The sequence below is a fragment of the Rutidosis leptorrhynchoides genome, chromosome 4 (genome assembly GCF_046630445.1).
Source record: "Rutidosis leptorrhynchoides isolate AG116_Rl617_1_P2 chromosome 4, CSIRO_AGI_Rlap_v1, whole genome shotgun sequence".
Classification (NCBI taxonomy): domain Eukaryota; kingdom Viridiplantae; phylum Streptophyta; class Magnoliopsida; order Asterales; family Asteraceae; genus Rutidosis; species Rutidosis leptorrhynchoides.
In genome coordinates, this window is record NC_092336.1 from 564,997,167 (window position 1) to 565,069,255 (window position 72,089).

The 72,089-nt window shown below is 31.2% G+C and overlaps 1 non-coding gene across 1 annotated transcript; it reads right to left on the minus strand.

Annotated features, from left to right (window-relative positions):
- Positions 1-29,843: 29,843 nt before the first annotated feature.
- On the minus strand, positions 29,844-29,950 carry LOC139845926 (small nucleolar RNA R71). Its single transcript, XR_011758678.1, has one exon. It is a non-coding gene; the product is annotated as a small nucleolar RNA R71 (small nucleolar RNA).
- Positions 29,951-72,089: the final 42,139 nt, after the last annotated feature.

The window sequence follows — 72,089 nt, forward strand, 5'->3', positions numbered from 1 at the left end:
ATTCGAATCTAATTACATATTCTGATTTTGAAATTTCAGAATTCAATTCGAGAAATAACCGAAATCATCACTCTTAGATTCCTGCACCTATCAAAACTATACTTTGACTTCAAAACTGTACTAGAACATCATTTCTATTCATGGAACCCAGAAGAATAATTGTAAAATTCAAAATCCTAGAACATCATATGTGTTCAAACCCTTCGAAATTCCTGAAGATACGCGAGATGATGATCCAACCACACATTACCCACCGTCATGCACCTGAAAAGCTCTCGAAACCAAAGTTATAGTTTAACATGTATCCGTGCCAGACCCTTTGACATTTATTACCAAATATAAATTTTCCACATCTTTCCAAAGTAGACAGTTTTGTCACGGCTCCAGCAAATCACCTTCAATTGTTTATACAATTACCCCTTCATCATTGTTACCGGGAAACCTTTTATATCTCGCCACATTAGCAGTAAACTTATCAACAACTTTAATAAACTTCAACTTAAACCTCTCTGAAAAGTCATTATACTTATTCATTGAAACCCCATCATGTACTCACCTACATCCTGTAACAATAATTGTCATACCAACTACTGGGAATCAGTAATCAGTATTTTGAAATTCACAGCGATTCTACGCTAACAGTTATATGTATACATATAACGCCTAACGCCAATACTTACATACTTTGAATGTGAAGTTTCTGAAAAACACCCTGAATTACGAATTAGTTCTCAAAATGCGGATGAAGCAGCAAAAACTGTAAATGACTTTAACAGTCAAAAGTTTGATGATAAAGAATGGTATGGTGGTAAAGCTAAGAAAAAGAGAAGGTTTGGAACTGAAAAACGGATTGAGTAGACCATGAAGGAGACCAAGGACAAATACAAGGACCAAACACTGTATTTAAAGAATCCTGATGATTCTGTTTCTGATGAAGTCATTAACGAATACCTTGCTCCTTACTCTAAAACCTTTGTGGACAATATTCTTCATCATCATCTTATCTTAAATATTCTAAGATATCATCATATCTTCCATTATAAATATCCTCCATATTTCTGAAGATATTTCCATAACTATTCTTACCTGAAACCATTACCTCTTCATGCTATCTGTGTTATATCATAAAAGAAACTATTTTCGTTCTAAATGCCGAAATCTTCGAGTTTAAAATATGAATGTTTTGAAGTAGTGTTGGGAACTGAAGCATGAGTTAGTATAATATAATGACACTTGATCAACGTGATTATATTACAGTAAGTCATGCTGAGTTTTTAATGGAACGTGATGATTCACAGAACATACCGTCATCATGTGCCATTTACACGACTCTTACATTCTACCCAATTTCCAAAAATATTAAGAACATATCTTCGTGATAGTTCTATCTTTTCGGATATTCTGGTAATTTACCAAATCAAGATCGTGCAATTACGATTTCCTTCTTAAGAACATTAACTATGTTCATTTCAAAATCCATACCTACGAATTCCGGACCATTATTTGCTTGACTTGAAGTCGGGAAGAGGAGACAAAAGTATGGAACTCTTGAATATAAAAGAAAATATAAAGCTCGATAACAACACATAAATTACAAACCGTACATATCAATACGTATTGCCACGTAAAGGCACGGGAAAATTAAAAACACTATAACCCCAAGGTAACAGTAGAAGTGAATAAAATTCTCCGGTGGTAGATGAAAGAGAAGAATGACAGATATGAAAGTTAGGAGTATAACAAGAATCAGTACTGGATGGAGCATATTAACGAATGTTTAAAGAATGAATTGAGGAGAAAGAATAGAAGATGTTAGATATGGAAAATAAGGAAAAGAAGGGGGTGGATTTATAGTAAAATATCCGACAGGTCTGTGATGACCCGGGAATTTCCGACCAAATTTAAACATAATCTTATATGATTCGACTCGATAAGCAAAGTCTATTAAACCGAGTCTCATTATGTTTGAACTATTTCATGATAACATTTGACCTTTAACTATTTCTGACGATTCACGAACCTTTAATTGTAACTAAGAATGTAAATATAAATAATTATATATAAAACTAATTATATTAGTATTAATGAACTATTAAGTAATTTTGTTATTATAAAAGATAACATTTAATAACTAAAGATTTTCATTTTGAATATATATAGTATATTGTATATAAATGATTCAAACATATTTTACCAACGTTATCAAAATATTAAATGTACAATGTTATACTTTGTAGTTAATTGTTTAATATACATAATTAATCATCTACTCAACATTTAAAACATGATTTTATATATATGGTAGTATACATATATACATAAATATAACTATATATATATGATTTTATACATAATTATTATATTATGTATATGTAGAAATTTATAATATATCTATGATGAAATAATGTACTATTTTAATAAATATATATAATACTTACATATATAAAACATTTATATTTTTCATAATTACATACATAAGTATAATATAATTAGTATGTAAATAAATATTATAATATATTTATATTAAAATGCATAAATATATAATATTCAGTATATGTTACAATACATATTACATAATTATTAAATATTACATAATAATAGATGATATTAATAAATTAAATTTAAATACAAATATAGTTGTTGTAGTAATGTTATTTGTATCGTCAAATATCAATATTTGTATTCATAATATCACTTTATATCATATAAAGATGAAATTGGATGTATAAATTAGATTATTATTACTAATATTATTATTATCGATAAAATATTAATATTATCATAATTAGTATGGTATTATTATTATTATTATTATTATTATTATTATCATTTTTACAATTATTATTATCATTAATATTATATTTATCATTATTATTAATTTTATTAATATTATTAGATATTAATAGTATTGTTATTATATATTATTATTATTAATTAAAAAAACAGTAGGGATCTATATTATACGCGTGACCTCTGTATCCTTTATCTCTATTATTATTATTATTTTTTTTGTTTCTTTCCTGCTCCCAACTCGTGAACCTGTGTTGACATTTTCTCCATTTTTTATCAACCGATCTCTATTATTACAACATGATTATGTATAATTGCAAATCAAATAAAAAGGAAATCCAATGGGATTAAAGAGCACAGCGATATTTTTTTTTTCTTCTTCTCTGCACGCTCCAATTTTTTTTTTCTCTTAATTCAATTTCGAATAAAGTTTCAAAATCTAAAAATGCAGAAAGGTTAGAAATCTTTCTTTGAATCTATCTGCAAAATCTCAACTCTCAAATCTTTATATCAATCTTGAATTTTAAAGTCAAAGTTTAGTTTAAAAAAAGTCAACAATTGTTCTTGAGACAAATTCGCGTTCGTGTATATGTTTCTGATCAAATTGACGATTCCAGTAGTTTTTATACATGTTTAGAAAACTATTTCGTGTTATAAACATTATCTATAATGTTATCTATTACGAAATCAATTTTTTTTGTTTTGTTCCAAGAACCGACGCTGCAGTAGGCCTTTAGTATTTTTTTTTTTTTTATTTTAGAACCCAAATTATTTTTTTTTTCTGTAATGTTTTGAAGCTTTAAAGGGAACCCCGATTTTTTTTTTTTTTGAAACTCTTTTCATGTGAGGTAGTTTTCTTTTCTAATTTTATTATTGTTATTATATATTAATTATTATTAGTATTATTATTATTATTGTGATTGTTTTGATTGTTATTGTTATTGTTATTATTAGTATCATACTTGTTATCATATTTGAAAGTATTATAGACATTACTATTATTATTATGATAGGTATTAATAATATTATTATTAGTAATAAACTTATCATTTTAGAATTTTATCATCATTAGGATTATGATTATGATTATCATTATTATTATTATGAAGGAAATAAAAATATATTATTATCATCAATATTAGAATTTGTACCGGTTTATAAATAATAGTATCATCAGTACATTTACAATTAATAATATCATATTTATCAGTATCATCATTAATATTTACTAGTATTATTATGATTATCATTTATCATTTTATAAATATTAGAACCCTTATTATTAACATAAGTATGGTATTAGTATTAATATTATTTTAGAGTTATTATTATTAGTATCATTAACAGTTATCATTTTCATTTTTTTTGCTATTAGTATTATCATTATTAATAAAATTATTATTATTATTAGTAAATCATTATTATCTAAATTATTATTTTAACAAATAAATCTTTTCTACACTATATATATACTTATGGTATATACTAGGATTGTATTAATAATTCACATAACAAACTAATAAAATTTCATAAATACAATACTAACCACAAATATATGTATATAAATATATTAATGTCACTATTTATATAAACGTAAATCATTATAGATATATATACATAAAATAGATATATATATAAAATATAACTTAAAATATAATATAAGTATACGTTTTAAAATAAAGGTTAGAATAAATTCTACAAAACTATAATATATAAATAATACATATTAATAAATGAAATTTTGTAACTTACATTATACGTATTAATATATACACAATTGATATAGGTTCGTGAATCCGAGGCCAACCCTGCATTGTTCAATGACGTCATATGTATTTTTACTACAAAATACAGTATCGTGAGTTTCATTTGCCTTTTTACCCTTTATATTTTTGGGCTGAGAATACATGCACAACTTTTATAACTGTTTTACGAAATTGACACAAGTACGTGAAACTACATTCTATGGTTGGATTATCGAAGTCGAATATGCCCCTTTTTATTAAGTCTGGTAATCTAAGAATTAGGGAACAGACACCCGTAATTGACGCGAATCCTAAAGATAGATCTATCGGGCCCAACAAGCCCCATCCAAAGTACCGGATGTTTTAGTACTTCGAAATTTATATCATGTCCGAAGGAGGATCCCGGAATGATGGGGATATTCTTATATATGCATATTGTTAATGTCGGTTACCAGGTGTTCAATCCATATGAATGATATTTTTGTCTCTATGCATGGGACGTATGTTTATGAGAAATGGAAATCTGAAATCTTGTGGTCTATTAAAATGATGGAAACGATTGTTTAAGTTAAACTAATGAACTCACCAACCTTTTGGTTGACACTTTAAAGCATGTTTATTCTCAGGTACGAAAGAAATCTTCCGCTGTGTATTTGCTCATTTTATAGATATTACTTGGAGTCATTCATGGCATATTTCAAAAGACGTTGCATTCGAGTCGTCGAGTTCATCAAGATTATTATCAAGTCAATTATAGTTGGATATATTATGAAATGGTATGCATGCCTGTCAACTTTCGATGTAATGAAAGTTTGTCTTTTCAAAAACGAATGCAATGTTTGTAAAATGTATCATATAGAGGTCAAGTACCTCGCGATGTAATCAACTGTTGTGAATCGTTTATAATCGATATGGACTTCGTCCGGATGGATTAGGACGGGTCTTCACAGTTGGTATCAGAGCGGTGGTCTTAGCGAACCAGGTCTTGCATTAGTGAGTCTAACTGATAGTCGTTAGAATGCATTAATGAGTCTGGACTTCGACCGTGTTTGCATGTCAAAAGTTTTGCTTATCATTTAGTATCGAAAAATTATTTGCTTATCATCCTTAAAGTCTAAGACACGTCTTACTTCCTTTATTGCATAGACAGTGTATAGTTAAATTCATATCTTAGCGTATCTGTTATTGTTACCTTTGCCTGACAGCTTCCGTAGATTCCTCCGTAGCTTATGGGATTTTAGTATTATATATGCATATGTAAATTATGTATTGCAGGGTACTAATCTACATCCTATAATCTATTTCTTATCGAAAATCCTTCATCTGATCGTACAAGATGAATCCCTCAACCAGTTCGAGTCCATCAGATTTCGATTGCTATTTCGATAGTTATTCCGACAGCTATTTCGATATGGATTTCCACTCGAGCTCCGAAAGCAGAGTAACCGGAATGAATCGATCAATTAGCCATCATCTATTCTGAATGAATTGGAGATGGGTTCGTAGTCGACTTAATCAATGGAAACGCGAAGAAGGCGATCATTTCCACTAACCAAATTCACCTCTTGACAATGAACCTAAAACGTTTACCGGCGAACCTGTTCGAGACACCATTTTCTCTCTCATTTCCAAAGTATCTCATCACGATCATATACTATCTCAGATTCTAAACCTCATTCATCCGCTCGTCCGAACCGACAATCATCCCGGTGTAATAGAAGAAGTTAACGAACTTCGCGCATAAGTTGTAGTCTTGGAAAATATGGTGCAAAACGTACCAGCTTCATCCAAATCACCGGCACCAACAGTACCACCAACAACCCAAATTTCAATATCACATGCCTCAACATCTCAATATATACCTCGAGTATAATCATCATTCTACATGACATTCTACATCAGTTATCTTCGTTCGACATGTTGATTATGTAATCTCTAATGTTTTAGAGATTATTTATTCTAGTTCCAACTGAAAACTAAATGAGTTTAATATCATGTTAACTCATTAAATTCATGATTACATTTGAAGAAAATATATATGTATATATGTTTTCATAAAGATTGTAATTAAAAAGTCTTTTGTACAAACTGTTAATAATAAAAATATTTTAACGGGTAGGTAATACCCGAGGAATATTTAAATTTCACATAAATAAGTTACACTGTATATTCTTCGAATCTGATTTAACAGTTATTCACTATCCTATTTACAACCACCGGGATACTTATCCATTCACCAAAGAATAACTATTTTCATTCAAATTCAATTTCATATTTGAATTTTGACCTATCAGAATCCAACAAGTGGCATAATGAAGAAATAATGGACACAATAAAAATTGATTAGAAACAGACTAATTAACAATATTAAATTTTATTAAGAAACCACGCTAACAAAATCCTAGCTAACTGTTCCTAGCTAACTGTTAATTCCGTATTACATTTTATTTATCACAATTTATTTATCGCAATTTATATTCTCGCAATTTTATTTATTGTCATTTAATTTCTGTTATTTACTTTACGCACTTTATTTATCGTCATTTAATTTCTGTTATTTATTTTACGCACTTTAAATATCGGGACACGTATACAAGGTTTTGACATATCATATCGACACATCTATATATATTATTTGGAATCACCATAGACACTCTATATGCAGTAATGATCGAGTTCTCTATACAGGGTTGAGGTTGATTCTATAATAATATATATACTTTGAGTTGTGATCGAGTCTGAGACATGTACACGGGTCACGATACGTATTAATTAATTCAAATATTATATATTAAACTATATATGAATGATTGCACTGTCAACTGTGGACTATCGACTGTGGACTAATAACATTGGACAATTAAAATGAATTAAAATATTGAATATAACATATGAAACTAAACAATTCTTCAAGTTTACCACTTGATTTCGTCTTAAACCTCATTTGTATCTTCACGATTACATTATGCGTTCAAACCTTTCATGATTCTTGAAAACACCTCAATCGATAGGATGAATCAACCGCACTTCATCTATGGAAGGAAAGATTTATGCATATAGTTATGCACCTGAGAAACTCTCGGCAATTGAGTAAAAGTTCAACACGTAGCCGCGTCAGATCCTTTGGCATTTATTAACAAAAACAACTTTGCGATCCCTTTTCAAAATTAGCCAATTTTGTCACAGCTCCAACAAGTCAACTTCGACTTTTCGTACGAAACAACCTTATTATAAAGTTTATATATACGCGTGCTCTTTTATTGTTACCAGGTAACCTTTCATATTCCATCATATTACCATCAGCGTTTAATCATCTAAAAACACAATTCTCCTGAAACCACCTCGGATTAATAACCGATGATTCAGATATCATAGCATTAAATGCAGAGGAAACAGAAAAATGGTAGATGGTCTAAACGGACAAAAGTTTGATGATAAAGAAAGGAGTGTTAGGAACGCTCGATAGAAAATTGGGTATTGAAAAACAGATTGAGTTACCCATGAAGGAGACCAAGGACAAATACAAGGACCAAATCCTATATTCAAAGGATTCAGGTAATTCTGGATCCGTTGAAATCTTTAGAGAATATCTTGCTCCGAAGTCATGTTAAAATCTTGCGGAAAATCTTTCTCCATCAACCGTCGAACTTAGAAATTCCAAAATATCATCATCAATATCTTTGATATTTCTGAGGATATTTTCATAAATATTCTCGTTCGAAATTATATACCTCTTCGTGCTTCCTGTGTATCAATATATTGGAAACATTCAATAGAAAATATAGTACCGAAAAGCAGATTATGCGAAACTATGAAGAAAGCCGTGGATAAATCATAAAGAATAAGTTTGACTTCAAAGAATCCAAATAATTCAATGTCTGCTAAAGTCTATAGTGAATAACTTGCTCCTTACTCTAAACCCTTGCAGACAATAGTTTCTATCATCCTCTGATCTTAGATATTCTGAGATATTATCGTACCTTTCATTATAAATATCCTCCATATTTCTGGAGATATTTTTATAACTATTCTTATCTGAAATCATTAATCTTTTCGTGCTATCAGTATTACATCATATAGAAACTGTTAGTTTCTATATTCTGTAAATTTTCAAGCTTAAAATATGAATGTTATTGTAGTAATGATGGGAACTGATGCATGAGTTAGTATAATATAATGACACTTGATCAACGTGATTATATTACAGTAAGTCATGCTGAGTTTCTAAATGAAACGTGATGATTCACAGATCATAACGTCATCATGTGCCATGTTACATAACTCTTTCATCCTACTTAACTCCGTAACAAATCAAGAAAATGTATTCTTGATGGTTCTATCTTCCGTGATGTTGATAAATTTGAAAATCAAATCGTGCTATCACGTTCCTTCATGCTTAGAACATTATAATCATTCGAAACTCTATATCTATAAATTCTGGACCATTATTCGCTTGACTTGAAGTCGGGAAGAGAAAACAAAAGCATAGAGCTTTGAAATATAAGGGAGAATATAAAGTCCGATAACAACACATAAATTACAAACCGTGTATATCAATGTTTATCGCAACATAAAGACACGGGAGAATTAAAAACATTATAATCCCGAGGGCGAAGTAGAAGAAAGCAGATTCCTCTGGTGGAAGTTGGAAAAGGAGAATGATTGTTGCGATAGTAAGGATGAGGACAAGGATCAGAACTGGATTAATCATTTTCAGAATCTTTTGGATGTATGAACTAAGAAAGAAAGTATAAGAATGGTGAGAATAATGGAAAGGAAGAGCTTAATTTATACTGGAAATATCAGACGTAGTAATCGGGGCAGATCACCGTATTTAATTAAAGAGATCTTAATTTCCATAAATCCCGAAGAATCAGATTTTATAGATCTTCAAGATTTTCTTTAAATCCCTTAAATTCCGGAATTCAACCAAGGCAATGTCAAAAGTTAAGACGCGCCTTATTTTCTAAATTCAAACCTGACTACGTCAAAAGTTAAAAACAAATCTTTGTTTCTCATTTCATCCTTTTGTGAATAGCTTCATTCGCACTCTTCGAATAATCGAATTATTTTTATCCATATTACTCAATGATGATAAAACTCAAGTTATCAACTCATATTCGTCAGGAAAACATATTTATTGTTAGCTATGACGACCTCACTCAAATTTCGGGACGAAATTTCTTTAACGGGTAGGTACTGTGATGACCCGGGAATTTCCGACCAAATTTAAACATAATCTTATATGATTCGACTCGATAAGCAAAGTCTATTAAACCGAGTCTCATTATGTTTGAACTATTTCATGATAACATTTGACCTTTAACTATTTCTGACGATTCACGAACCTTTAATTGTAACTAAGAATGTAAATATAAATAATTATATATAAAACTAATTATATTAGTATTAATGAACTATTAAGTAATTTTGTTATTATAAAAGATAACATTTAATAACTAAAGATTTTCATTTTGAATATATATAGTATATTGTATATAAATGATTCAAACATATTTTACCAACGTTATCAAAATATTAAATGTACAATGTTATACTTTGTAGTTAATTGTTTAATATACATAATTAATCATCTACTCAACATTTAAAACATGATTTTATATATATGGTAGTATACATATATACATAAATATAACTATATATATATGATTTTATACATAATTATTATATTATGTATATGTAGAAATTTATAATATATCTATGATGAAATAATGTACTATTTTAATAAATATATATAATACTTACATATATAAAACATTTATATTTTTCATAATTACATACATAAGTATAATATAATTAGTATGTAAATAAATATTATAATATATTTATATTAAAATGCATAAATATATAATATTCAGTATATGTTACAATACATATTACATAATTATTAAATATTACATAATAATAGATGATATTAATAAATTAAATTTAAATACAAATATAGTTGTTGTAGTAATGTTATTTGTATCGTCAAATATCAATATTTGTATTCATAATATCACTTTATATCATATAAAGATGAAATTGGATGTATAAATTAGATTATTATTACTAATATTATTATTATCGATAAAATATTAATATTATCATAATTAGTATGGTATTATTATTATTATTATTATTATCATTTTTACAATTATTATTATCATTAATATTATATTTATCATTATTATTAATTTTATTAATATTATTAGATATTAATAGTATTGTTATTATATATTATTATTATTAATTAAAAAAAAACAGTAGGGATCTATATTATACGCGTGACCTCTGTATCCTTTATCTCTATTATTATTATTATTTTTTTTGTTTCTTTCCTGCTCCCAACTCGTGAACCTGTGTTGACATTTTCTCCATTTTTTATCAACCGATCTCTATTATTACAACATGATTATGTATAATTGCAAATCAAATAAAAAGGAAATCCAATGGGATTAAAGAGCACAGCGATATTTTTTTTTCTTCTTCTCTGCACGCTCCAATTTTTTTTTTCTCTTAATTCAATTTCGAATAAAGTTTCAAAATCTAAAAATGCAGAAAGGTTAGAAATCTTTCTTTGAATCTATCTGCAAAATCTCAACTCTCAAATCTTTATATCGATCTTGAATTTTGAATTCAAAGTTTAGTTTAAAAAAAGTCAACAATTGTTCTTGAGACAAATTCGCGTTCGTGTATATGTTTCTGATCAAATTGACGATTCCAGTAGTTTTTATACATGTTTAGAAAACTATTTCGTGTTATAAACATTATCTATAATGTTATCTATTACGAAATCAATTTTTTTTGTTTTGTTCCAAGAACCGACGCTGCAGTAGGCCTTTAGTATTTTTTTTTTTATTTTAGAATCCAAATTATTTTTTTTTTCTGTAATGTTTTGAAGCTTTAAAGGGAACCCCGATTTTTTTTTTTTTGAAACTCTTTTCATGTGAGGTAGTTTTCTTTTCTAATTTTATTATTGTTATTATATATTAATTATTATTAGTATTATTATTATTATTGTGATTGTTTTGATTGTTATTGTTATTATTAGTATCATACTTGTTATCATATTTGAAAGTATTATAGACATTACTATTATTATTATGATAGGTATTAATAATATTATTATTAGTAATAAACTTATCATTTTAGTATTTTATCATCATTAGGATTATGATTATGATTATCATTATTATTATTATGAAGGAAATAAAAATATATTATTATCATCAATATTAGAATTTGTACCGGTTTATAAATAATAGTATCATCAGTACATTTACAATTAATAATATCATATTTATCAGTATCATCATTAATATTTACTAGTATTATTATGATTATCATTTATCATTTTATAAATATTAGAACCCTTATTATTAACATAAGTATGGTATTAGTATTAATATTATTTTAGAGTTATTATTATTAGTATCATTAACAGTTATCATTTTCATTTTTTTTGCTATTAGTATTATCATTATTAATAAAATTATTATTATTATTAGTAAATCATTATTATCTAAATTATTATTTTAACAAATAAATCTTTTGTACACTATATATATACTTATGGTATATACTAGGATTGTATTAATAATTCACATAACAAACTAATAAAATTTCATAAATACAATACTAACCACAAATATATGTATATAAATATATTAATGTCACTATTTATATAAACGTAAATCATTATAGATATATATACATAAAATAGATATATATATAAAATATAACTTAAAATATAATATAAGTATACGTTTTAAAATAAAGGTTAGAATAAATTCTACAAAACTATAATATATAAATAATACATATTAATAAATGAAATTTTGTAACTTACATTATACGTATTAATATATACACAATTGATATAGGTTCGTGAATCCGAGGCCAACCCTGCATTGTTCAATGACGTCATATGTATTTTTACTACAAAATACAGTATCGTGAGTTTCATTTGCCTTTTTACCCTTTATATTTTTGGGCTGAGAATACATGCGCAACTTTTATAACTGTTTTACGAAATTGACACAAGTACGTGAAACTACATTCTATGGTTGGATTATCGAAGTCGAATATGCCCCTTTTTATTAAGTCTGGTAATCTAAGAATTAGGGAACAGACACCCTAATTGACGCGAATCCTAAAGATAGATCTATCGGGCCCAACAAGCCCCATCCAAAGTACCGGATGTTTTAGTACTTCAAAATTTATATCATGTCCGAAGGAGGATCCCGGAATGATGGGGATATTCTTATATATGCATATTGTTAATGTCGGTTACCAGGTGTTCAATCCATATGAATGATATTTTTGTCTCTATGCATGGGACGTATGTTTATGAGAAATGGAAATCTGAAATCTTGTGGTCTATTAAAATGATGGAAACGATTGTTTAAGTTAAACTAATGAACTCACCAACCTTTTGGTTGACACTTTAAAGCATGTTTATTCTCAGGTACGAAAGAAATCTTCCGCTGTGTATTTGCTCATTTTATAGATATTACTTGGAGTCATTCATGGCATATTTCAAAAGACGTTGCATTCGAGTCGTCGAGTTCATCAAGATTATTATCAAGTCAATTATAGTTGGATATATTATGAAATGGTATGCATGCCTGTCAACTTTCGATGTAATGAAAGTTTGTCTTTTCAAAAACGAATGCAATGTTTGTAAAATGTATCATATAGAGGTCAAGTACCTCGCGATGTAATCAACTGTTGTGAATCGTTTATAATCGATATGGACTTCGTCCGGATGGATTAGGACGGGTCTTCACAAGGTCAATCGAAACAGATTATTGCATTTAATCAAAGAAGATCCTGATTTCCTAAATCGCCGAAGAACCAAATCTTATTACGAAGATTTTCTTTAAATCGTATGAATTCCTGAAATCAATCATAACTACGTCATCAGTTAAAACGATTCTACATTTACTCATTTCACTCTCTTGCGATAGCTTCACTTATACTCTTCGTATAATCAAATTGCTTTATCTATATTACTCAATGATGATGAAACTCTATTTTCAACTCATATTCGCCATGAAAATATTTTTATAGTTAGCCATGACGACCTCAATCAAATTTCGGGACGAAATTTCTTTAATGGGTAGGTACTATGATGACCCGAAAATTTTCGATCAAATTTAAACTTTAATCTTTATATGTTTCCGACACGATAAGCAAAATCTGTAATATTGAGTCTCGAAAGTTTTGAAATATATATTCATGTAATCAATTACCCTTTGACTATGCTCAACGATTCACGAACATTTATGTGTATACTGATATGTATATATAATATATACTTATTAATTGAAAACATTAACAAAGTATTAGATATAAAATACTTTACATAAAAGTATTTGTTTCAATATGTTTATCGATGGAATTAAAAGATAATATCATATGATTAAATTATCAGATACATTGAATTATGATTACGAGTCTCTGTTATGAGGTCCACGTTGATTTGAAAAATCATTTCTTTTTAGCGGTATTCGGAATATTTGGTAATGTGATTTACAAGTAAGAACAAAAGTTTCATTAACGAGAATTAGACAAAAGTTAGTGGAGATTCCTGCTTAACTTTCAATGCATGCTTTACAATGATTGTCTCGTGTCTTTTGGTAAGATAATGATTAGTTTTCATAATATTGAAAATGTTTTACGATATAGATAAAACCTTTTTAAAGGATGATTTGGAATATAATTAATTTTGGAAAACCAAATTTATAAGTACTCGATTTAGTTTCAAGCGTACAAAAACGTTTTCAGTTTAAAAAGAACTTTATTATTAAAACGTATATAACTTTGATAAATATCTAGAACCACTTTTGACAACTCATTACTTAACCAGTATGATAAAGATAACGATATTTATATTTTATTTTATTAAATATATATATAACGATTTAAATTAATACGCGTATTATACGTACATAGTTTATTTTATTAAATATATATATAACGATTTATATTTTATTTTATTAAATATATATATAACCACTTTTACTTTACTTTAACTTTAATAATTCATACTTTAATAATTCAATTTAATAATTCATACTTTAATAATTCACTTTAATAATTCATACTTTAATAATTCACTTTAATAATTCACTTTAATAATTCATACTTTAATAATTCATACTTTAATAATTCAATTTAATAATTCATACTTTAATAATTCACTTTAATAATTCATACTTTAATAATTCACTTTAATAATTCAAAAATCTATTATAAATAGAATTCAATAGGTTTCATTATTTCATAGAAACTTGAAAATATATTTCTCTAAACTCTCTCAATCGAATTACATATATATATTTACTTAGTATAATTTCAAGATATTATTAGTATACATAAAATACTACGACGGAGTTATATTCAGACGATTTCAAAATAAGTTTTCAAACGGGATAGAGCTAAGGAAATTATGGGTTATAGCTATGGAGGTTATGGGTATTGTTCGAGGGTATTGCTCGTCAGGTCAACCTAACGTTTATCATTTTCGTTGCGTCTACGTACTTTCCTACAATATTGAATCACAATATTGATATGTTCGTGAATCCGAGACAAACCCTGCACTTGTTCAGTGCCGTCATATACATAATTGCTACGAAATACAGTATTGTGAGTTTCATTTGCTCCCTTTTATATATATTTTTGGGATTGAGAATACATGCGCTGTTTTTATAAATGTTTTACAAAATAGGCACAAGTACTAAAACAAATTCTACGTGGGTTTAAACCAGAAATATACCCTTAGCTTGGTAACATTAAACTACTTGTCTATGTACGGTAGGCGCGAATCCTAAAGATAGATCTATTGGGCATGACAAACCCCATCCTGACTATGGGATGCTTTAGTACTTCGAAGTTATATTAAACACACCTGGTCTGGTGTACTTCAGAGGGTAAAACATGAACGTTAAGGCTTGTTACCGGGTGCCTACAACTTATAGAATACTTTTATACACTTGCGAGTGTACGGATATTTATGGAAACTGAAATCTTGTGGTCTATTACTATTACGGAAATGATTGATTATGATAAACTAATGAACTCACCAACCTTTTAGTTGACACTTTAAAGCATGTTTATTCTCAGGTATTAAAGAAATCTTCCGCTGTGCATTAGCTCATTTTAAGGATATTACTTGGAGTCATTCATGACATACTTTGAAAGACGTTGCGTTCGAGTCGTTGAGTTCATCAAGATTAATATTAAGTCAATTATAGTTGGATGTAATATGAAATGGCATGCATGCTGTCAATTTTTGATGTAAAGAAAGTTTGTCTTTTAAAAACTAATGCAATGTTTGTAAAACGTATCATATAGAGGTCAAATACCTCGCGATGTAATCAACTATTGTGAATCGTTTATAATGTATATGAACGGGTCCTTTCACAGTCCGATGTTCTTTTTCTCAATTTGGTGAGAAGCGAGCATCACTAACCCGTAAACATAACATGCTTCTTTAAGTTGCATGTTTGAAGCTCTTTCTAAAGAACGAAGTCCTATGTTGGGATATGTAGAGTCAAAATAGGCTCTCAACCCGTAGCGGAAAATTGCATTAGGGTTTCCCGCACACAATGCCTTAAAGAAAACATCATAACTTAAGGTCTCCCCAATGTGATATACACCATCTATCAAAGGAAAACCTTTTATAAATCAAGGCATGCCTAGAACGTCTGTCAAATTTCCTACAAACTAATCTCGCCGTAAACAATTGAGCCGGTGAATTCTGACCAACTCTAGACAAGATTTCATCAATCATATCTCCTGGTAGGTCTTCTAAAATATTCGGTCATCTATCCTTAACATCCATTTTGTATTTTTATACTGTAAAAGAGATGAAAAATTAGATCTTGTAAAGGATGATAGAATACAAACATTACAAGCCATTTTTACATACAGTTTAAAAGTACAAGCACACTAAAGTACATATATTACATAGCATGATTACAATTCTTTATTCCGACTCACTTGTTTCCTCCTCCTCGGACTTGGTTCGTGTTGCTAATTTCCTAGGGATACATGGTGCTCCTCTAATACGAGCCATCATTTTCACAAATGGTTTAGAAAAACCTGGTGGCTTAGATGTTCCTGGGTTATAGTTAAAGTTTAAGAAATACGGGTGTTTACGATATATCCCATCGGGATATTTCATGTTAACATAAAGTTCATCGGTTTGGGACTCGGGTTTTTCTATTTTAATAGCTTTTCCCTTATTATTTTCTTTTGCCATATTAAATTGAGCCAGGGTAATTTCTATAACATCATCGGAATCCTCTTCGGGATCTGATTCATCAGAAAATTGGTAATTTTCCCAATATTTTGCTTCCTCGGCGGAAACACCATCGACCATTTTTAATTTTGGTCCATTGGTTGATGATTTTCTTTTATTTATCTGTTTTTTTGTGGTACTTAATATTTTCTCCTCCGAAACCTCTTCTTCCGGTTCCTCTTCTTCCGGTTCCTCTTCTTCCGGTTCTTCTTCTTCTTCTTCCGGAATTTGTGAATCTTCCCAAAATACATTCGACTCTTCATTATTATTGGGTGAGTCGATGGGATTTGTACTAGAGGTAGACGTCTATCACACAATAGCAAGCACGTTAAGAACTTAATATATCACATAATATTTACATGTAAAAATATATAGTTTCCAACAAACGTGTTAAGCAATCGCTTTTAAAGAAAAAAACACGGTCGAAGTCCAGACTCACTAATGCATCCTAACAAACTCGATAAGACACACTAATGCAAATTTATGGTTCTCTAAGACCAACGCTCTAATACCAACTGAAATATCCCATTCATATGGATTATAAACGTTTCATATTAATTGGTTTCGTTGCGAGGTTTTGACCTCTATATGAGACGTTTTTCAAAGACTGCATTCATTTTTAAAACAAACCATAACCTTTATTTTATCGACAAAGATTTAAAGGACATAGCGTAGATTATCAAATAATGATAATCTAAAATATAGCGTTTACACACGACCATTACATAATGGTTTACATTAATATGTTACAACAAAAGGTAATTTCGAATGCAGTTTTTAAACAATATAATACAAGCATGCTGACTCCAAATCTTGTCTTTAATTAGCATACAACAGCGGAAGCTCTTAATAATCACCTGAGAATAAACATGCTTTAAACGTCAACAAAAATGTTGGTGAGTTATAGGTTTGATCTTTATAATAAATCATAATAATAATAATAGGCCACAAGATTTCAATTATAACCGCACACGTAACCCGTGTACAAAATAATACTCGTAACCCGCGAATTAAAAATCATCCATATGGTGAACATCTGGTAACCGACATTAACAAAAATGCATCTAGAATATCCCCATCATTCCGGGACTCTCATCGGACATGATAAAATTGAAGTACTAAAGCATCCGTAACCCGGATGGGGTTTGTTAGGCCCAATAGATCTATCTTTAGGACTCGCGTCAATTAGGGTTTCTGTTCCCTAATTCTTAGATTACCAGACTAAAAAGGGTGATATTCGGTTTAATAATCCAACCATAGAATGTTGTTTCAAGTACTTGTGCCTATTTTGTAAAACATTTATAAAACTGCATGTATTCTCATCCCGAAAATTTTTGGTAGTAAAAATGGGACTATAACTCACTTTCACAGATTATCAATTCGTCGAGAATTAGACTTGGCCACGGGTCGATTCACGAACCTATAACAAATATATACATATATATTAAAGTATGATCGAAATATATTAACAACATTTTTTTAACGATTTAAATTTGTTAAGTTAACAGTCCAACGTTAGTAGTCTACAATTAGTTGTCCACAGTTAGTAGTACAGAAATAAATCAATATATATTATCTCGAATCAATCCACGACCCAGTGTATACAAGTCTCAGACTCGATCACAACTCAAAGTATATATATTATTTTGGAATCAACCTCAACCCTGTATAGCTAACTCGAGCATTATCGCATATAGAGTGTCTAAGGTTATTCCAAATAATATATATAGATGACGTCGATATGATATGTCAAAACATTGTATACGTGTCTATGATCTATCAAGATTACATAATATATGTTAGATTACATGTATAATACAATATAAGTTAGTTAAGTTATGGTTAGTATAGATTTGTTATAAAATTTTTGTAGCTAAACTAGTAAATCTAACCAATTTTGTTTTACCCATAATTTCTTCGTTATAAATCCGTTTTGAGTGAATCAAGTTGCTATGGTTTCATAATGAACTGTAATTTATGAAACTAAACAGAAAAAAAGTATAAGTTTATAGTTAGAAATACAGGTTACAAGTCGTTTTTGAAAGAGGTAGTCATTTCCGTCGAAAGAACGACATCTTGATGACCATTTTGAAAAACATACTTCCACTTTGAGTTTAACCATGATTTTTTGGATATAATTTCATGTTCATAAGAAAAATTATTTTGCCAGAAGAACAACTTTTAAATCAAAGTTTATCATAGCTTTTAATTATCTAACCCAAAACAGCCCCCGGTTTCACTATGACGGCGTATGTCCAGTTTTACGGTGTTCTTCATGTTTCCAGGTTTTAAATCATTAAGTTAGCATATCATATGGATATAGAACATGTGTTTAGTTGATTTTAAAAGTTAAGTTAGAAGGATTAACTTTGTTTGCGAACAAGTTTAGAATTAACTAAACTATGTTCTAGTGATTACAAGTTTAAATCTTCGAATAAGATAGTTTTATATATATGAATCGAATGATGTTATGAACATCATTTCTACCTCAAGTATAGTAGGTAAACCTACTGGAAATGACAAGAAATGATCTAGAGCTTCAAAGGATCTTGGATGGCTTGAAAGTTCTTGAAGTAGAATCATGGCACGAAAACAAGTTCAAGTAAGATTTCTACTCGAATTAAGATTGTTATAGTTATAGATATTGAATTAAAGTTTGAATATGATTATTACCTTGAATTAGAAAGAAAAGTTACTGAGATAAATTAGATGTTCTTGATGTAGTTTTTGATGATGTTGAAGGTTATTTCTATGGAAATGAAAGTGTTCTTGGAGTAGGTAGTTAGAGAGGATTTGTATGTGAAATTATGGAATGAAAATGATGTAGTAAATGATGGTGGTGGCATGATTTTTATCATGGAACAAAGGCTCCTCATTTTGTTATTTTGTGTAATAATTCATACATGAAGACAAGTAATGGTTCCCACATGTTGTGGACTCATTCATGGCTGATCATTGGTGTTTACTATTGGTATATACTAATAGTAAATACATCTAGAAGCTGGGTATTGTATGAGTACGAATACGGATTGAATACGAGTAAATAGTGTTTACTGTAGCAAATAGTATTTTACTGTAGCAAATAGTACTTTATTGTAGCAAAGCAAAAATTTACTGTAGCAAATAGTGTTTTACTGTACATCTTTGATTTAATTGTATTTATTCTTATATATATATATATATATATATATATATATATATATATATATATATATATATATATATATAATAAAAACTTACATCATAAAATAAATAAAACGATTATATAATTATCACAGGCTATGACGTTCGTGAATCATCAGGCAAACTGGGTGGTCAAACGTTAACACTAAATCCGTTTTAATTAATCAAGTCTTAACAAGTTTGATTGCTTAACATGTTGGAAACATTTATTCATGTAAATATTAATCTCATATAATATATAATCATGGAAAAGTTCGGGTCACTACAAGTGGCGACCTTTTTAATGGTATCTAGATAAAATTAATAATGAATAAATAATATATCGTCACTAAAAGATCGTTTCAATGATCATTTTTCTTGTAGTGATAACTAACCGACTATCAAGAACCGAAGAACTTGACCTTTATGGGTTTCACCACTAACAATCGTTGTTAGGATTAATAAATGACATACTTCTAGAGTCCTTCTTTCTTTTGTATATATATTTGAAAAGTAATTACATTGTAAATTCAATATGAATTTAAACTCTTGCTTGATGAGCAAGATATAACATTGTATAAGTTCCTATTAATATGGAAGGAAAAGGCACAACATTAACTTCTACGGAGTAATATGGTATCAGCGGGTTAGGTTATCAAACCTCACCTTCATCCTTAGTTTTTTACGTTATCAAACCTCACTTAATATTGTATAATCTGCTTTAACACGTGCATGTGAGCATCAATAGAAGCATGCACGTGTAAACAAACATGTTGCACCACATAAGAAATATATGGGCGAGTAAACTTAAAATACTGCAAAGCACCCGTAATGCTACAGTATAGAGTCAGATTGTGGTACAGTTTTTTCCCGTACTCCCACACTTGATGGATAATAAGACACGTCTCATGTACTAGTTCCTTACATGAATGCAGATTGGCCTAATTTTCCAGATATCTGTCCCTCTACTTCGGGCTATTGTGTTTACTTGGGTGACAATCTTATTTCTTGGTCCTCGAAACGCCAACTTACCCTTTCTCGCTCCATTACTGAAACCAAATATAGAGGAGTTTCAAACGTTATTGCTGAAGCATGTTGGATTCAAAATCTATTGCTTGAACTATAGTGTCCAATTTCTAAGGCAACTTTGATTTTTTTTACATTGTTAGTGCCATTTATTTATCTGGCAATCCTGTTCAGCACCAACGGACTATACGTATTGAGATATATATTCATTTGTTCATGAGAAAGTTACTAAGAGATGAGTAAGGATTCTTCACGTGCCAACTCGTTTTCAAATAGCTGGCATATTTACCAAAGGCTTACCTAGTCTACTATTTGATGATTTTTGATTCAGTCTTTGCATTCGTTCTCCACTAGCTCAGACCGAGCCACCGAGGGGGTAATAACCGACATACTTCTAGTGCCCTTATCTCTTTTATATTTGTATTTGGAAAGTAATTATATTATAAATCCAATATGATTCTAAACCCTTGCTCGATAAGCAAGATATAACATTGTATAAAATACCTATTAAGATGGAATGGAAATGCACAACATTAACATCTAATAAGGATGAAATTTAGAGGCGTCTTCGAATATGAACAATATGGATAAACAAACTGATAATGCTTGAATTATACATATTTTATACATTCTTTTTGCGCATTATCTTGTTATTTAAACATAGTTTTCAACACCTATTTGGATAAAAGTTAACAATTCTTGTAAAAAGGTGATTTTTCATCCGTTTAAAAGTGTGATAAAATAGGTCAAAAAGTGAAGAAAAGGAGCAAAAATTCAAAATTCAAAGGTTAGTCGTCGACTAAATACTCTAAGCCACCGGCTTCACAGGAATTTCTAGAAGATTCAAGAATTCAAGTCAAAAAATCAAAAAACTTGTTGACCAAGGAAAATAAATCAGAGACGCCGGCTAGGTCATCTAAGACACCGGGTAGAGTTGCTTGTACGTAAAGATCAAGTTCAAGATAATTACGAAAAAGATTTGGGTTAATCCGGAAGACACACAAGCCACCGGCTCGCAAAGCTGAGTCGCCGGCTCAACCACACGGTTAAAGTTAATTTGGCTTGAAGATAAAGTTAAACTTGAAGAAAAAGTCACCGACTAAAATGTCCCGTTCATATTGATTATAAACGTTCCATATTAATTGATTTCGTCGCGAGGTTTTGACCTCTATATGAGACGTTTTTCAAAGACTGCATTCATTTTTAAAACAACCATAACCTTTATTTTATCTATAAAGGTTTAAAAGTATTACGTAGATTATCAAATAATGATAATCTAAAATATACCGTTTACACACGACCATTACATAATGGTTTACAATAAGAATATATTACATCAAAAATAAGTTTCTTGAATGCAGTTTTTACATAATATCATACAAGCATGGACTCCAAATCTTGTCCTTATTTTAGTATGCAACAGCGGAAGCTCTTAATAATCACCTAAGAATAAACATGCTTAAAACGTCAACAAAAATGTTGGTGAGTTATAGGTTTAACCTATATATTATCAAATCATAATAATAGACCACAAGATTTTATATTTCAATATACATCCCATACATAGAGATAAAAATCATTCATATGGTGAACACCTAGTAACCGACATTAACAAGATGCATATAAGAATATCCCCTATCATTCCGGGAAATCCTTCGGACATGATAAAAACAACATCGAAGTACTAAAGCATCATGTACTTTGGATGGGGTTCGTTAGGCCCAATAGATCTATCTTTAGGATTCGCGTCAATTAGTAGATCGGTTTACTAATTCTTAGGTTACCAAGCAAAAGGGGCATATTCGGCTTCGATCATTCACCCATATAATGTAGTTTCAATTACTTGTGTCTATTTCGTAAAACATTTATAAAACTGCATGTATTCTCATCCAAAATATTAGATTTTAAAAGTGGGACTATAACTCATTTTCACAGATTTTTACTTCGTCCGGAAGTAAAACTTGGCCACTGGTCGATTCACGAACCTATAACAAATATGTACATATATATCAATGTATGTTCAAAATATATTTACAACATTTTTAATACGTTTTAATGTTTTAAGTTTATTAAGTCAGCTGTCCTCGTTAGTAACCTACAACTAGTTGTCCACAATTAGATGTACAGAAATAAATCGATATATATTATCTTGAATCAATCCACGACTCAGTGTATACACGTCTCAGGCTAGATCACAACTCAAAGTATATATATTTTTGGAATCAACCTCAACCCTGTATAGCTAACTCCAACATTACTGCATATATAGTGTCTATGGTTGTTCCAAATAATATATATACATGGGTCAATATGATATGTCAAAACATTTGCATACGTGTCTATGGTATTCCAAGATTACATAATATATTAGAATACATATATAATACAATATAAGTTAGCTAGGATATGATTTGTATAGAATTGTTACAATATTTCTCGTAGCTACAACAATAAAAAAATATCCAATCTTGTTTTACCCATAACTTCTTCGTTTTAAATCCATTTTGAGTGAATCAAATTACTATGGTTTCATATTGAACTCTATTTTATGAATCTAAACAGAAAAAGTATAGGTTTATAGTTAGAAATATAAGTTACAAGTCATTTTTGTAAGAGGTAGTCATTTCAGTCGAAAGAACGACGTCTTGATGACCATTTTGAAAAAACATACTTCCACTTTAAGTTTAACCATGAATTTTGGATATAGTTTCATGTTCATAAGAAAAATCATTTTCCCAGAAGAACAACTTTTAAATCAAAGTTTATCATAGTTTTTAATTATCAAACCCAAAACAGCCCGCGGTGTTACTATGACTGCGTATGTCCGGTTTTACGGTGTTTTTCGTGTTTCCAGGTTTTAAATCATTAAGTTAGCATATCATATAGATATAAGAAATGTGTTTAGTAGATTTTAAAAGTTAAGTTAGAAGGATTAACTTTTATTTGTGAACAAGTTTAGAATTAACTAAACTATGTTCTAGTGATTTCAAGTTTAAACCTTCGAATAAGATAGCTTTATATGTATGAATCGAATGATGTTATGAACATCATTACTACCTCAAGTTTTGTGGATAAACCTACTGGAAAAGAGACAAATGGATCTAGCTTCAAAGGATCCTTGGATGGCTTGAAAGTTCTTGAAGCAGAATCATGACACGAAAATAAGTTCAAGTAAGATCATCACTCGAAATAAGATTGTTATAGTTATAGAAATTGAACCAAAGTTTGAATATGAGTATTACCTTGTATTAGAAAGATATCTTACTGTAAATAAGAAAGATTTCTTGAGGATGGATGATCACTTTACAAGATTGGAAGTAAGCTAGCAAACTTGGAAGTATTCTTGATTTTATGAAACTAGAACTTATAGAATTTATGAAGAACACTTAGAACTTGAAGATAGAACTTGAGAGAGATCAATTAGATGAATAAAATTGAAGAATGAAAGTGCTTGTAGGTGTTTTTGGTCGTTGGTATATGGATTAGATATAAAGGATGTGTAATTTTGTTTACATGTAAATAAGTCATGAATTATTACTAATATTTTTGTAATTTTATGAGATATTTCATGCTAGTTGCCAAATGATGGTTCCCACATGTGTTAGGTGACTCACATGGGCTACTAAGAGCTGATAATTGGAGTGTACATTCCAATAGTACATACATCTAAAAGCTGTGTATTGTACGAGTACGAATACGGGTGCATACGAGTAGAATTGTTGATGAAACTGAACGGGGATGTGATTGTAAGCATTTTTGTTAAGTAGAAGTATTTTGATAAATGTCTTGAAGTCTTTCAAAAGTGTATGAATACATATTAAAACACTACATGTATATACATTTTAACTGAGTCATTAAGTCATCGTTAGTCGTTACATGTAAATGTTGTTTTGAAACCTTTAGGTTAACGATCTAGTTAAATGTTGTTAACCCATTGTTTATTATATCTAGAGAGATGTTAAATTATTACATTATCATGATATTATGATATATTAATATATCTTAGTATGATATATATACAGTTAAATGTTGTTACAACGATAATCGTTACATATATGTCTCGTTTCGAAATCATTAAGTTAGTAGTCTTGTTTTTACATATGTAGTTCATTGTTAATACACTTAATGACATGTTTACTTATCATTTATCGTGATTAAACATAGTGTATCAATATCTTAATATGATTCATATGTATTTAGTAAAATGTTGTTATAACGATAATCGTTATATATATCGTTTCGAGTTTCTTAATTCAATAAACTCAATTTTATTTATATAACTCATTGTTAAAATACCTAATGAGATACTTACTTATCATAATATCATGTTAACTATATATATATATATATATATATATATATATATATATCCATATATATGTCATCATATAGTTTTTACAAGTTTTAACGTTCGTGAATCACCGGTCAACTTGGGTGGTCAATTGTCTATATAAAACCTATTTCAATTAATCAAGTCTTAACAAGTTTGATTGCTTAACATGTTGGAAATATTTAATAATGTAGATAACAATTTCATTTAATATAAATAAACATGGAAAAGTTCGGGTCACTACAGTACCTACCCGTTTTATAAATTTTGTCCCGAAATTTTAAGCAGTTGGAGGTGTTGACGTATCTTCTGGAAATAAGTGCGGGTATTTATTCTTCATCTGATCTTCTCATTCCCAGGTGAACTCGGGTCCTCTACGAGCATTCCATCGAACTTTGATAATGCTAAAAACGAACATATATTTCATAGCATTATTCCTCAAGAAAGACAAGCTTTTAGTTGCAATTGTCCTATTTACAAGTGATATTCGTTTAAATAATAAAAGGTGAATACAAAAGACAGATTCGACGAATTGAAGACGCAAACGACCAAAAAGCTCAAAAGTACAAAATACAATCAATGAGGTTCCAATTATTGATAAGAAACGTCTCAAAATTACAAGAGTACAAGATTCAAAACGCAAAGTACAAGATATTAAATTGTACGCAAGGACGTTCGAAAATCCGGAACCGGGACCAGAGTCAACTCTCAACGCTCGACGCAACGGACTAAAAATTACAAGTTAACTATGCACATAAATAAAATATAATATTTAAATAATTCTTATAATTATTTATATATTATATTATTATTTATAAACGTCGGCAAGAAAGAAAACAAAGAAATGTGACTTCTCCCAGCTGGCCATGCGATCACATGGCCTGGAGGCACAAAAGCCATGCGATCGCATGGCTCTGAAATCCAGCCCAGGTCCTATAAATTCAACGCGTTTTGGCCAAAATAAACACATCTTTCTTCTCTTCATGATACGTAAAGTATACATATATATATATATATATATATATATATATATATATATATATATATATATATATATATATATATTAATTTTAATTTTAATTTTAATTTCTAATAATAAGGGTGTGTTAGCGAATGTTGTAAGGGTGTAAGTCGAAATTCTGTCCGTGTAACGCTACGCTATTTTTAATCATTGTAAGTTATGTTCAACCTTTTTAATTTAATGTCTCGTAGCTAAGTTATTATTATGCTTATTTAATCCGAAGTAATCATGATGTTGGGCTAATTACTAAAATTGGGTAATTGGGCTTTGTACCATAATTGGGGTTTGGACAAAAGAATGACACTTGTGGAAATTAGACTATGGGCTATTAATGGGCTTTATATTTGTTTAACTAAATGATAGTTTGTTAATGTTAATATAAAGATTTACAATTGGGCGTCCCTATAAATAACCATTTACACTCGATCGGACACGATGGGCAGGGTATTTATATGTACAAATAATCGTTCATTTAACCTGACACGGGAATGGATTAATAGCCACTATAATTATTAAAACAGGGGTGAAATTATGTACAAGGACACTTGGCATAATTGTTAACAAAGTATTAAAACCTTGGGTTACACTCAGTCGACATCCTGGTGTAATTATTAAACAAAGTAATAAAACCTTGTTACAGTTTAAGTCCCCAATTAGTTAGAATATTTAACTTCGGGTATAAGGATAATTTGACGAGGACACTCGCACTTTATATTTATGACTGATGGACTGTTATGGACAAAAACCAGACGGACATATTAAATAATCCAGGACAAAGGACAATTAACCCATGGGCATAAAACTAAAATCAACAAGTCAAACATCATGATTACGGAAGTTTAAATAAGCATAATTCTTTTATTTCATATTTAATTTCCTTTATTTCATATTTAATTGCACTTCTAATTATAGCACTTTTATTTATTGTTATTGTATTTAATTGCACTTTTAATTATCGTACTTTTTAATTATCGCAAGTTTATTTTATCGCACTTTTATTATTCGTAATTTCATTATCGTTATTTACTTTACGCTTTAAATTAAGTCTTTTATTTAATATTTTACATTCGGTTTTAACTGCGACTGAAGAATTAAAATCGACAAACCGGTCATTAAACGGTAAAAACCCCCTTTATAATAATAATATTACTTATATATACATTTGTATTTTTATAAAAGTAAACTAATATAGCGTTAAGCTTTGTTTAAAGATTTTCCCTGTGGAACGAACCGGACTTACTAAAAACTACACTACTGTACGATTAGGTACACTGCCTATAAGTGTTGTAGCAAGGTTTAAGTATATCCATTCTATAAATAAATAAATATCTTGTGTAAAATTGTATCATATTTAATAGTATTTCATTTTAAAATTTAAAATCTATTTTATATACACCTCGCATAACATCAAGTATTTTTGGCGCCGCTGCCGGGGAAATGCTTAAAAGCCGGAAGCGCAACGCTAATATAAAAAAAACAAAAATATAAATATTTTTTTTTGAGTTTGGTAAATATTTAAGTTTTATAAAGTTTCTTTATTTCTATTTTTTTAGTTTGTAAAAATATAAGTTTTATTTAATTTATAAATATATTTTATAAATATATTTGACAGCAAAAACAGAAAAAAAAAAATTTAATTCTGCCTGTACTGTAGCAGCCCATTCTGTGGCCCGAAACCCTAGCCCATGCGATCGCATGGCCGGGTAGCTTAGGACTCATGCGATCGCATGAGCCCGTCTGACACGCCACAGTTGACTGCAGCCTGCATTAATTACGGATAATTATTATTATTAATATATTTAAACCCTAATTAGGGTTATATATTATATAATTTAAGTTTAGTTTATTTATTTAATTTGTATTTTTAGTTTAATTAGTTTATTTAAATTGTAAAATTAATAGTTTTATTAAATAAATAATATAAAAATAATAAATTTATAAAAAATTGTAATTTTTACAACTTTTTATATATTTTTATATTTTGTCCCTTTTTAATAGTTTTAGCGTAATTTTTGTATTTTTCGCTCGTATTTATTTTTAATTCATAGTTTTTGCCATAGTTATTTTTATTTCTAGATTTTTAGGCCTTGCCGTAAAATCCCTTAAGTGCTTTTTCTTTAGACTAAGATTTAGGTGCTTTAGAATTTTGCGACGCCTTTTTAAGTTTTAGTACCTTTTTAAGTTATTGCCATTTGGGATAGAGTTTTACTTGTAAGCTTTAATATTTTTAGACGCCTTTTACCTATGTATCAATTATCATTCCAATTAGTAATCTCAATTTGCGATTATAATTTTAAGTTAGTGATAGTAATAAGGTTGGGTTAGTCGAGTGTTTTTAAGTTCTATAAGTCATTTCTTTTTATTTCTTATTTTCCGACGCCTTTTATTTTTCAACCCTTTTCTTTTTCGACGCGCTCTTTTTCTTTCTTATTTCTCGCTATTCTAGTTTTTAGGACATAGATTTTTAATCTACTTCTTATCTAAATTTCTTAAAATTACGAAAATTTATTTTAAGTGTTTAAATTAATAGACATCAAAATTTTCTGGTTCGTAGTAATAGTTGGATTTGTACGTGGACCGGGTTATTGGAGCCAAACAGTCCTCAATTATATTGAGACCAAACGAATCCTGTCCCTCTGCTGCATCTTTTGGCTATTCGAAACGTGGGCAAAATCAGAAAAGTCTATTGATTGGATAACTTATATAATTTTTCTTTCCTTTTTAAAAACTAATAGGATATTCAGTGAATGCACCGAGCAAGACGTTCACCACCTTTTGTACGTTCACCACCTGTAACTAGATCAAGACATTTAGCAAATATTACCGCCGTTGATTTTTCTTTAGAATCTTCATCCAGTCGACCAAGTACTCCAGTTCAAATTTCTGATAATCCATTTTTTGAACCCGACCTCACAATTGAGAATCCGAAGAATATTCAGGGACGATTCATAGATCCTAAACTATTAAATTTTCCTCCGGAACCACCAATCATTCAAACAGAGATTGTTGAGGAACGAACCATTAAATCAGAATCCTCTAGTGATTCCGATTCAACAAATTCAATAAAATTCAATTATGGAAGTAACAGAACCTTTAAGTATGGAAGACCGAATGAGAGCTAAACGCACTGGCCAAGGTCACGCAATTACTCATCCAGACATTAATGCGCCAGATTATGAAATCAAAGGACAAATTTTACACATGGTGACTAATCAATGACAATTTAGTGGTGCACCGAAGGAAGATCCAAATGAACATCTTCGTACCTTTAATAGGATCTGCACACTATTTAAAATCCGAGAAGTGGAGGATGAACAGATATATCTCATGTTATTTCCCTGGACTTTAAAGGGAGAAGCCAAAGATTGGTTGGAATCATTACCTGAAGGGGCGATTAATACATGGGACGTTTTAGTTGAAAATTTTCTTAAATAATTCTTTCCGGCATCTAAAGCCGTAAGACTTCAAGGAGAAATTGTTACGTTTACACAGAAGCCAAATGAAACTCTATATGAGGCGTGGACAAGATTTGAAAAGTTATTAAGAGGATGTCCGCAACATGGTTTAGACACCTGCCAAATAGTACAAATATTCTACCAAGGATGCGACATCACTACAAGGAAAGACATAGATATAGCAGCTGGTGGTTCCATTATGAAGAAAACCGAAACTGATGCTTATAAAATTATTGATAACACTGCTTCCCACTCACATGAGTGGCACCAAGAAAAAGATATCGTTAGATCATCTAAAGCAGCTAGAGCCGATTCTAGCCATGACTTAGATTCCATTTCCGCAAAGATAGATGCTGTCGAGAGACGAATGGAAAAGATGACTAAGGATATTCACTCAATACGAATTAGTTGTGAGCAGTGTGGAGGACCACATTTGACAAAAGATTGTCTCAGTATTGAATTAACGATGGAACAAAGAGAGAATATTTCATACATAAACCAAAGGCCTGGAAATAATTATCAGAATAATTATCAACCGCCAAGACCAATTTACAATCAAAACCAGAATTATAATCGAAATATTCCATACAACAACCAACAAGGTCCTAGCAATCAACAAGTATCCAACAATACTTACAATCAGCAAAGACCTAATTTTCAAAATAAACCACCACAACAAACCGATGATAAAAAGCCGAATTTAGAAGATATGATGACGAAGCTAGTTGAAACTCAAACGCAGTTTTTCACATCTCAAAAACAAACCAATGAACAAAATGCTCAAGTATTTAGAAATCAACAAGCTTCTATTTAAAATTTGGAACAAGAAGTAAGTAACCTAGCAAGATTAATAGGTGAAAGAAAATCGGAAAGTCTACCTAGTGATACAAATGCTAACCCCCGGAATGAAACAGCTAAAGCCATTACCACAAGAAGTGGTACAACACTTAAACCACCTGAAATACCTGTAACTTCTGATGAAGCTATTCCTACTCCACAAGAACCACAACCTGAACAAGATAAGGAAACAGAACCGGTAGTTGAAAAGGTTAATGAAGATAACACAGTTAAGGATAAACCTTATGTTAAACCATACCAACCACCACTTCCTTACCCGAGTAAAATGAAGAAAGAGAAACTTGGAGCCGAGCAATCCAAATTCTTGAATATGTTTAAACAGATAAATGTAAATCTTCCTTTCATTGATGTGATTTCAGGAATGCCTAGATATGCTAAATTTCTGAAAGATCTGATCACGAATAGAAAGAAAATGGAAGAACTCTCGGCTGTTACTATGAATGCTAATTGTTCAGCAGTGCTGTTGAATAAGATACCAGAAAAACTATCTGATCCAGGAAGTTTCACAATTCCATGTTTTCTTGGTAGTCTTAGTTCAATCGAAGCATTAGCAGATTTAGGTGCTAGTATAAATTTAATGCCGTATTCACTATACGCTAAACTAGACCTTGGAGAATTGAAACCAACTAGAATAAGTATACAACTAGCCGATCGATCAATAAAATATCCTAGAGGGATAATGGAGAACATGCTAGTTAAAGTTGGTACTTTAGTATTTCCAGTAGATTTTGTTGTTCTGGACATGGAAGAAGATTCTCAAGTTCCTCTCATATTAGGAAGACCATTCTTAAACACGGCTAAAGCAATGATAGACGTGTTCGGTAAGAAATTGACCCTAAGTATAGAGGACGAGAGTGTTACCTTTTCAATTGATAGAGCAATGCAACAACCACAATCTGCAGATGATACATGTTATTATATTCAAACTATAGATTCACATGCAGAATTGTTAGAAGAATTTCCAGAATTACAAGGAACAGGAGAATGTTCTTTAGGAGAAGGTAATGAACCAATTAATGAAGCTGAAATGTTAGCTACACTAATAGCTAATGGATATGAACCAACAACAGAAGAAATTCAAATGCTAAAAGAAGAAGACAGATATCGATATAAATCATCGATAGAAGAACCTCCGAAATTAGAGTTAAAGCCACTTCCAAACCATTTAGAATACACTTATTTACATGGTGAATCTGAATTACCTGTAATAATATCATCTTCTCTTACTGAAAATGAGAAATCACAACTCATTTCTGTGTTGAAAGCTCATAAACCAGCCATTGCATGGAAGATTCATGATATTAAAGGAATAAGTCCTTCGTATTGCACACATAAAATCCTTATGGAAGAAGGTCATAAAACGTATGTGCAACGCCAACGAAGACTAAATCCTAATATGCAAGATGTAGTTAAGAAAGAGATTATTAAACTGCTAGATGCAGGTTTGATATATCCAATTTCTGATAGTCCATGGGTAAGCCCAGTTCAATGCGTACCTAAGAAGGGTGGCATGACTGTCATTACAAATGAAAAAAATGAGCTTATTCCTACTAGGACTGTAACAGGATGGCGTGTATGTATTGATTATAGAAAATTAAATGACGCCACCAGAAAAGATCACTTTCCATTACCTTTCATTGATCAAATGTTGGAAAGATTAGCCGGAAATAGTTACTATTGCTTTCTTGATGGATTTTCCGGATATTTTCAAATTCCAATAGCACCCGAGGACCAAGAGAAAACCACGTTCACGTGCCCTTATGGTACTTTTGCTTACAAACGCATGCCATTTGGACTTTGCAACGCCCTTGCAACCTTTCAAAGGTGCATGATGGCAATTTTTCATGACATGATAGAAGAATGCATGGAAATTTTCATGGATGACTTTTCAGTCTTCGGTGATACATTTGAATCATGTCTAGTTAATCTGGAACGAATGCTTATTAGATGCGAACAGTCAAATCTAGTACTTAATTGGGAGAAATGCCATTTCATGGTTAAAGAGGGCATTGTTCTTGGACATAAAATTTCAAAGGAAGGAATTGAAGTGGATAGAGCTAAAGTAGATGTAATTGCTAAACTTCCACTGTAGTGACCCGAACTTTTCCATGTTTATATATATTAATTGAGATTGATATTTACATGATTAAATGTTTCCAACATGTTAAGCAATCAAACTTGTTAAGACTTGATTAATTGAAATATGTTTCATATAGACAATTGACCACCCAAGTTGACCGGTGATTCACGAACGTTAAAACTTGTAAAAACTATATGATGACATATAGATGGATATATATATATAGTTAACATGATACTATGATAAGTAAACATATCATTAAGTATATTAACAATGAACTACATATGTAAAAACAAGACTACTAACTTAATGATTTTTAAACGAGACATATATGTAACGATTATCGTTGTAAAGACATTTAATGTATATATATCATATTAAGAGATATTCATACATGATAATATCATGATAATATAATAATTTAAAATCTCATTTGATATTATAAACATTGGGTTAACAACATTTAACAAGATCGTTAATCTAAAGGTTTCAAAACAACACTTACATGTAACGACTAACGATGACTTAACGACTCAGTTAAAATGTATATACATGTAGTGTTTTAATATGAATTTATACACTTTTGAAAGACTTCAATACACTTATCAAAATACTTCTACTTAACAAAAATGCTTACAATTACATCCTCGTTCAGTTTCATCAACAATTCTACTCGTATGCACCCGTATTCGTACTCGTACAATACACAGCTTTTAGATGTATGTACTATTGGTATATACACTCCAATGATCAGCTCTTAGCAGCCCATGTGAGTCACCTAACACATGTGGGAACCATCATTTGGCAACTAGCATGAAATATCTCATAAAATTACAAAAATATGAGTAATCATTCATGACTTATTTACATGAAAACAAAATTACATATCCTTTATATCTAATCCATACACCAACGACCAAAAACACCTACAAACATTTTCATTCTCCAATTTTCTTCATCTAATTGATCTCTCTCAAGTTCCATCTTCAAGTTCTAAGTGTTCTTCATAAATTCTACAAGTTCTAGTTACATAAAATCAAGAATACTTTCAAGTTTGCTAGCTCACTTCCAATCTTGTAAGGTGATCATCCAATCTCAAGAAATCTTTGTTTCTTACAGTAGGTTATCATTCCAATACAAGGTAATAATCATATTCAAACTTTGGTTCAATTTCTATAACTATAACAATCTTATTTCAAGTGATGATCTTACTTGAACTTATTTTCGTGTCATGATTCTGCTTCAAGAATTTCGAGCCATCCAAGGATCCGTTGAAGCTAGATCCATTTTTCTCTTTTCCAGTAGGTTTATCCAAGGAACTTAAGGTAGTAATGATGTTCATAACATCATTCGATTCATACATATAAAGCTATCTTATTCGAAGGTTTAAACTTGTAATCACTAGAACATAGTTTAGTTAATTCTAAACTTGTTCGCAAACAAAAGTTAATCCTTCTAACTTGACTTTTAAAATCAACTAAACACATGTTCTATATCTATATAATATGCTAACTTAATGATTTAAAACCTGGAAACACGAAAAACACCGTAAAACCGGTTTTACGCCGTCGTAGTAACACCGCGGGCTGTTTTGGGTTAGTTAATTAAAAACTATGATAAACTTTGATTTAAAAGTTGTTATTCTGAGAAAATGATTTTTATTATGAAAATGAAACTATATCCAAAAATTATGGTTAAACTCAAAGTGGAAGTATGTTTTCTAAAATGGTCATCTAGACGTCGTTCTTTCGATTGAAATGACTATCATTAAATAGAGTTCAATATGAAACCATAGCAATTTGATTCACTCAAAACGGATTTAAAATGAAGAAGTTATGGGTAAAACAAGATTGGATAATTTTTCTCATTTTAGCTACGTGAAAATTAGTAAAAAATCTATTCCAACCATAACTTAATCAACTTGTATTGTATATTATGTAATCTTGAGATACCATAGACACGTATACAATGTTTCGACCTATCATGTCGACACATCTATATATATTTCAGAACAACCATAGACATTCTATATGTGAATGTTGGAGTTAGCTATACAGGGTTGAGGTTGATTCCAAAATATATATAGTTTGAGTTGTGATCAATACTGAGATACGTATACACTGGGTCGTGGATTGATTCAAGATAATATTTATCGATTTATTTCTGTACATCTAACTGTGGACAACTAGTTGTAGGTTACTAACGAGGACATCTGACTTAATAAACTTAAAACATCAAAATATATTAAAAGTGTTGTAAATATATTTTGAACATACTTTGATATATATGTATATATTGTTATAGGTTCGTGAATCAACTAGTGGCGAAGTCTTACTTCCCGACGAAGTAAAAATCTGTGAAAGTGAGTTATAGTCCCACTTTTAAAATCTAATATTTTTGGGATGAGAATACATGCAGGTTTTATAAATGATTTACAAAATAGACACAAGTACGTGAAACTACATTCTATGGTTGAATTATCGAAATCGAATATGCCCCTTTTTATTAAGTCTGGTAATCTAAGAATTAGGGAACAGACACCCTAATTGACGCGAATCCTAAAGATAGATCTATTGGGCCTAACAAACCCCATCCAAAGTACCGGATGCTTTAGTACTTCGAAATTTATATCATATCCGAAGGGTGTCCCGAAATGATGTGGATATTCTTATATATGCATCTTGTTAATGTCGGTTACCAGGTGTTCACCATATGAATGATTTTTATCTCTATGTATGGGATGTGTATTGAAATATGAAATCTTGTGGTCTATTATTATGATTTGATATATATAGGTTAAACCTATAACTCACCAACATTTTTGTTGACGTTTTAAGCATGTTTATTCTCAGGTGATTATTAAGAGCTTCCGCTGTCGCATACTTAAATAAGGACGAGATTTGGAGTCCATGCTTGTATGATATTGTGTAAAAACTGCATTCAAGAAACTTATTTTGTTGTAACATATTTGTATTGTAAACCATTATGTAATGGTCGTGTGTAAACAGGATATTTTAGATTATCATTATTTGATAATCTACGTAAAGCTTTTTAAACCTTTATTGATGAAATAAAGGTTATGGTTTGTTTTAAAATGAATGCAGTCTTTGAAAAACGTCTCATATAGAGGTCAAAACCTCGCAACGAAATCAATTAATATGGAACGTTTTTAATCAATAAGAACGGGACATTTCAGTTGGTATCCGAGCGTTGGTCTTAGAGAACCAGAATTTTGCATTAGTGTGTATTACCGAGTTTGTTAGGATGCATTAGTGAGTCTGGACTTCGACCGTGTTTACTTGAAAAATGATTGCTTAACAAATTTTGTTGGAAACTATATATATTTAACATGTGAATATTATGTGATATATTAATCTCTTAACGCGTTTAATATTATGTGATAGATGTCTACCTCTAGAATAAGTCCCATTGACTCACCTAATAATAATGAAGAGTCAAATGTAAATTGGAATGATTCGTGGACTGATTCACAAGTTCCCGAAGAGGAACCGGAAGAAGAGTCGGAACCGGAAGAAGAATCGGAACCGGAAGAAGAATCGGAACCGGATGAAGAAATAGAACCGGTGGGGAAAATAATAAAACGGTTAAGTAAAAGAAAATCCTCAACCAACAGACCAAGGTTAATTATGGTCAATGGTGTTTCCGCCAAGGAAGCAAAATATTGGGAGGATTACCAATTCTCCGATGAATCGGATTCCGACGAGAATTCCGATGATGTTATAGAAATTACCCCAACCGAATTTAAAAAGGCAAAAGAAAATAATAAGGGAAAGGGCATAAAAATAGAGAAATCTAATTCCAACCCCGATGAACTTTATATGTATCGTCAACCCCCGAAGTCCTTAAGTTGTAACAATGACCCGGGAACCTCTAAACCACCAGGTTTTTCTAAACCAATGTGGAAAACGACGGCTCGTATTAGGGGAACATCATATATCCCTAGAAACTTGACAAAATGAACCAAAACCGAAGAAGAAGAAAAGAGCGAGTCGGAATAAGATAGTTGTATTCGTGTGGTGTAATATATGTAATATAGTGTGCTTATGCTTTATGATATATGTAAAAATTGCTTGTATTAATAATTATTTTTTTTATGAATCTAACTCTTGTCTATTTTACAGTATAAAAACACAAAATGGATAGACAACCCAATATTTTAGAGACCTACCCGGAGACATGATTGATGAAATCTTGTCTAGAGTCGGTCAGAATTCTTCGGCACAACTATTTAAGGCGAGATCAGTTTGTAAGACATTCGAAGAACGTTCCAAGAATGCCTTGGTTTATAAAAGGCTTTCGTTCGAAAGATGGGGGATATCACATTGGAAAATCCATAAATTACAATGTGTTTACTTTGACGCATATATTGCGGGGAACCCAAATGCTATTTTACGCAATGGGTTAAGAAATTATTTTGACTCAATATATCCGAATATTGGAGTTCGTGATTTAGAAAAAGCGGCTAACATGCAACATAAAGAAGCATGTTATGCTTACGGATTAGTAATGTTCGCTTCTCACCAAAGTGAGAACAAGAACATCGGCCTACAACTATTAAACAAAACGTTCCCACAAGTGACGGAGTCGGTAATTGGGGTAAGAAATGAGGTTTTTAGATTGTTACGGGACTGTTGGACATTACGTAACCCTCGTCCCTTTGACGACGTTACAACACGCTGTCTTATCAACGGCCATAACGGTTATGTTCCACAAGACCAAGGATGGGAAGTAATCCTAGTAAAACCAGAATGCATGACTTGTTTCTGGACGTATGAATTACGTGTCTTTATTGCCTTTGCTGAACGACTTGTGTACTAGCTAGAATTATCTTCACAGCCATCTTGTATCAAATTTATTGTGTGCTATATTTCATGCTATATGTAAAATAAGCGGTATTGTAAGTTTGTAAAATATTGTGTAAAAGTTTGAACGCTAAATATTATTATAATCAGTTTTTCATATAGAATTGTAGTAGTTAAATTGTATATTAGCTACTAAGTATGAACTTAACGGGTAGGTACTACCCGAATTTAAACTTATAAAACGCTAATATGAAGAAAAAGCTTTTATAAATGAGTTCATATTATGCTACGAAATACTATTAACTACTCTTAATATTCTGTATGATTAACTTGTTCCATTTGACTATTTTGAAGGAAATGGCACCGACTACTCGACACACTGTGAATATGAATGAAGAGGAATTCCGTACTTTTCTAGCTTCAAACATAGCTGCAGTACAGGCTGCGCTACATACTAACAATAACCTTGGATCTAGCAGTACAGGAAATCGTGTAGGATGCACCTACAAAGAAATCACTGCCTGCAAACCTTTGGAATTTGATGGAACCGAAGGACGGATCGGATTGAAACGGTGGATCGAGAAGGTCGAATCGGTGTTTGCCATAAGTAAGTGCACTGAAGAGGACAAAGTAAAGTACTCTACGCATACCTTCACAGGTTCTGCGTTAACATGGTGGAATACCTATCTAGAGCAAGTGGGACAAGACGATGCGTACGCACTACCGTGGTCAGCATTCAAGCACTGATGAACGAGAAGTACCGTCCCAGAACCAAGGTCAATAAGCTCAAGACAGAACTTAGAGGGTTACGAACCCAAGGATTTGATATTACCACATACGAAAGACGATTCACAGAATTGTGCCTATTGTGTCCGGGAGCATTCGAAGATGAGGAAGAGAAGATCGACACGTTTGTGAAAGGATTACCGGGAAGAATCTAAGAAGATATAAGTTCACATGAGCCCGCCTCCATACAACAGGCATGTAGAATGGCTCACAAACTAGTGAACCAGATTGAAGAAAGAATTAAAGAACAGACTGCTAAAGAGGCCAATGTGAAGCAAGTCAAAAGAAAGTGGGAGGAAAACGGTGATAAGAATCACCAATACAACAACAACAGCAATTACAACAATAATCGCAACAATTATCCCAACAATCGTAACATCAATCGCAACTACAACAAATGGCCCAACAACAACAACAACAACAGCAACTACAACAATCATCCCAACAACAATAATAACCGCAACAACAACAACAATCAGAAGCAGCTATGCCAAAGGTGTGAAAAGTATCACTCGGGGTTCTGCACCAAATTTTGCAACAAGTGTAAAAGAAATGGTCATAGCGCGGCGAAGTGTGAGGTCTACGGACCAGGGGTTAATAGAACGAAAGGAACAAATGGTGTCGGAACGAGTAATGGCGGAGCAAGTAGTGTCGGAGCAAGTTATGCCAATGTAGTTTGTTATAAATGTGGAAAACCGGGCCACATTATTAGAAATTGCCCGAACCAGGAGAACACGAATGGACAAGGCCGCGAAAGAGTTTTCAATATTAATGCGGCAGAGGCACAGGAAGACCCGGAGCTTGTTACGTGTACGTTTCTTATTGACAATAAATCTGCTTACGTTTTATTTGATTCGGGTGCGGATAGAAGCTATATGAGTAGAGATTTTTGTGCTAAATTAAGTTGTCCATTGACGCCTTTGGATAGTAAATTTTTACTCGAATTAGCAAATGGTAAATTAATTTCAGCAGATAATATATGTCGGAATCGAGAAATTAAACTGGTTAGCAAAACATTTAAGATTGATTTGATACCAGTAGAGTTAGGGAGTTTTGATGTGATAATCGGTATGGACTGGTTGAAAGAAGTGAAAGCAGAGATCGTTTGTTACAAAAATGCAATTCGCATTATACGAGAAAAAGAAAAACCCTTAATGGTGTACGGAGAAAAGGGCAACATGAAGCTACATCTTATTAGTAATTTGAAGGCACAAAAACTAATAAGAAAAGGTTGCTATGCTGTTCTAGCACACGTCGAGAAAGTACAAACTGAAGAAAAGAGCATCAATGATGTTCCCATTGCAAAAGAATTTCCCGATGTATTTCCGTAAGAATTACCGGGATTACCCCCACATCGATCCGTTGAATTTTAAATAGATCTTGTACCAGGAGCTGCACCAATAGCTCGTGCTCCTTACAGACTCGCGCCCAGCGAGATGAAAGAACTGCAAAGCCAATTACAAGAACTTTTAGAGCGTGGTTTCATTCGACCAAGCACATCACCGTGGGGAGCTCCTGTTTTGTTTGTCAAGAAGAAAGATGGTACATTCAGGTTGTGTATCGACTACCAAGAGTTGAACAAACTTACCATCAAGAACCGCTACCCACTACCGAGAATCGATGACTTATTTGATCAACTACAAGGCTCGTCTGTTTATTCAAAGATTGACTTACGTTCCGGGTATCATCAAATGCGGGTGAAAGAAGATGATATTCCAAAGACTGCTTTCAGAACACGTTACGGTCATTACGAGTTTATGGTCATGCCGTTTGGTTTAACTAATGCACCAGCAGTGTTCATGGACCTTATGAACCGAGTGTGTGGACCATACCTTGACAAGTTTGTCATTGTTTTCATTGATGACATACTTATTTACTCAAAGAATGACCAAGAACACGGTGAACATTTGAGAAAGGTGTTAGAAGTATTGAGGAAGGAAGAATTGTACGCTAAGTTTTCAAAGTGTGCATTTTGGTTGGAAGAAGTTCAATTCCTCGGTCACATAGTGAACAAAGAAGGTATTAAGGTGGATCCGGCAAAGATAGAAACTGTTGAAAAGTGGGAAACCCCGAAAACTCCGAAACACATACGCCAGTTTCTAGGACTAGCTGGTTACTACAGAAGGTTCATCCAAGACTTTTCCAAAATAGCAAAACCCTTGACTGCATTAACGCATAAAGGGAAGAAATTTGAATGGAATGATGAACAAAAGAAAGCGTTTCAGTTATTGAAGAAAAAGCTAACTACGGCACCTATATTGTCATTGCCTGAAGGGAATGATGATTTTGTGATTTATTGTGACGCATCAAAGCAAGGTCTCGGTTGTGTATAATGCAACGAACGAAGGTGATTGCTTATGCGTCTAGACAATTGAAGATTCACGAACAAAATTATACGACGCATGATTTGGAATTAGGCGCGGTTGTTTTTGCATTAAATACTTGGAGGCACTACTTATATGGGGTCAAAAGTATTATATATACCGACCACAAAAGTCTTCAACACATATTTAATCAGAAACAACTGAATATAAGGCAGCGTAGGTGGATTGAATTATTGAATGATTACGACTTTGAGATTGGTTACCACCCGGGGAAGGCAAATGTGGTAGCCGATACCTTGAGCAGGAAGGACAGAGAACCCATTCGAGTAAAATCTATGAATATAATGATTCATAATAACCTTACTACTCAAATAAAGGAGGCGCAACAAGGAGTTTTAAAAGAGGGAAATTTAAAGGATGAAATACCCAAAGGATCGGAGAAGCATCTTAATATTCAGGAAGACGGAACCCGGTATAGGGCTGAAAGGATTTGGGTACCAAAATTTGGAGATATGAGAGAAATGGTACTTAGAGAAGCTCATAAAACCAGATACTCAATACATCCTGGAACGGGGAAGATGTACAAGGATCTCAAGAAACATTTTTGGTGGCCGGGTATGAAAGCCGATGTTGCTAAATACGTAGGAGAATGTTTGACGTGTTCTAAGGTCAAAGCTGAGCATCAGAAACCATCAGGTCTACTTCAACAACCCGAAATCCCGGAATGGAAATGGGAAAACATTACCATGGATTTAATCACTAAATTGCCAAGGACTGCAAGTGGTTTTGATACTATTTGGGTAATAGTTGATCATCTCACCAAATCAGCACACTTCCTGCCAATAAGAGAAGATGACAAGATGGAGAAGTTAGCACGACTGTATTTGAAGGAAGTCATCTCCAGACATGGAATACCAATCTCTATTATCTCTGATAGGGATGGCAGATTTATTTCAAGATTCTGGCAGACATTACAGCAAGCATTAGGAACTCGTCTAGACATGAGTACTGCCTATCATCCACAAACTGATGGGCAGAGTGAAAGGATGATACAAACGCTTGAAGACATGCTACGAGCATGTGTTATTGATTTCGGAAACAGTTGGGATCGACATCTACCGTTAGCAGAATTTTCCTACAACAACAGCTACCATTCAAGCATTGAGATGGCGCCGTTTGAAGCACTTTATGGTAGAAAGTGCAGGTCTCCGATTTGTTGGAGTGAAGTGGGGGATAGACAGATTACGGGTCCGGAGATTATACAAGAAACTACCGAGAAGATCATCCAAATTCAACAACGGTTGAAAACTGCCCAAAGTCGACAAAAGAGCTACGCCGACATTAAAAGAAAAGATATAGAATTTGAAATTGGAGAGATGGTCATGCTTAAAGTTGCACCTTGGAAAGGCGTTGTTCGATTTGGTAAACGAGGGAAATTAAATCCAAGGTATATTGGACCATTCAAGATTATTGATCGTGTTGGACCAGTAGCTTACCAACTTGAGTTACCTCAACAACTCGCGGCTGTACATAACACTTTCCACGTCTCGAATTTGAAGAAATGTTTTGCTAAAGAAGATCTCACTATTCCGTTAGATGAAATCCAAATCAACGAAAAACTTCAATTCATCGAAGAACCCGTCGAAATAATGGATCGTGAGGTTAAAAGACTTAAGCAAAACAAGATACCAATTGTTAAGGTTCGATGGAATGCTCGTAGAGGACCTGAGTTCACCTGGGAGCGTGAAGATCAGATGAAGAAGAAATACCCGCATCTATTTCCAGAAGATTCGTCAACACCTTCAACAGCTTAAAATTTCGGGACGAAATTTATTTAACGGGTAGGTACTGTAGTGACCCGAACTTTTCCATGTTTATATATATTAATTGAGATTGATATTTACATGATTAAATGTTTCCAACATGTTAAGCAATCAAACTTGTTAAGACTTGATTAATTGAAATATGTTTCATATAGACAATTGACCACCCAAGTTGACCAGTGATTCACGAACGTTAAAACTTGTAAAAACTATATGATGACATATAGATGGATATATATATATATATATATATATATATATATATATATATATATATATATATATATATATATATATATATATATATATATATATATATATATATATATATATATATATATATATATATATATAGTTAACATGATACTATGATAAGTAAACATATCATTAAGTATATTAACAATGAACTACATATGTAAAAACAAGACTACTAACTTAATGATTTTTAAACGAGACATATATGTAACGATTATCGTTGTAAAGACATTTAATGTATATATATCATATTAAGAGATATTCATACATGATAATATCATGATAATATAATAATTTAAAATCTCATTTGATATTATAAACATTGGGTTAACAACATTTAACAAGATCGTTAACCTAAAGGTTTCAAAACAACACTTACATGTAACGACTAACGATGACTTAACGACTCAGTTAAAATGTATATACATGTAGTGTTTTAATATGTATTTATACACTTTTGAAAGACTTCAATACACTTATCAAAATACTTCTACTTAACAAAAATGCTTACAATTACATCCTCGTTCAGTTTCATCAACAATTCTACTCGTATGCACCCGTATTCATACTCGTACAATACACAGCTTTTAGATGTATGTACTATTGGTATATACACTCCAATGATCAGCTCTTAGCAGCCCATGTGAGTCACCTAACACATATGGGAACCATCATTTGGCAACTAGCATGAAATATCTCATAAAATTACAAAAATATGAGTAATCATTCATGACTTATTTACATGAAAACAAAATTACATATCCTTTATATCTAATCCATACTCCAACGACCAAAAACACCTACAAACATTTTCATTCTCCAATTTTCTTCATCTAATTGATCTCTCTCAAGTTCCATCTTCAAGTTCTAAGTGTTCTTCATAAATTCTACAAGTTCTAGTTACATAAAATCAAGAATACTTTCAAGTTTGCTAGCTCACTTCCAATCTTGTAAGGTGATCATCCAATCTCAAGAAATCTTTGTTTCTTATAGTAGGTTATCATTCTAATACAAGGTAATAATCATATTCAAACTTTGGTTCAATTTCTATAACTATAACAATCTTATTTCAAGTGATGATCTTACTTGAACTTATTTTCGTGTCATGATTCTGCTTCAAGAACTTCGAGCCATCCAAGGATCCGTTGAAGCTAGATCCATTTTTCTATTTTCCAGTAGGTTTATCCAAGGAACTTAAGGTAGTAATGATGTTCATAACATCATTCGATTCATACATATAAAGCTATCTTATTCGAAGGTTTAAACTTGTAATCACTAGAACATAGTTTAGTTAATTCTAAACTTGTTCGCAAACAAAAGTTAATCCTTCTAACTTGACTTTTAAAATCAACTAAACACATGTTCTATATCTATATGATATGCTAACTTAATGATTTAAAACCTGAAACACGAAAAACACCGTAAAACTGGATTTACGCCGTCGTAGTAACACCGCGGGCTGTTTTGGGTTAGTTAATTAAAAACTATGATAAACTTTGATTTAAAAGTTGTTATTCTGAGAAAATGATTTTTATTATGAACATGAAACTATATCCAAAAATTATGGTTAAACTCAAAGTGGAAGTATGTTTTCTAAAATGGTCATCTAGACGTCGTTCTTTCGACTGAAATGACTACCTTTACAAAAACGACTTGTAACTTATTTTTCCGACTATAAACCTATACTTTTTCTGTTTAGATTCATAAAATAGAGTTCAATATGAAACCATAGCAATTTGATTCACTCAAAACGGATTTAAAATGAAGAAGTTATGGGTAAAACATGATTGGATAATTTTTCTCATTTTAGCTACGTGAAAATTAGGAACAAATCTATTCCAACCATAACTTAATCAACTTGTATTGTATATTATGTAATCTTGAGATACCATAGACACATATACAATGTTTCGACCTATCATGTCGACACATCTATATATATTTCGGAACAACCATAGACACTCTATATGTGAATGTTGTAGTTAGCTATACAGGGTTGAGGTTGATTCCAAAATATATATAGTTTGAGTTGTGATCAATACTGAGATACGTATACACTGGGTCGTGGAATGATTCAAGATAATATTTATCGATTTATTTCTGTACATCTAACTGTGGACAACTAGTTGTAGGTTACTAACGAGGACAGCTGACTTAATAAACTTAAAACATCAAAATATATTAAAAGTGTTTTAAATATATTTTGAACATACTTTGATATATATGTATATATTGTTATAGGTTCGTGAATCAACCAGTGGCCAAGTCTTACTTCCCGACGAAGTAAAAATCTGTGAAAGTGAGTTATAGTCCCACTTTTAAAATCTAATATTTTTGGGATGAGAATACATGCAGGTTTTATAAATGATTTACAAAATAGACACAAGTACGTGAAACTACATTCTATGGTTGAATTATCGAAATCGAATATGCCCCATTTTATTAAGTCTGGTAATCTAAGAATTAGGGAACAGACACCCTAATTGATGCGAATCCTAAAGATAGATCTATTGGGCCTAACAAACCCCATCCAAAGTACCGGATGCTTTAGTACTTCGAAATTTATATCATATCCGAAGGGTGTCCCGGAATGATGGGGATATTCTTATATATGCATCTTGTTAATGTCAGTTACCAGGTGTTCACCATATGAATGATTTTTATCTCTATGTATGGGATGTGTATTGAAATATGAAATCTTGTGGTCTATTATTATGATTTGATATATATAGGTTAAACCTATAACTCACCAACATTTTTGTTGACGTTTTAAGCATGTTTATTCTCAGGTGATTATTAAGAGCTTCCGCTGTCGCATACTTAAATAAGGACGAGATTTGGAGTCCATGCTTGTATGATATTGTGTAAAAACTGCATTCAAGAAACTTATTTTGTTGTAACATATTTGTATTGTAAACCATTATGTAATGGTCGTGTGTAAACAGGATATTTTAGATTATCATTATTTGATAATCTACGTAAAGCTTTTTAAACCTTTATTGATGAAATAAAGGTTATGGTTTGTTTTAAAATGAATGCAGTCTTTGAAAAACGTCTCATATAGAGGTCAAAACCTCGCAACGAAATCAATTAATATGGAACGTTTTTAATCAATAAGAACGGGACATTTCATCCACATCCAACCAATGTTAGAGGAGTTAGGAGTTTTCTAGGGCATGCCGGTTTTTACCGACGTTTCATAAAAGATTTTTCTAAAATTGCCACTCCTATGAATAAACTCCTAGAAAAGGATGCTCCATTCATCTTTTCAGATGAATGTATCAAATCTTTTAATATTCTTAAAGAGAAACTCACTAATGCGCCGATCATGATAACACCAAATTGGAATCTACCATTTGAACTAATGTGCGATGCAAGTGATTTTGCAATGGGAGCCGTTTTAGGACAAAGGATTGAAAAACGATTTCAACCTATATATTATGCTAGTAAGACGTTACAAGGAGCACAAAAGAACTATACAACTACTAAAAAAGAACTCCTTGCTATTGTCTTTGCTTTTGACAAATTTCGATCATATCTCGTTCTAGCAAAAACGGTGGTCTATACCGACCATTCTGCTCTTAGATACCTATTTTCGAAACAAGATGCTAAACCACGATTAATCCGTTGGATCTTACTCTTACAAGAGTTCGATATTGAAATCCGAGATAAAAAAGGAGCAGAAAATCTCGCCGCTGATCATCTTTCTCGTCTTGAAAATCCTGAGTTAGAAGTTCTAAATGAATCGGCCATACAAGACAACTTTCCTGATGAATATCTATTGAAGATAGATTATAATGAAATACCATGGTTTGCAGACTATGCAAACTACTTAGTATGTGGATTCCTTGAAAAAGGATTATCGTACCAAAAACGAAAGAAATTCTTCAGTGATATAAAACACTATTTCTGGGAAGATCCACATTTGTTTAAAAGTTGTCCAGATGGAATAATATGCCGATGTGTATTCGGAGATGAAGCTAGTAAAATTTTAAACCATTGTCACACAGGACCAATAGGAGGGCATTATGGGCCTCAACTAACAGCAAGAAAAGTTTATGATGCTGGATTCTATTGGCCTACAATTTACAAAGACGCACACCTTCTTTGTAAATCCTGTGATGCTTGTCAAAGGGCCGGAAAAATAAGTCAACGTGATGAAATGCCACAAAATGTCATCCAAGTATGTGAAGTATTTGACATTTGGGGTATTGACTTTATGGGTCCATTTCCAAAATCTCATAATAATATATATATTCTCGTAGCCATTGATTATGTATCTAAATGGGCAGAAGCACAAGCTCTCCCAACGAATGATGCACGAGTTGTAGTCAACTTTTTAAAACGTCTTTTTGCAAGGTTTGGAACACCGAAAGCTTTAATAAGTGATCGGGGTACTCATTTCTGTAATAATCAACTTGAGAAAGTTCTCAAAAGATATGGAGTAACTCATAAAATCTCCACTGCATATCATCCACAAACAAGTGGACAAGTTGAAAATACCAACCGAGCTTTAAAACGTATTCTAGAAAAAACCGTAGGATCAAATCCGAAGGAATGGTCCATTAAATTGGAGGATGCACTCTGGGCTTTTAGAACAGCCTACAAAACTCCAATTGGAACCACACCTTTTAGACTTGTTTATGGAAAAGCATGTCATCTCCCAGTAGAAATTGAACACAAAGCATTTTGGGCTTTGAAGACATGTAATCTTGATTTACATGAAGCCGGACGTCTACGATTAAGTCAACTAAACGAATTAGAAAAATTAAGACATGAAGCATACGAAAATTCATTAATCTATAAAGAAAGAACGAAGAAATGGCATGATAAAAGAATCAGAAGTTTAAAAGAATTTAAAGAAGGAGACAGAGTTCTTCTTTTCAATTCACGATTCAAGCTATTTCCTGGAAAATTGAAATCAATATGGTCTGGACCATTCATAGTCAAAAGAGTTTTCCCATACGGAACGATAGAATTAATAAATTCAAATGGGATTGAATTTAAAGTTAATGGTCACAGAGTTAAACACTACATAGATAGTCCAAAGGAATTCGACAATGAAGTTAATCACAATTTCGATACCACAGCTAACTAAGTGTGGGGAGAATCAAGTCTTTAAAGGATAATATGTATTCCTGTTAGAGTTAGATTGTCTGTTTTCGTGTAGTTCTCGAAAATGGAACCCGAATGGTCTTTCCCTAGCAGACCCTAAAGAACTAGTCTTCTCCCCCCATTCTGAATTTTTATTTTTTTAGGAAATGAAGACTGCCTGTGAACTAAACCATGGTCTAATGCTACACGCTTTGATCACTAAACGTAATAATGACACACTACCGAGTGAAATAGTATCAGTAATCAGAGAAAGATTGGACGGAGTAAGAAAAGAATCCAGATGCGAAGATAATAAGTTACAATTTGGTAAAGGGAAATCAAAATCCGCAGCGAAAAGAAGAGCACGACACCTTGAAAGATGTCACAAATGCGGAAAATGGTCACATGGAGGTAAATGTTTAAATAATCAAACCTATTCAAATACCGAATTTGTTACTTTATGCAGAGACGGACCGTTCATATGTTTAGAAGAAAAAACACTGAATGCTCGAGGTTACGCCTATGTAGCTATGGAAAACCAATTAAACCAACGATCTTATGAATGGGATAGATCATATAACTAAGAATACTATCTCACAGGTATGTCTGTACAGTTTTTATTTTTTTTATTTTTAACCTTTTGATAATAAACGCTAATTTGTTCGCTATAAAGTATTAAATTGGTATTAAATAAAATTAGGTTTGGCGACCGAAATTATTGATATCATACAAAAATTTATTACATCACTGCGAAATTTAACGTTTATTCTTAAGGTATAAATATCTTTAATCAATCAACCCAAAATATTTCAAAAAATTCGTCATGAGTTAAATTAGGTCATGGAACCGAAATTACTTTACCGAAAAGAGGGGCGCATATTTTTGATAATATTTGATTGATTAAAGTGGGATAAAAAGCCAAAAAGATTTTTAATTTTATTTTTACCATGTTTTTAAAATTAATATATAAATCTTAAATTAATATTGTAAACTTTGTAAAAACAATATATTTAAAATTGTAAATATTTGAAAAATATAATATAAGTTTGGTGTGATTTTATAATATGAATTTTTAAATTAAGTTTGGTGTGAATTTTTAATTTTTAAAATAAGAATTTTTAATTTTATGCATTTCAAATTTTAAGTTTGGTGTGAATTTTTAATATTAATTTTGAATTTTATGTATTTTTATTTTAAGTTTGGTGTGAATTTAAAAACAAAAATTTACTTTATCTCATTAAGTTAAAAATATGATTTTTAAAATTCGTCGTAAGTTGAAGACTAGGTCATTGAATCGAAATTGCTTTACCCGAGGGAGGGACGAGAACTTTTATTATCATTATTTTTAATCTTATTGAATTAAAGTATGCCAAAAACATTAACAAACCAAAAAATCTTTACTTTTAAAAACCACGCTTTGATTTGACAAATTTTAAAATTTTATCGAGGGACAGACTAGGACAACGATCCGAAACGCCCTCGCTCCTAAAGGAAAACAAAATTTTTAAAATTTAATTAATTATAAGTTTTATAAAGTATAAGGTTTTATAACAAAAAAAAAATGAAATTACTGTAGCCGGCACCCCATGCGATCGCATGGGGTTTGCACTTGGAACCCATGCGATCGCATGGGGACCAAATGCAGGCCAGAAACAAATAGAAAGCGAGTTTTGCTCTTCATCCACAAAACACACACTCAACCACGAACCAACCCCAAAATCCTCTCTAAAATTCGCCATTTTTCACCGTAATTCGTCATTTTTCTTGCTCTAATCATGCCTAGATTCTCATTCTTCAGCAAATTGGTAAAAATTACACCCCTAAACTCTATAAATTCCTAGTTTTTGTGATAATTACCAATTTTTTACCTAATGCAATTTTGTTAATTTCTAGTGTAATTAGTGTTAAATTGTTAGTATTTTATGCATGTATAACCTAGATTGATGCTATTTAACATGATTTGAAGCCAAAAACTTCAAAATTTTTAGAAATCTAGGGTTTGTGTTCTTGAGCAATTTGGGGCTTTTTGATATAAACAGGTTATGGTCAATTTTTGTCATGAATTATTGCTAAATTGAGTAGTGTAACATGTTTAGATAGTTAAATGATCCAAACAATGATCCTAAACATGATTTTTAGAGATTAAAGTGGACTTTTTAAGTCCAAAATTCATGAACTTGATTAATTTGATGTAATTGCCATTTGAGACTTGTTTAATTATTAGTAATGACTATTTTGACATGTTATTTGAGTTCAATGCTTATGAAATTTGTATACATTTTCATATGTACTTATTTGAAAAGTGTAGAATTGTGAAAAATTGTGAAAATGTGTATAAGTTTAATTTTGATTTAACATGTTATAGTGATTCTTTTAAGTTGTTATTTTGCTAACACTAATGCATATTTGGATGCACAAATTTTGTGTTTAATGTGTTTTGCAGAAAGCCGATACTGGAGGTTCAGGAGCATCATCATCTAGACGACCAGCACCAGAACCAGAACCAGAACCAGAAATGCAACACGAACAAGAACCACAACAGGAACAACAACAACAGCCTGATCAGCACATACCTTATTATGATCCGGTACAGTTTGTTGATGAATTCATAGTATTCCCAATGAGGCCGCCAGTAGAATTCTCAACGATTCCTGAGCACACTCTGCATCCTAATCTGAGATTTGATAGGAGATGGAGAAATTACGAGACATATCAAAGGAACAAATTCAAATTGGTAACAAAAAATGTAGAGGTGCCAAGGGTAATCGATTGGGCCCCTTTGGAAACGGTCCAGCTAGCTGACCATGTTAGACAGCTTTTAGTTCAAAGGTATGGCAGTTCTTCTTTTACAGATTGGGAACGTCTTTTCACCATTCGTAGACCTGTATATAAGGAATGGTGTGTTGAGTTGATGAGTACTGTATCACTTGATACAAATATAGTTAGAATAGATGATAGAAGATTTCTTAGGTTTATCCTTGGCGGTAGGATGTACAGAATGTCCATGCTGGACATGGACAGGGCCTTACAGATATATACTCCTGGTGAGTTGCTATTACCCGATTGTACAAATTTGATTCATTATGGTGAAAGGGTAGATAGTAACTTTGACGCTGACGCCATTTGGAGGCGTATGTCACATTTTGATGTTTTTACACGAGCAGGGGGACACTCCTATACACATATTGACAGAGCCGAGCTTCGTATAATTCATAGATTTTTGGCTAACTCGATTACACGGAGAGGTCATAATAAAGAAAAAATTACCTTACATGATTTATTCTACCTAAAGTGTATTCGGGATCCTAGAAGCTTTGTCAATATCCCTTACTGTGTTGCTTTTTATTTATCTAAAATGGTAGAGGGAATGCAGGACGGGAGTATAATAGGAGGAGGTATTTTTGTTACTCTCATTGGAGAGTATTTAGGTGTTGATAGGAACCAAGGGGGTCCATTACAGCTTTGTAGAGAACAGGTTGAGCCCTTAAGATTGAAAGTTTATGTGGGTGCTAAGGTATTGAAAAGTAGACGTAACCAGGTAGTACCCTATGAGGGATCTCATCCTCAGGTAGAGAGAGGCTCAGACGAGGAAATGGAGGAGGCGGAAGACATTAGGGATGTCTTTCGAGATGCTATTCTTGACGTCCACGTTCGTATAGATGAGGAAGCAATGACGAACGCGGCCAGACATAGTATGTATGAGCAGTGGAACTCTGAGCGAGTATACGAGGATTATAGGCGATGCCAACACGATAGCTGGTTAGTTCATCAGCACTAAATCATGAGCCAGCTATCATATCAGGTACCAAATAACTATGTACCTACTCGACCTGCTCATTTTCCGCCACATAGCCCCGATATCCGACCACCCTTTAACCGGTATGACTATAACCAAGCCTATCAAAACACCTATAACCAACAATGGAACCCACCTGACGAGATGAACTGGAACCCATATCCAGACTGATTTAGTTCCATTTGGTTATTTATATGATTTATATGTTTTTATCTTTTTACTTATTCATGTTTAAACTTATGTTATTGAATATACTTATGTAATCTTTATCATTTTTATTATTATTGTGTACTAATATTTCACATTTAGGATTTGAAAGTGGGATATTAAGTCCCATTTCAAATTGCCATGCATGTTTATATTTGTATGTATGTATATTGTAAATTGTACAAAACAGAGTAAAACAGCGCATTTTCAAAGACTGGCATTAAGTTCAGCAAAAGCTACTAATTTTGAAGACAAGATGACAAATAAATGTGATGTAACAACAGACGAAATGAACAAATGATATGCACCATTTATCATTCAGCAACCAAACGCCAATATGTTTGGAAACTTTGGTAAAATTTAATCATTTTTACGCTAATCACCCTCAATAATTTAAATTGTTACTGATTTCTTGCAAATGAGGGCATTGCAAGATCTTAAGTGTGGGAAGGGGTTAAATTCTTTCGGATTTTTAAAATTTTTATCTTAAACACTTGGTTACCATTAAAAATACTAGTAACGTAGTAGTTGTATTAGAATCTAGTGCTCTCTGATGATAAAGAACAGCCCTAGTCTTATATACTGACTACCCAATTCTAGTAAAATTTTTCAAAATTTTCAATTAAATGAACTCAAAATCATGTTTATACATATTTATGAACGATAAAACTAGGTGTTAATACCGAAATTATTGTTACCTCAGAAAGGACATAAATTGAGAAACAAACCAAAATGTTAAAATTCATTGAAAATGGAATAGAGGACAATAAAAAGGAAAATAAAAGCCAAGTGTGGGAAAAATTACCAAGTTATCTTAAACATATGTCACATATTTCTGTAACAAATAACTGAAAATACTTTTGCTTTGGACTAAACTAAACTATTTTACCCGATGAAAGAAAAGAAGAGATGGATCTACACGATGAATCAATTCCATCATTAAAAGGAAGTAAAGTCTTCCGAAAAAGAAACGCGCTTCTTGATTTAGGTCAAGAAGTTGTCGTCCAGACCAGCTGTAGGTTGACGAAAAATCTAGAAAAGTCATCTCTAAAATCAGCAGGAAATCCACGGACCTCAGCATTAAACAGGGTCGCCAAGTGGTCAGATTTATCCTAACCATGAGAAGGATTTATCTCGTAAAATGGGGGGGCACCGTGCAAATTAGCTGGATAAGACTAATGAATCAGATCCCCAGAAAGGATAATCTCCTTAAAGATTAAAAATCAGCTTTTAAGCCTGATATTACTCAATCCTAGAGATTGACCTTAAAGATTGAGAATTCAAACTCATGGAATTCAATGATATCTAAACTCGAGCTTGAACGAGAAAATATTTTGATCAAATTATAAACCGATTTGTTTTCTGAAAACCCATTTTCAATGCGTTCATTACCATTGAACGTAAAATCCTAGGAATTCACCTGGAATTCATTAGGTCATCTGAACCAAATCGGGTGTCAACCGTAAGAACGGTGGTTGCATAGCATGGTTAAAGACAAGACCTTGTGCCAGACCAACAAATTATAAGGGTGAGCTTTACTATTGCTCCTACAAAGGATAGTAATTGCGTCCGACACGTTATAGACCATAATTAAAAGCATGTCAGGGGACATTGCCTTAACAGTTGCTTGTTCAACGCTTTCCTTTACAACCGGACGGTAGTTTACCGAAAGGTAATATACGGGACAAGTAAACTGGACGTGTTGCTTTCCTAATACAAGGTTAGCAAGTGGGTGACACAAAACCGCAAGTTTTGAGCTAAAATTTTCAAATCTGAAACCCACCAAGTCCACAAAAATATTTTGCAAACACCGGTGAAGGGTTATTTTGGAAAACTTATCTAGGGTAAAAACTAGATTTAATTTTCAAAAGATCAAATGTTTTCATAAAGATCCAATTTCCTTAATGGATCTAAATTTTATAGTCATGTGGGACTGTAAACCACATCGTTACTACCATTGTTTATACCGCCGTATTGAAATCACTGATGTACAAAATGTGAAGAATAAAGAAGTGATTCTTGTATTTCAAGACTATATTGCTTGAGGACAAGCAACGCTCAAGTGTGGGAATATTTGATAATGTTAAAAACGAACATATATTTCATAGTATTATTCCTCAAGAAAGACAAGCTTTTAGTTGCAATTGTCCTATTTACAAGTGATATTCGTTTAAATAATAAAAGGTGAAGACAAAAGACAGATTCGACGAATTGAAGACGCAAACGACCAAAAAGCTCAAAAGTACAAAATACAATCAATGAGGTTCCAATTATTGATAAGAAACGTCTCAAAATTACAAGAGTACAAGATTCAAAACGCAAAGTACAAGATATTAAATTGTACGCAAGGACGTTCGAAAATCCGGAACCGGGACCAGAGTCAACTCTCAACGCTCGACGCAACGGACTAAAAATTACAAGTTAACTATGCACATAAATAAAATATAATATTTAAATAATTCTTATAATTAATTATATATTATATTATTATTTATAAACGTCGGCAAGAAAGAAAACAAAGAAATGTGACTTCTCCCAGCTGGCCATGCGATCGCATGGCCTGGAGGCACAAAAGCCATGCTGAAATGTCCCGTTCTTATTGATTAAAAACGTTCCATATTAATTGATTTCGTTGCGAGGTTTTGACCTCTATATGAGACGTTTTTCAAAGACTGCATTCATTTTTAAAACAAACCATAACCTTTATTTCATAAATAAAGGTTTAAAAAGCTTTACGTAGATTATCAAATAATGATAATCTAAAATATCCTGTTTACACACGACCATTACATAATGGTTTACAATACAAATATGTTACATCGAAGTCAGTTTCTTGAATGCAGTTTTTACACAGTATCATACAAACATGGACTCCAAATCTTGTCCTTATTTTAGTATGCAATAGCGGAAGCTCTTAGTATTCACCTGAGAATAAACATACTTTAAACGTCAACAAAAATGTTGGTGAGTTATAGGTTTAACCTATATATATCAAATCGTAACAATAGACCACAAGATTTCATATTTCAATATACATCCCATACATAGAGATAAAAATCATTCATATGGTGAACACCTGGTAACCGACATTAACAAGATGCATATATAAGAATATCCCCATCATTCCGGGACACCCTTCGGATATGATATAAATTTCGAAGTACTAAAGCATCCGGTACTTTGGATGGGGTTTGTTAGGCCCATTAGATCTATCTTTAGGATTCGCGTCAATTAGGGTGTCTGTTCCCTAATTCTTAGATTACCAGACTTAATAAAAAGAGGCATATTCGATTTCGATAATTCAACCATAGAATGTAGTTTCACTTACTTGTGTCTATTTTGTAAATCATTTATAAAACCTGCATGTATTCTCATCCCAAAAATATTAGATTTTAAAAGTGGGACTATAACTCACTTTCACAGATTTTTACTTCGTCGGGAAGTAAGACTTGGCCACTGGTTGATTCACGAACCTATAACAATATATACATATATATATCAAAGTATGTTCAAAATATATTTACAACACTTTTAATATATTTTGATGTTTTAAGTTTATTAAGTCAGCTGTCCTCGTTAGTAACCTACAACTAGTTGTCCACAGTTAGATGTACAGAAATAAATCGATAAATATTATCTTGAATCAATCCACGACCCAGTGTATACGTATCTCAGTATTGATCACAACTCAAACTATATATATTTTGGAATCAACCTCAACCCTGTATAGCTAACTCCAACATTCACATATAGAGTGTCTATGGTTGTTCCGAAATATATATAGATGTGTCGACATGATAGGTCGAAACATTGTATACGTGTCTATGGTATCTCAAGATTACATAATATACAATACAAGTTGATTAAGTTATGGTTGGAATAGATTTGTTACCAATTTTCACGTAGCTAAAATGAGGAAAATTATCCAATCTTGTTTTACCCATAACTTCTTCATTTTAAATCCGTTTTGAGTGAATCAAATTGCTATGGTTTCATATCGAACTCTATTTTATGAATCTAAATAGAAAAAGTATAGGTTTATAGTCAGAAAAATAAGTTACAAGTCATTTTTGTAAAGGTAGTCATTTCAGTCGAAAGAACGACGTCTAGATGACCATTTTAGAAAACATACTTCCACTTTGAGTTTAACCATAATTTTTGGATATAGTTTCATGTTCATAATAAAAATCATTTTCTCAGAATAACAACTTTTAAATCAAAGTTTATCATAGTTTTTAATTAACTAACCCAAAACAGCCCGCGGTGTTACTACGACGGCGTAAATCCGGTTTTACGGTGTTTTTCGTGTTTTCAGGTTTTAAATCATTAAGTTAGCATATCATATAGATATAGAACATGTGTTTAGTTGATTTTAAAAGTCAAGTTAGAAGGATTAACTTTTGTTTGCGAACAAGTTTAGAATTAACTAAACTATGTTCTAGTGATTACAAGTTTAAACCTTCGAATAAGATAGCTTTATATGTATGAATCGAATGATGTTATGAACATCATTACTACCTTAAGTTCCTTGGATAAATCTACTGGAAAAGAGAAAAATGGATCTAGCTTCAACGGATCCTTGGATGGTGATGTGCTGGATCGTAACCTTTATTTATGAACGGATTTGAGTTGTTTTGTTACACGAATTGATTTATTGTATATGTGGTATTTTATTGAATTCAGGTTGATTTCACACATATATAGGCAACTAGTCCTATTCATGTAGTTTAGTTTGTTGGTAAATCCGATTCGTTCCACAGGGAGATGGAGTGTTTAATGGTTTTTAATAGTCTTTGATGTCAAACTTATTTAAAGGGGGTTTTGGATTAGGAATTTATAATATAACAGTAAAAGAAAATAACTTAAACTAATTTACTAAATAAAATTACAAGATTACAATAATTAACTTAATAAGGAACTAAATGAAAATATACTAATTATGATGCGACAATTATATTACTAAATGGTAATTAGTAAAATAGTAACTTTTAATAAAACTATATATTTAGAATTTTCTTTTGAGTAATTATAATATAAATTTATTTAAATTAACTAAAATACATTTTTAATAAGATTAATACAAATTAAAAAGAAGTAAATTAATTAACTAATTATAAACTAATTTCTAATTATAAAGTAATAATAATTAATACTAATTATTAGGTTTTAAACATGTATTAAAGTTATTTTATAATAACTAATAATAATTATATAGTAATAACCTAAACTTAAATAACTAAAACCCTAATTTTAACCTAATTAAATAACTAAACCCTAATTTTAACCTAATTAAATAACTAAACCCTAATTTTACCCTAACTGGTACTGTAGCCGTGTCTTGTACATACGCGTTTCGCGTATAAATACGCGTATCGCGTATATGTTAAAACGTACGCGAATTGTGTGATTTTAATCGTACAGTTTAGTATTCAGGCTTACGTGTTTCGTGTAATCATACACGTTTCGCGTATGGTATAAATAATATGACAAACAGTCTGATACGAATTTTAAGTATTTTTATGTATTCTTTTTATATTTTGTAATAATAATTCGTAAATAATAATAATAATACTTTTATAATAAATATAAATGGGATAAATGGGAGTGTTTACTTAAATGTGTCACCCCTAGGTCCATGGATTGTTTTGAGTTTACGCCCTATTTAAAATGTTTTAGTAATAAACTTTATATTTTTCTTTCGAATAAATATAAGGTTACAACTAACTAAAATAAATTTAATTTTCATCGGATTCTTTTTAGATAGCTACTATTCCTTAAGTATTTAAATTGAGACCTAGTCTAGTTTTGACTTTCGCCAATACCCAAATTATAACGGTTTCCCTTTTTATAATTTCACTATCATATAATTATTGATATTACCCAAACCACCGAAGTTTATTTCTAAATTGGTGTTAATAACTTATCCATAAATTCGTCTAGATCATTTTTAATGTTGAAGCTTAATTTATGTAAATAAAAACAACTTTCGTTATTTAAATTTAATAAATTAAGTGGCAAGAGTTAAATACCTAATTATACAATAATGGTTCTTTTAACTAGGCTCAATATTAAAAATACTAAAGTTACATTTTAACTTTTACAAATGGTAACAATCCATTTCACTAGGGGCTCTACATCTAAGCTAACACTATGAAAATTTAGCTATTCATTACGCTAGGGTAAACATAAAAATATGGATATGCAAACATAATAACAACGATAATTTTAACAGAGTAAACTTACTAAAATATCTTCACTTTCATTAACTTCAAACGGTAGAAAATTACAATAATAACACCCGTAATCACGAACAATACACCCTTAATATTTGAAACTATCTTAATTCTTCAACTATAATATGGAACTAAATTATACGGAGTACTTGAAAAATATAAAGTAACTAAAGTAACAATTTTTGTATAGTAATTGATATGTGTCCTGTGTGTTTTCCCTCTCTGTACATACTCCATATTTAACATGAATAGAAGGGAGTAGTTGAGCTTAATTGGTTCCTTGCTGTATCACAATTCAACAAAAGAATTGTTTTAAAACTCAAAAGCCAGCCGCCCTTATCTGAATCAATGATTATGTTCTGCCTAATACTACGCGTTTCGTGTATGGCTACACGATTCGCGTAAGAACAAATTACTACGCGTTTCGTGTAGACCTACACGATTCGCGTATGTGTTAATGACAGTTTCCTTTATTTTTCTTTTTCGTTTGTTCTTTGTTGACCTCGTATCGACGTGTACTGACTTGGCGCTTTCCATTTGAACTCTTTTCTTCATCTATCTTGTACTTTCATTCGGATAAACTTTTCTTGATATAAATTTGGTTAAAACTATCGTTTTATCGTCATTTCTTCAAATAGCAAGCTCTTGTCCACTTTTGTCGTTTTTCTTGAATATTATACGTTGAATGTCTTTTTAAATGATAAAAGCTGATGAAATATAACTGATATTGCGTCGAATAATATGTATGTTTAGAGCAATATCAAAATACCCCACACTGGAACGTTGCTTGTCCTCAAGCAATTACATCTTTGAACAGAATTAGAACATTACATATTTTTCCTTATTGAACATTAGATCACACAACACACACTACACGAAATGAAACACACGCTATATGGAATAAGTTTTGCACACTACACAATTTTTATTGAATCACACGCACAGCACACGAAACGAAATTCTGACAACAGAAACAAACATGAAACTCGTGATTAAGGTTTAAAAATTTGAATCCTTAGGGAAAATTGGACCTTGTGAAAACGTTTTATGATTTTATAAAATGTCATGCTAGTTTTTACACTAGACACGTTTTCCGGTTTTAACCTCAAATTCCGGTTGAGGGTAACTGAAAACCGAAGTCTCAGTCAGCGATTAGCAAGCTATTCGCCCCCATGATTGTAGTATCATGGAACTTGAAACCGAATGTCCAAAAATAGTTTTACACAATATAATTCATAAAATAGCATAAGTTTTAGAACAAAATTATATCGTGTCCAAATATCATCGGTGAACCATGAGTTTGCACACCTCAATTTGTTATGGCATATGTATGTTGACCGCGGTCAAACATAGATGCGGTTGATCTTTACGGAGATCATCCATCTGGGGATTAGATTCATTAGTCTTAAAAGCTAATTTGCATTGTGCCCCCCATTGTACGAGACAGATCCATCTCATGGTTAGGATAAGTCTGACCACCAAAAACCCTGTTTGATGCTGAGGTTAGGTGGATTTCCAGCCGATTTTAGGGATGACTTTTCAAGATTTTTCGTCAACCTACAGCTGTTCTGGACTACATCTTCTAACATAAGTTAGCAAGTGTGTCAATTTGAAAGACTTTACTTCCTTACGGGATGGACTTGATTCATCCTCTATTACTCGTAATAATGGAATATTCAGGTTTATAAGTTCCAAAGCAATGATATCTGCAATAACTTCATAGAAACATGTGATATATGGTTCTCAACATAAGGCTTATAAATTCTTGTTATAATTGGTTTTCTTTTATAGGTTTTAAACAAATAAACTTATGCTTTTTTAATGTATTGAGACGATAATTTCAGTTTTTGACACCTATGCTTTAATCGCTCGTAGTTACCTTAAAAATTCATTTGATATATTTGTTTAAAATTTTTATAAATCTTGATAAAAATCACCAAATTATAAGTTCTCGAGAATTTATATATTCCCACCCCACACTTAAGATTATGTAATGCCCTCATTACATAAAATCAGATAATAATGTATAAATTTGAGAGGATAAATATTGTGAAGTATTTGGAACTTCCTTTGTTAACCGTTTTGGATTTTCAAATTGTTTTACCTATGATTTTATCCAACGTTTGTATCACAATGTAATTCGATGTTTCGTTTTGTCTAATTGCATTTTCTTCTGTACCTGTCAAAACCATGTTAAAAACATACAAAACATGGGGTTGTACTTCAATCGTACAAAACAATTTTACCCCACACTACTTTCTTGCTAATATATAATAAAACATAAGAAGTATAAAAAGTATCAATACACACCATACAATTATGTTATTACAAACCATAAAAATAAAAATGTTTTAAAGAATAGAACTAGTTAAATGGATTCCAAAATGGGCCTCCCTGTTCGCCCTCTTCCTGTTGCTGTCGCTGCCGTTGCTCGTTTAGGCGTTGTTCCTCGTAGAAACGCCTATCTGCATCCTGACTCGCGGCTATGGCGGCGTTATGGTCATATGGTGGAGGTAGAGGGTCATTGGGTGTCTGCCATTGGGGATATGAAGGATAGGCTGAGGGTGCGTAATTCTGCGGGTTAGACGCGTATAAATATGCCTGATGATGCGCCCACTCTAATTGTGCTCCCTGACCCCTCTGATCGTATCGGATGTTAGACAGAATATTATACTGATCTAGTTGGGTATGCCTAATATCCCCCAATTGCCGAGACAAAGCAGTATACTGGTCTTCTGATCTCACTCCCCAGTTTTGATATGAGTTACGTACATCTAAACTCAATGCGTTAAAAGAATTTTGGAGCATATCGAAATCAGAAGTACCTGCATGAGACGAGCTAGCCTGATCTGTCTCTCTGCGTCTCCTCCTAGCTTCCCTCGCGGGTTCATCATCCTCTTCCATAGGTGCGTGAGCAGCAACTTCCTGTTTCCTTAAACTACGTACCCCACCCCTCACACGTATAGCCTTAGCTGTCTTATACACCTCCAATCCTAAAGTACGAACCAGTTGATCTATCGGCTGGATTGGAGGATCTAATTCGCTCGGGTCGAGACCGAACCAGGCTGCCAAACACGTGACATAGTGACCTCTCGACATGTCACTGGATCCTCGAGCACCCTTACCTATATGAGCCAAAAAGTAGGCCACTCCATAGGGTATACTAATAAATGTATCCCTATCTCTGATTGCATCCAAATACCAAAGGTCAACATAATTAAACTTATCTGTATTAAGGAATGCCCTTTGGTTAATTGTGTTTGCTATAAATTTATGAATTATTCGATAGCGAACATCAGTGATCTTAAGGTATGATTCTTGGCCTGCTACATATGTATTCTTTTGGGAAAAAGAACGCCAGACGCTCAAAGAATCATAATCTCCTGTATACCTAGCTCCTGTAAAAATATATTCCCAAAAACCTGGAGCATTTATCTCATTACCGTCGTAAATCCCTAAAGCCAAAGTCATGTCGCCTAGGGACATTACTCTATCTATGAAAGGACCCGTTCATATACATTATAAACGATTCACAATAGTTGATTACATCGCGAGGTATTTTGACCTCTATATGATACATTTTACAAACATTGCATTCGTTTTTAAAAGACAAACTTTCTTTACAACGAAAGTTGACGGAATGTACACCATTTCATAATACATCTAACTATAATTGACATAATAATAATCTTGATGAACTCAATGACTCGAATGCAACGTCTTTCAAAATATGCCATGAATGACTCCAAGTAATATCCTTAAAATGAGCTAATGCACAGCGGAAGATTTCTTTAATACCTGAGAATAAACATGCTTTAAAGTGTCAACCAAAAGGTTGGTGAGTTCATAGGTTTATCATAATAATCATTTCAATATATTAATAGACCACAAGATTTCCGTTTATAAATATATGTACACTCGCAAGTGTATAAAAGTATTCTATAAGTTGTAGGCACCCGGTAACAAGCCTTAACGTTCATGTTTTACCCTCTGAAGTACACCAGATCAGGTGTGTTTAAAATAACCTCGAAGTACTAAAGCATCCCATAGTCAGGATGGGGTTTGTCAGGCCCAATAGATCTATCTTTAGGATTCGCGCCTACCGTACATAGACAAGTAGTTTAATGTTACCAAGCTAAGGGTATATTTCTGGTTTAAACCCACGTAGAATTAGTTTTAGTACTTGTGCCTATTTCGTAAAACATTTATAAAAACAGCGCATGTATTCTCAGTCCCAAAAATATATATAAAAGGGAGCAAATGAAACTCACCATACTGTATTTCGTAGTAAAAATACATATAACGTCATTTAACAAGTGCAAGGTTGGCCTCGGATTCACGAACCTATATTAATTATATATATTTATATGTTGGTCAATATTTGTCTAACAATTTTTGGTCAAGTCATAGTGTACCACAATTCTAATGCTCGAGACTAATATGCAAAAGTCAACTTGACCCAAAATGACTTCTAAAATTTATACGTGTTTATTATATAACTTAGCTATAGTCGTTTTATATATTTAAATATATTTATTAGATTTTATAATAATAAAAGTCATTTATTAATAAAAATTTATATTAACGTTTATATATGATAAAATATACTTTTATATATCTTAAGTAGTAAAATTTATAAAGTTCACTTAATATCGTAAAACTATAGTGGTAAGTATTATTAATGTAATTATATTACACGTGGTGAAAAATATCTTTGTATCCCCTATTTATTTGATAAAATAATATTGATCATAATAATAATAAGTAAAAGTTGTATTATTTTGTAATAATAATTATTATTATTCTATAAAAAAAAATAACAATATTTATATTTACTAAAAATGTTATTATGATAAAATGATAATACTAACATAATAGTAATAATGATATTTTATAATAACAATGATATTTCTATTAAAATAATAACGACGATAGTAATAATAATCATTTTAACAATAATACTAAAATTCAGTTGACTATAACTTCAAATCCGTTCATCGAAACCATTCGATATCTAAATGAAAAGTTCTTAATTTTTCGCTAGCTTTCCAATTACATGCATATCATATACCCTATCTCAGTAGCATATGTATCTAATTCAGGATTTAACAAATCTATCTAAGGACAATATCGAATGTACAAGCATGCATAATCCTATATACTCGAGCACTAGTCAGGGATAAACTATTGATATATAAAAGTTAAGTTATGAGTGCTCACGTATCAATATTGAGATTCAATATTGCAGGAAAGTACGTAGACGCAACGGAGATGATAAAAACTAGATTGACCTCACGAGCATACCCATGAACCATACCCATCACCTCCATAGCTATAACCCATAATTTCCTTAGCTTCGACTCATTCAAAAAACTATTTTGAAATCACTCGGACATCACTCCGTCGTAATATTTTATGTATACTAATAATATCTTGAAATAATATAGAGCAAATATATATATATATATATATATATATATATATATATATATATATATATATATATATATATATATATATATATATATATATATATATATATATATATATATGTAAATCGATTGAGAGAGTTTAGAGAAATATATTTTCAAGTTTCTATGAAATAATGAAACCTATTGAATTTTATTTATAATAGATTTTTGAATTATTAAAGTGAATTATTAAAGTATGAATTATTAAAGTGAATTCTTAAAGTATGAATTACTAAAGTGAATTATTAAAGTATGAATTATTAAAGTGAATTATTAAAGTATGAATTATTAAAGTGAATTATTAAAGTATGAATTATTAAAGTGAATTATTAAAGTATGATTTATTAAAGTGAATTATTAAAGTATGAATTATTAAAGTGAATTATTAAAGTTAAAGTAAAGGTAAAGTAAAGTAAAGGTAAAGTTAAAGTATAGTAAAAATATAAAAACTATGTATGTATAATACGTGTATAAATATATATAATATTAATTTAAATCGTTATATATATTTAATGAAATAAAATATAAATATCGTTATATTTATTATACTGGTTAAGTAATGAGTTGTCAAAAGTGATTCTAGATATTTATAAAAGTTATATACGTTTTAATAATAAAGTTCTTTTTAAACTGAAAACGTTTTTGTACGTTTGAAAATAGATTAATAGAATATTATGGAAACCAATTCTCCAATAGCTTTTGTCTAACTTTCGTAAATGACACTTTTTATTTTTATTTATAAATAGCTTTACAAATTATTCCGAATATCGTTAAGAGGAATAGATTTCTCAAATCATAGTGGACCTCTCAACAGAGACTTGTAATCATAATTCAATGTTTCTGATAATTCAATCATTTAATATATTTTTTTTTAATTTCGTCGATAATCATATTGAAACAAATACATTCATATAAAGCATTATACTTTTAAATACTTTGTTGACATTTTCAATTTATAACATATACACATATACATACATATTCATATATGTTCATTTAATGGTTCGTGAATCATTAGAATTTGGTCGAGGTTTAAATGAATGTATAAACATAGTTTAAAATCCTTGAGATTTAACTTAACAAACATTACTTATCGTGTCAGAATAATATAAAGATAAAGTTTAAATTTAGTCAAAAATTTCCGGGTCGTCACAGTACCTACCCGTTAAAGAAATTTCGTCCCCAAAATTTGATAGAGGTCGTTATGGCTAACAATGAGAATGTTATTATAACGATTATGAAGTTTTATCATGTCTAAGAAGTATGGATAATATAATTCGATTACTCAAAGCGTATGAGGGAAGTTATCGTAAATGAAGGAAATAAGATTATAGTGATTCGTCATATCTTTTGACGTCATCACAATTGATCTCCGAATTTAAAGAAAATCTTTGTAATCTATGTTGGATTTGATGCTTCGGTGATTAAGGAGATTATGATTCTCTTCGAATTAATACGATAATCCATCTTGATTTCTCTGTCGGGTATTTCACTATAAATCCACCTCCTTCGTTTCCTTACAACTTACACCTTCTATTCTTTCTCCCTCAACTCATATTTTAAAGTATTTGTCAATATGCTTCATCCAGTACTGATTCTCGATATACTCCTCACTTTCATATCTGTCATTCTTCTTTTTCATCTGCCTCCGGAAGAATCTATTTACTTCTACTATATTCTCGGTTTTATAGTGTTTTTAGTTCTTCTGTGTCTTTATATTGCTATATGCATCGATATATACGGTTTATAATTTTTGGGTGGTTGTTGGGTTTTATATCTTCCCTTATATTTCAAAGCCACTGCTTTTGTCTTCTATAATCATTGACATCCAAGTTAATGCTCCCTTCTATTTGCTGCGATTTATACTCCAATTTCTATTTTGGAGTTTTGTCCTTTCGTTTCTTCTTCTTGCGATTAAGCAACGTTTGTAATGGTCTAGTATTCGCAGATATGAATTTTAGAATGAACATAGTTAATGTTCTAAGAAGGAAATGGTAATGGCACGATCTTGATTTGTTAATTTACCAGAATACCCTGAAAAGACCGAATCATCAAGAAAATATATTCTTGATATTTTTAGAGATTAAATAGAATACAAGAGTCGTGTAACATGGAACATGATGACGGCATGGTCTGTGAATCGTCATGTCCCATTAGAAACTCAGCATGACTTACTGTAATATAATCACGTTGATCAAGTGTCATTATATTATACTAACTCATGCTTCAGTTCCCAACACTACTTCAAAACATTCATAATTTAAACTCGAAAGTTTATAGAATATAGAAACTAATAGTTTCTTATATGATGTAACACTGATAGCGCAAAGAGATAAATGACTTCAGATAAGATTAGTTGTGAAAATATCTTCAGAAATATCGCGGATATTTATAATGAAAGATATGATAATATCTTAGAATTTCTAATATTGATGGATGATGATGAAGATTTGTCTGTAAAGGTTTAGAATAAAGAGTAAGGTATTCGTTAATGACTTTAGCAGGCACTGAATCATTTGAATTCTTTGAAGGTAGATTTAGTCTTTGTGATTTGTCCACAGCCTCCTTCATAGTCTGTTCAATCCGTTTTCCAGTTCCAAACCTTCTCTTTTTCTCAGCTTTACCACCTTACTATTCTTTGTCATTAAACTTTTTACTGTTAAGATCGTTTACAGTTTTTGATGCTTCGTCAGCATTTCAAGAACTAGTTTGCAGTTCAGAATATTTTTCAGAACTTCACATTCAAAGTATGTAAGTTCAGGAGATAGACATTTTACGTACACATATAACTGTTGGCGTAGACATGCTGCGAGATTTCAAAATACTGGTTACTATTTTTCGATGATTCGTATGACAATTCTCGTTACAAGATGCGAATGAGTAAATGATGTGATTTCAATAAATATAATGATTTTTTGAAAAGTCAAAGATAATTGAAGTTGTTGGTAAGTTTATTACTAAGGTGGCGAGATATGAAAGGTCCCCAGTAACGATGACGAAAGGGCAACATATCTATCGAGGTTATAATAAGACTAGTCCGACTGAAAAGTCGAAGTTGACTTGCTGGAGCTGTGACAAAACTGTCTACTTTGAAAAGGAATTGAAAAGTCATTTTAGCTAATAAATGCCAAAGGGTCTGACACGGATACGTGTCGAACTATGACTTTGGCTTCGAGAGCTTTTTAGGTACATAAATGTGGGTAATATGTGATTGGATCATCATCTCGATTGTTCATTGTTTGAAGTGTCTTCGAAAACTTCGGAGAGTTTGAACACAGTTTGTAATCGTTAATATACATATGATGTCCTAACACGGTTTTGAAGTCAAAGTATAGCTTTGAAAGATGTAGGAATCTAAGAGTGATGTCTTCTGTTAAATCATGACTTGGATTTTGATTTGTCAAAATCAGAATGCGTAATCAAATTTGGGTGAGAATGGTTGTTTTGATTTCTATACAAGAATGTATATTGTTGTGAGATTTTGAGAGTATAGTTGATGATTTGCTTAATCAGATTCGAAAAATGTAATATATTAATTGTGAATTTATATATCTCTCGGGTATTACCTACCCGTTAAAAAAAAATTCACAATTAATATTTTGTACAACAGAATTTTATTACATTCTTTATGAAAATATATATGTGCATATTTTCTTCAGATGTAACATAGATTTAATGAGTTAATATTAAATTAAACTCATTTGATTTATGGTTGAAACTAGAACTGAATAATCCCTAAAGACTTTAGAAATTACATAACTTTTACGGAGTATTTATTCAATAAAATTGAAATTATGAATTAATACTTCGTTATTTGTTGGTGTTTGTAACCCTTGCACCATATTCTCTAAAGCCACTACTCGAGCGCGAAGCTCGTTGACTTCTTCTATTACATCGGGGTGATTATCGGTTCGGACGAGCGGATAAATAAAATCTAGAATTTGATGTAGTATATAATCGTGACGAGATACTCTGAAAATGAGAGAGAAAATGGTGTTTCAGACCGGTTCGCTGGTAAGTGCTTCAGGTTCATCGCCAAGAGGGCAATGTGGTGGATGGAAGGGATCAACTTCTTCTTGTCTTCAATTATTGAGGAGGCTACGAACCTATCCCCAATTCATTCATAATAGATGATGGCTAATTGGTTGATCCATTCCGGTCACACTGCTTTCGGAGCTTGAGTGGGATTCCATATCGGAATTCGAGGGACTTGAACTAATGACGAATTCCATTTTGTTCGATTGAATATAGAATTTTTCGATATGAAATGATTTTTCGGCTATCGGGTGGTATTCTAATTACATAGAATATCTATATATATAGCGCAAAAGATTTCGTAGATTACGGAGGAAATTACGGGATATGTCAGGCAAAGTTTACAGTAACAGATATGCTAAGATATGGATTAGCAGATACGCTAAGATATGAATTTTGTCTATACACTATTCATGCAATCAATGCAGTAAGACGTGTCTAGACTAAGAATGATAAGCAGGCAATTTTCGACAAAAATGATAAGCAAAACTTTTGACATGCAGACACGGTCGAAGTCCAGGCTCATTAATGCATCCTAACGACTATCAGTCAGACACACTAATGCAGACCTGGTTCGCTAAGACCACCGCTCTGATACCAACTGAAAGGACCCGTTCATATACATTATAAACGATTCACAATAGTTGATTACATCGCGAGGTATTTTGACCTCTATATGATACATTTTACAAACATTGCATTCGTTTTTAAAAGACAAACTTTCTTTACAACGAAAGTTGACGGAATGCACACCATTTCATAATACATCCAACTATAATTGACATAATAATAATCTTGATGAACTCAATGACTCGAATGCAACGTCTTTCAAAATATGCCATGAATGACTCCAAGTAATATCCTTAAAATGAGCTAATGCACAGCGGAAGATTTCTTTAATACCTGAGAATAAACATGCTTTAAAGTGTCAACCAAAAGGTTGGTGAGTTCATAGGTTTATCATAATAATCATTTCAATATATTAATAGACCACAAGATTTCCGTTTATAAATATATGTACACTCGCAAGTGTATAAAAGTATTCTATAAGTTGTAGGCACCCGGTAACAAGCCTTAACGTTCATGTTTTACCCTCTGAAGTACACCAAATCAGGTATGTTTAAAATAACCTCGAAGTACTAAAGCATCCCATAGTCAGGATGGGGTTTGTCAGGCCCAACAGATCTATCTTTAGGATTCGCGTCTACCGTACATAGACAAGTAGTTTAATGTTACCAAGCTAAGGGTATATTTCTGGTTTAAACCCACGTAGAATTAGTTTTAGTACTTGTGCCTATTTCGTAAAACATTTATAAAAACAGCGCATGTATTCTCAGTCCCAAAAATATATATAAAAGGGAGCAAATGAAACTCACCATACTGTATTTCGTAGTAAAAATACATATAACGTCATTTAACAAGTGCAAGGTTGGCCTCGGATTCACGAACCTATATTAATTATATATATTTATATGTTGGTCAATATTTGTCTAACAATTTTTGGTCAAGTCATAGTGTACCACAATCCTAATGCTCGAGACTAATATGCAAAAGTCAACTTGACCCAAAATGACTTCTAAAATTTATACGTGTTTATTATATAACTTAGCTATAGTCATTTTATATATTTAAATATATTTATTAGATTTTATAATAATAAAAGTCATTTATTAATAAAAATTTATATTAACGTTTATATATGATAAAATATACTTTTATATATCTTAAGTAGTAAAATTTATAAAGTTCACTTAATATCGTAAAACTATAGTGGTAAGTATTATTAATGTAATTATATTACGCGTGGTGAAAAATATCTTTGTATCCCCTATTTATTTGATAAAATAATATTGATCATAATAATAATAAGTAAAAGTTGTATTATTTTGTAATAATAATTATTATTATTCTATAAAAAAATAACAATATTTATATTTACTAAAAATGTTATTATGATAAAATGATAATACTAACATAATAGTAATAATGATATTTTATAATAACAATGATATTTCTATTAAAATAATAACGACGATAGTAATAATAATCATTTTAACAATAATACTAAAATTCAGTTGACTATAACTTCAAATCCGTTCATCGAAACCATTCGATATCTAAATGAAAAGTTCTTAATTTTTCGCTAGCTTTCCAATTACATGCATATCATATACCCTATCTCAGTAGCATATGTATCTAATTCAGGATTCAACAAACCTATCTAAGGACAATATCGAATGTACAAGCATGCATAATCCTATATACTCGAGCACTAGTCAGGGATACACTATTGATATATAAAAGTTAAGTTATGAGTGCTCACGTATCAATATTGAGATTCAATATTGCAGGAAAGTACGTAGACGCAACGGAGATGATAAAAACTAGATTGACCTCACGAGCATACCCATGAACCATACCCATCACCTCCATAGCTATAACCCATAATTTCCTTAGCTTCGACTCATTGAAAAAACTATTTTGAAATCACTCCGTCGTAATATTTTATGTATACTAATAATATCTTGAAATAATATAGAGCAAATATATATATATATATATATATATATATATATATATATATATATATATATATATATATATATATATATATATATATATATATATATATATATATATATATATGTAAATCGATTGAGAGAGTTTAGAGAAATATATTTTCAAGTTTCTATGAAATAATGAAACCTATTGAATTCTATTTATAATAGATTTTTGAATTATTAAAGTGAATTATTAAAGTATGAATTATTAAAGTGAATTATTAAAGCACGAATTATTAAAGTGAATTATTAAAATATGAATTATTAAAGTGAATTATTAAAGTATGAATTATTAAAGTGAATTATTAAAGTATGATTTATTAAAGTGAATTATTAAAGTATGAATTATTAAAGTAAATTATTAAAGTATGAATTATTAAAGTGAATTATTAAAGTTAAAGTAAAGGTAAAGTAAAGTAAAGGTAAAGTTAAAGTATAGTAAAAATATAAAAACTATGTATGTATAATACGTGTATAAATATATATAATATTAATTTAAATCGTTATATATATTTAATGAAATAAAATATAAATATCGTTATATTTATTATACTGGTTAAGTAATGAGTTGTCAAAAGTGATTCTAGATATTTATAAAAGTTATATACGTTTTAATAATAAAGTTCTTTTTAAACTGAAAACGTTTTTGTACGTTTGAAAATAGATTTATAGAATATTATGGAAACCAATTCTCCAATAGCTTTTGTCTAACTTTCGTAAATGACACTTTTTATTTTTATTTATAAATAGCTTTACAAATTATTCCGAATATCGTTAAGAGGAATAGATTTCTCAAATCATAGTGGACCTCTCAACAGAGACTTGTAATCATAATTCAATGTTTCTGATAATTCAATCATTTAATATATTTTTTTTAATTTCGTCGATAATCATATTGAAACAAATACATTCATATAAAGCATTATACTTTTAAATACTTTGTTGACATTTTCAATTTATAACATATACACATATACATACATATTCATATATGTTCATTTAATGGTTCGTGAATCATTAGAATTTGGTCGAGGTTTAAATGAATGTATAAACATAGTTTAAAATCCTTGAGATTTAACTTAACAAACATTACTTATCGTGTCAGAATAATAAAAAGATAAAGTTTAAATTTAGTCAAAAATTTCCGGGTCGTCACAATCTACCCCACCCAGTCGAAATTGTAGAAATCTAGTATCTTCGATATTTTCCGGGTTTATATTCATCCTAACGGTAGAGTAAAATTCCAAACACAATTCTCTATATACAGGAGAATTCAATCTAAACAATCTCTCAAAGTCATTATAATACCTAATTTCCCCAAATTCATTCGTGAAACTTTGGGTTAAAATTTCCCTTATCGGTGTATCTAAGTTGACTGGGTCTCCTAGGGGATCCCAATCAACAACGTAAACTGGAGAGATGGTTCGATTTACCAGAATGAGTAAATCCTTAACTTTTTGCACCCTTTGATGTAATTCGTTAGGAAATTACAGGATCGGGTGTAGGTTCAAGAGTTGTTGTTCCATTTTGGGGGTAACTTGATCTTGTGCTTGTTGTTGGTTAAATGCCCTCATTCTAAATGGTCCCTGCATAACATTTTAAAACAAGAAAATCATCCCAATAGGATGTGTTAATGTTAGCAAAGAGTCTAAATTCAACCTACAAACTTGTTTTCAACACCACATGAATCAATTTATTTCAACAACTTTGGAAGTTTTAGTTCTATGATTCAAAACAAAACAGAAACAAACCAAAAATCATAACTCAAAAATTAAGTTTCATATGCAAAGTTTAATTCACAAGTGAAAACACGCAATTTATCTAAGTGTATCTAATTTAATTCAATCACATTGCGTGTATTTCAGCTTCTAAACAATCCTTAATAGCATTAAAGTTCATACTTG